General features: G+C 39.8%; 1 protein-coding gene across 1 annotated transcript; it reads left to right on the forward strand.

Moving 5' to 3' along the window:
• Positions 1 to 9,396: 9,396 nt before the first annotated feature.
• brwd3 (bromodomain and WD repeat domain containing 3) lies at positions 9,397 to 39,508 on the forward strand (the record flags this gene model as incomplete). Its single annotated transcript, XM_083901749.1, has 40 exons — positions 9,397 to 9,430; positions 9,607 to 9,665; positions 9,769 to 9,798; positions 9,987 to 10,046; positions 11,031 to 11,181; positions 14,224 to 14,322; positions 14,437 to 14,597; positions 16,189 to 16,410; positions 16,514 to 16,614; positions 17,669 to 17,739; positions 18,954 to 19,054; positions 23,861 to 23,901; positions 23,989 to 24,093; positions 24,173 to 24,323; positions 24,403 to 24,537; positions 24,619 to 24,747; positions 25,221 to 25,446; positions 25,532 to 25,669; positions 26,931 to 27,105; positions 28,239 to 28,332; positions 28,439 to 28,609; positions 28,860 to 28,933; positions 29,014 to 29,209; positions 29,334 to 29,444; positions 29,541 to 29,648; positions 30,027 to 30,151; positions 30,236 to 30,318; positions 30,416 to 30,527; positions 30,957 to 31,018; positions 32,072 to 32,227; positions 32,326 to 32,446; positions 32,807 to 32,932; positions 33,255 to 33,330; positions 34,216 to 34,266; positions 34,384 to 34,518; positions 34,641 to 34,793; positions 34,881 to 35,050; positions 36,552 to 36,640; positions 37,099 to 37,233; positions 38,712 to 39,508. The coding sequence occupies 40 exons, from the start codon at positions 9,397 to 9,399 to the stop codon at positions 39,506 to 39,508; spliced, it is 5,334 nt and encodes a 1,777-aa protein (XP_083757875.1).
• Positions 39,509 to 55,863: the final 16,355 nt, after the last annotated feature.

The raw sequence follows: 55,863 nt of genomic DNA on the forward strand, positions 1-55,863 counted from the left end.
CTCAGGTGTGACCTATTTACTTCCTGCTCAGGTGAAAAATCTGATTGACCACTCCTTTAATTGTCCATCCTCCCTACTCGTTACACTCTCCCCCCTTCGACAAGACCACGCCAAGTGGTTGCACACGATTTCAAAGTCTCAAAAACCTCTGAAATCTTCTTCTTCCGAACTTTCTTGTAAGATCTCTAGTAGTGCTTTTTAGTAAGCACGAATCATTTGAGTGAACGAACTGACTGGGATCGCTTCATGAACTGATTCGTTCCTTTCTTAGTTCAGTTGAGCTCAGCAGCGATCCTGGCGGCCGGGAGTGGAACTGCCGCGTTCTGTGAATCACTCGTGAAGTCGTTCGCCGACGATGTCACTCACTCGTGAATCTTCGGCAAACGACGCCAGCCAACGCGCGCCGAGCGGGGAGGGAGTGACAAGTAAGAAGAAGTGTGTTTGCCGTGCTGCTGTGAATCGTTCGCGCTGTCAGTCACTGACTCAGTCATGATTCGCGAACGAACTGAAACAGAGCTGGTGAACTGTGGCTGTGGACGTGAATCTCGCGAATGAACTGAGAGCTGGTGAACTGTCGCTGTGGACGTGAATCTCGTCCACGCTGTCACTCACTCACTGACCCGCGGCGCAAACGTACTGCAGGTGAGTCACGTAGCAGGGCACTGGGCACCTGCTTAGCACTGAACGATTCGGTGAACAAATCTTTTGAACGAATCATTTTAATGAAGTGATTCAAGTGATTCAGTACACTCAAATGAACTGCCGATCCCATCACTAACTGACATCTTGGGATTCCAAGATGGCTGCCATTCTACAAACACTGTTATTTTCACCATTACTAGCACTTCTGTCGTATTTGTTTCACATTAATTTGGTCAGACACATTGTCCTGTTTAATGTACGGTCAATTTAGGCTGTCCAATTAACAGTGAGCAATGGTACCATGCTCAGGGCTATACCCCAGGCTTTGACCAAGCCCCCAAAGTTAATAATGTAGGTGGTGTAATTGAATTGAGATGAATGCATAAGTCCATGAAAGCCTAGCTGCACAAACCTGCTGCGTATGCATGTGTGTGTGTGAGTGCAGTGGGATCTGAAGGGTCTTTGGGGGCCACAGGGTGTCATTCTTTCCATGTTCCACATTTCGACTTGTGCATACTGAGCATGGCCACAGCTCCATTCATACTAAAATGAGTGTTTCACAAATGTGTATTTGAGTTCACCCTTGTATTCTTTAAGCTCACCTCACCTCACATACACATACACTTTTGACCAAAACATGGGTGTTGTGCTACAGAGAGCATGCGATACAGAAAACACCCTGCAGGGTCACAAAATGACGGTGATTGGATAAATGTTACAAAAGCGCCAATTCTAGGTAACCTTTTTCTACTAAAGGAACAGTGCTTATTGTTCTGGTTTAGCATTGCAGTCACACATACACGATGACGGTGGTGGCCATGTTTCCATTTTTGTCTTACAAACAATAACCTCATGTGGAGAATAAAGTGGTAGAAAATGCATTAGTAAATGATGAGAAAATACAATAAATTGAAAGAAGAAGACGCAAATAAAAATGCATTTTGGTGTTCATTCAATTGCCTGTGTAGGCTCAGTCTTAGATTGTCTGAAATTGGTATTATGGTGACAAGAACAGAACACAAATAATAAAATAGAAGCTTTTCCTGATAATACAGAGTTAAAAAAGTTATTGCAGTTGTTTATATGTACAGTATTATGATTCAGATGATTATGAAATTAGGAGACAGACAGAGCGTCTGTTGGGGCGCAGATCCTGATCCAACACAGTTCAGCACAACCCAATTTCACTCATCACAACTGAGCTCACACCTCACATCTTCAGTCCAATAAGCTATGATGCAACATGTCGCAATTGTTGCTTGATTACGTGCATGTGTTTGCGTATGTCTGTGCATGTTACGTGCGTGAGTGTGCACATTTGTGTATGTGTGTGTGTGCGTGAGTCATGCCCTTCCTCTTGGTGTCTGAGTCATACATTGGCCACCATGAAGCCCAGCACTATCACATGTTGAAATACAGTTTAGAGCAGATATGAACATGCAATGACTAATGCATCAGTTCCCCAGGTTTCACACAATCAAACAAATACACAGTGTGAAATTTAGTGGTGAATAGCGTTAGGAGCCTTTAACATACCGTATGGGTATGAAAGATGGGTGATGCGTTGCACATAGATGTGCTGTATGAAAGTGTGAGTGAATGGGTGTGAATGGGTGAATGGCAAAACTGTAAAAGACTAGACTAGAAAAGAGCTATATAAATACAGACAATTTAAGTAAAGGTTCCAAGCTGCATTGTCAACAACTAGGAACTGCTTTATAAATCCATTCCTCTCGCCCCACACCTGAAAAAGCCCATAACCCTCACATTATGTTGATCATCTAGGGTGGCTATAATGAGGGTATATGTTAGATATGCAGGAATCCAGGAAAAGAAGCAACAGCACGCCTATAATAGTAATAGTAATAGTAAAGTAGTTATAGTATAATGTATGTTTAACACAGTATTTTTCTGTTCTGTTCAGAGCTGATTCACTGTTAATTGGCTGATAATGGCCTCCATAATATGTGTGTGTGTGTGTGTGTGTGTGTGTGTGTGTGTGTGTGTGTGTGTGTGTGTGTGTGTGTGTGTGTGTGTGTGTGTGTGTGTGTGTGTGTGTGTGCGTGCGTGCGTGTGTGTGTGTGTGTGTGTGTTGTATTAGTAATGGAAAAAAGCAGCTGAAATGCTATTAAAGATTAGAGTCGGCACATCGAGAATAAAGTTGAAATGTATAATATTTCAACTTAATCTCGACATGCCGACATTAAACTCGACATGTCGAGATTAAAGTCGACCTTAATGCTAAAGGAGAAGAAATGGCGAAGCTAAGCGTGGCAAAAGCTGCAGAAGAGAGGGATGAATAAAACGTCAGAAACAGGCTCTCACACCATCCAAGTTGATACTCACACTACTGAAAGGAACTCTGTCGATTGGACCACTTGTGACGCTGTGACATCCCAGGCAACAAGTTGAGACTGTTGTCTCTCATGACGGATCAATAACGACACATGTACGGACATACACGTAGACTGTTGACTGTCCTGAGCTAGACTGCAGCCCTGATTGCTACTGCTGCTGAAACATGTTACGTTTACGTTTACGTTACGTAAATGTACCCTTAGGTCATGTGTATGAATTAAACTGATGATGTTGATCTAACTGACATGCCCAAAATAAACAAATAAATAAATGTTTCAACTTTACAGACTTTGGTGCAGTAGAGTTTTATAAGCTTGAGTTTCCAGTTCGAATGCATTCCCTTAAAATGTGTGATTTTAGCAGGTGACCCCTGTTTCTCTTGTGCCCCCCTGCTGACAACCATGTTTTCGGTGTAAACAAGCCTTGGTCTTTCAAGCTGGTTTCTGTAGAGGGGGTGGACACAGGACATTGATTTTAAGATTAAAAAAGATAAATATTTACATAAAAACAACACATTAGTTTCAACTGCAGTAACATCTACATTTTGGAACTTGTTTAACAGTTTTGATGCAACAGAAGCCAGGAAATGCATCAATCTCCAAATAATCTTAGGCTACTCATTACTTGAGTTGTTTTGCCAGATTTGTCCGTTTTCATATAGTCAGAGTGCACAACAGTCTTCACAGGATGACAACCAATCATGAATGTAATGTAGTGATGGGATCGGCAGTTCATTTGAGTGTACTGAATCACTAGAATCCGTTCATTAAAATGATTCGTTCATAAGATTCATTCACCAAATTGTCACCAAACGTAGTGGGACAAAAGAAAAAACTGATTTCATCCACTGAACAAAAGACTCACCTAAAGAAATCTATCTCGCTCTCTGCCAGTCTTGCCAATGCCGCCATTGTTTCTCCGAGAGTACCAGACACGTCCATGAGCAGACAGCGTGAGTTGTCTAAAGACACAAATCCCCGAGAGGAATTAGTTGGCGGATAGACCTGCAGGTTACACATTGTTGTTTGTTATGGTGCTAAATTATACCGGGACATGCAGTAAAAACAAGGAAAGGACAAGCAGTAAGTTCCCATTATTTGCTGGCGGAGATGTAGAGCGGTACATGCCTGAAGCCGGAAGGCTAAGCTAAGCTAAGCTTGTTTTCGAGTTTTGGAGAAGTCACTCAAGACAAAAGCTGGTAACTCAGAGGGTTCAAGGTTCATTTCCAGCAGGAAGACGTCACTGAGAGGTAAAACTGACTGTTTCTGCTTACACACACATTATATGCACCTAAAGTGTTAGCAAAGTAAAGCCACACTCTTTTCGCTGGAGAATAATGTTAGTGTTATGCAAATATTTTATTGTTATTCATGTTTGTTCAAGAAGCCAGATTGTCATTTTTATCTAATGTTATTCATAGCCTATATAGACCACATTAGAATGTTCACAGCTCACTCAGTTGACGTTTTTTTCTGAAAGGTTTGTTTTTCTGGAAAAAAAGTCAAATCTTCGTTCATATTTTATGTGTAAATGTATTCCTTGTCCTTTACAGTTGAAGCACGGATTAATCAAGTCTTGGAGAAACTCTTCACAGCATCCAGCTCTGCTCCTCTCCACCACTGTGACTCCTCCAGCTGTCCCAGATTCTGTCATCGCTCTACATGTTTCATTATTTTATTTTTTTTTGGTTGCATATTGTGTTATTTTATTTCGTACCCTTGAATATGATGATAAAACATTTTCCTTTGTGAATAATAAAGTTATTTTTTCACCTTATCCTTCATGCATGTGTACAATAGAGTTCAACAGTAAAGACTTGTGGAACGAGGCTGCATGGTTCCTGATTTTGTTATATTACTATACTACACAAGTTAGATTTACACAATATAAATGATGCAGTTGTCATCAGTAAACAAAGTAGTTGTTATCAACCATTTTCTCCAACTTAAATCACTTTTCATCTAATAATACTCTAATGGGCAGACTAAGGGCTAGAAAATATACCACAACATATATGATTTTTAATTTTTAATATTATTATTAATCATAAAAAGAAAAATCAGACTTATTATAGCTCATCGTGAGCATCAACGGTCTTCATAGACACAGTACTACGATCGTCTTTCCCCAGTCTCTCTTGATCCACTCCATGAAGTGACGGTAAGCTGTTCGGTGATATTACTGTCTGCGAAACATGAGCACAACGTTAGGGAATCGAAGTATCTGTTCTTACAGTAGCATAGATGTAAATGAACTATAGATATGCTAACGTTAGCTCAGCTGGCGTTATATACTTACCTGATGGAGGAAGTAATGGATTCACAACTGCTGACAAAATCACTGATTGTCTCTGTAACATTTGGTGTGGGGAAACAGTTTACACACCAAATCAGAAAAATCAGTCCATCAGTGAGATAAAACAACAAACTTTTTCCCGAGAAATTGTAAATGTATGTGGGTGTAGACTTTATTGGTGAGTCTCTTGTTAAGTGGGACACAAGGTTTTTCCTTGTGTGCGTGCTGGCAGCCATAACTTTATTAAGACTGACCATCCATGTGCTGAGAACTCGAACGAAGAGCCATCTTGCTTTGACGCACCAATGCATCCATATCGCAGATGTCATGTATTATGTTCTCGAGTTATTATAATATTATTTCTGATTGCTACACAGGATACAGAACATGTGGTGTTATGTAGGCTGACATTAGTCTGCCACCTGTTACAGCAGCTGCTTGGATCATTGATGACGTGGATTTCTCTCTGTATGTTACATGAGTCAATGACATAACCTGTCATTGCATGGCATGAGTGCTCTGATGCAGTGATGTGTCAGAATGAAGAACACTAAATCTAAAATATGTCACATTCATTTTCTTTAATTCTGGTAGGATTCAGATTTGAGAGTCCTTGGAAAAGATGAATAACAGTTTGTTGAGTGTATCTATTGTGTGAGATCAATGTAGCACAAGGTGAGTATGACGCCATTCGGCAGAGAGAACAGGTGAAGGAGGGCACGGCTAAAAATGAAGAAAATCCTGTTGAGTCTACCAGCACGCAATGACCTTCAACCAACAGAACAACTGTGATATGAGAGCACAGCTTACAATTTAACTGAACTGAATTACCTTCCTTTCACATTTCTGCAAAACACTGTTGCTGCATTATCACAGTGAAATAAGCTTTGAAACATATTTTGACATTATTTTTTCTGTGCTACTTATCTCACTAAGGCAGAACATTACAGCTCATAGTTCATGGAATGTCTCACACACAGTGTTCTAGTATGCTCTCAAGCATAATTAAGTAACAGACCATGGTGCTTGCTAGTCAAGAGAGTTTCCTTTTTATGTCCACTGAAGAGAATGAGACTGTGCTGAGTGTATGTACAGTACACGTGAATGTGTGTAAAACCACAATTGTCTCTCTAGCCCAGAGAGGCACATGCATAAAATATGATCAGAGTTGATTTATAACAAACCATTTTTCTTAGTTCTTTATTTTTGATATCAGATGAGCTTTAAAAGGGCATGAATTACAGTTCATTCAGGTTTTCTAACTGTCACACTTCTACAAAATGCAGACGTGAACCCAAATTCACAACACACCAGACGGAGACAGAGCAGTTCGGATGTTACAGGCAGTATTTATTCGGAAGGCAGAGTTCAAACCAGGAAGTCAGTCCGCGTAGCAAACAAATCCGATAAGGGGCAGGCAAAATGGCAAGGTCCTCAGGTGATTCATGATTTTCCGTTATAAATCATTGGTTGTTTGGGTAAGAAATTTCAGTTAAATATACCATATAGAAGACAAACACAGTGATATAAGTGAAATAAAGTTCATATGATTTACAGATATTGTGCAAGAATTATTTAAAAAAAAATTAGGCATGTGCATAAATGTAGACACCCTTGTCATTTTATTGATTTCAATACCTTTAGCACTAATTATTGGAACTCAAAATTGGTTTGGTAACCTTAGTGACCCTTGACCTCCATACACAGGTGAATCCGATCATGAGAAAGTGTATTTAAAGAGGTCAATTGTAAGGGTTTCTTCTCTTTGCATCTTCTTGGCAACATGGGAGCCTCAAAACAACTCTCAAATTACCTGAAAACAATGACTGTTCAGCATCATGGTTTAGGGGAAGGATACAGAAACCTATCTCGGAGCTTTAAGCTCTCAGTTTCAACTGTAAGGAACATTGTGAGGAATTGGAAGACCACAGGGACAGTTCTAGTTAAGGCCTGAAGTGGCAGAACAAGAAAAATCTCAGATAAGCAGAGGTGAAGGATGGTGAGAACAGTCACAGTCAACCCACAGACCAGCTCCAAAGACCTACAACATCATCTTGCTGCAGATGGTGTCACTGTGCATCGTTCAACTATTCAGCACACATTACACAAGGAGATGCTGTATGGAAGAGTAATGCAGAAAAAGCCTTTTCTCTGCACACATCACAAACAGAGTCACTTGAGTATGCTAAAGCACATTTGGACAAGCCAGGTTCATTTTGGAATAAGCTGCTGTGGACAGATGAAACTAGAATAGTTATTTGAGCAAAACAAGGGGCGTTATTCATGGTGGAAAAAGAACACAGCATTCCAAGAAAAACACTTGCTACCTCCAGTAAAATTTGGTAGCGGTTCCATCATGCTGTGGGGCTGTATGGCCAGTTCAGGGACTGAGAATCTTGTTGAATTTGAGGGTCGCATGGATTCCACTCAATATCAGCAGATTCTGGACGGGCCTGGATCTTTCAACAAGACAACGACTCTAAACACTGCTCAAAATCTACTAAGGCATTCATGCAGAGGAACAAATACAATGTTCTGGAATGGCCTTCTCAGTCCCCAGACCTGAATATTATTGAAAATTTGTGGTGTGATTTAAAGCGGGCTGTCCATGCTCGGAAACCATCAAACCTGATTGAACTGGAGATGTTTTGTAAAGAAGAATGGTCCAAAGTACCTTCAGCCAGAATCCAGACCCTAATTGGAAGCTATAGGAAGCGTTATTTTGTTATTTCTGCAAAAGGAGGATGCATATTTTTTTTCTTTTGTGGTGCCTAGGCCTGGGCCATGTATGGATTTTATCGATTAATTCGAGTTTTTTTAAAAATAAAAACATTGATTATTTTCTCCTCTTACTACGGTGCACCTTTTGCTTTCGGGAGCTTATTTTTAGGCCATATCGCCCCGGCCCTAGTGGTGCCTAAATTTATGCACAGGCCTAGTTTTGTTTAAATAATGCTTGCACACTTTATGTTAATCATATAAACTATATTTCACTTCTCAAATTTCATTGTGTTTTTCTCCTATATGATATTATTTAACTGAAATTTCTCATTCATACAAACCAATGGTGTTACGCTTTTCCTTTAAAGGGAAAGCCAAGAACTAGATGAGGACCCGAATGCAGAGCAGGACACAGGCAGGTATAATAAAACAAGTTTATTATAATAATAATATATATGTATGTAATGAATACTATAACTATATATATAACACGAAACACACACGCGCTATGGAAGCTAACGTGACATCGACAGGGACAGAGACAGAAACAGAGAGAATGTCCAGCTACAGCAGCGTCAGCGTCCTCAGCGACTCTTCCGTGGCGACACAGTTCGTATCTGTTCCTCCAGGGAACGGACTCAGGAAGCCATGAATGTGGAGTGTGACAAATGGTTTATAAAGGAAAATCATGAAAATTTACAGAAGTGCGCAAACTTTTGCATACCACTGCATGCATACATACATATTATATATATATATATATATATATATATATATATATATATATATATATATATATATATATATATATGTATGTATATAATTATATATGTATATATAGTAAAAGAGCATGCTGTTAAGACATACAATGATAGTGGAGGATACCTACAAATTAACTTTAATTACTCGATTAACTGATTATTAAATAATTACTAAGTGTTTTGTTGTTGTTTGGCTTTCTAAATGTGAATATGATCTGGTTTCTTTGCTCCATTTAAAAAATAAATAATTTTCTGACATTATTATTTTATGGACCAAACGATTAGTCGATTAATCTAAAAAAAATAATCGACAGATTTACAGATTATGAAAATAATCATTAGTTGCAGCCCTGGCGATTATATTTATTTGAACACAGTGCAGTTAAATATGTATCATGGTAAATAATGATCGACTGATTAGAAACAGAAAATCAAAGCGTTTACATGTGTTGCACGGACGTATCGCTGGAGGGCGCTAACACAAAGCACCAGGTGGTCTGAACAACTTGAGAAAGGAGGAGGCCATTCACTAGCCTGTTTTAGCTACTGTTAGCTAGCCGGTGGCTAACGAGCAAGCTAAAACGCCAGTTTGTCTTAATGTCGCCTGTCTTATTAAGTGATGGCAAGAGAACGGTGTTCACAGACCGAAGCTGGTAAGTGCTGAGCCGCCCTTTAATCCACGACGGAACATTTTACAGCTACATAATTTGCAATTGTGCTGCAGGGATACCGCTAAATAACCGAGCTCATCTCGTAGCTAGCGGGCACTAGGTATGCTCAACAACAGTAGTTAGTACGAAGCTAACAACAAAACTCTCTTTCATTTCAGAGCTATACTTTCTTATTGCCAGGTTTCTCCAGTCTGGACCTTGTAAAAAGTCAGCACAGGTAACGCCGCTGAATTAGTGTAATATTAACCCGATAAACTGTTATGAAGCGTCCTATTTAGCAGCGGGTGCTAGTAACTAATGCTAACTGTGTGTGTGTTTAGATTCTGATTGAGGAGCTGGAGGAGTATGAGGTAGGTTCCGCTGTACCTTTCTATCTTTATTCTCATGACTGTCTTCAGTGATGCTGACTATGTGGGCGCTGTTTGTGCGTACATTGCTGGTTTGTTGGCTAAAGGTAGATAAAGAAGCGGGTTGGCGAATCGCGACGAGTGTGTTAGCCTGTTGTAATCTTTTGAAATGTTGATTTTTTTTACTTTAGTTGGTTCCTCAACGATGGAGTTGGGACGGGCAGATATACAAACGGACATACCAAGACTGGGTGAGTGTATATTGTCATAATTAACTTTAAAGCCAACGTGGCGTAATATTTTTTATTTTATTATTATTGCTTATTTTCGTAACATGTGTATTTTTTTATCTGTTAACGACACGGAATGTGTGCGCTGGTTAGGTATTAGTGTTTATTCATTTATATTATTTATTTGAAATTTCTATTAGTGCAGGCCATGTTCATAAATACAGGCTTTGCTATTGTGTTGGGTTGTGGGCGGAGTATAGAAACGAGGAGAGGTAGTGATTGGCTGAGCCCCATCCACAGGGCTGTCAGTCTTCTGATGAACCAATTAACTCAGCGTTTGGGACTTGAGTGAAGCGCAACACGCTCTTGTGATTGGCTCTGAGTTTCTTTGTCCCTCCTTGCTCGCTCTTCTCCCCTCACTGTATTGTTGAAATAGCTCGCTGCAACCCAAACAAGTTACAAATTACAATGTAAACAATCAAATACAAATTAAGCGACATTAAATTACTGGAAGTTATTTAGTTTCAAGTTAAAATCAGCTATTTGCTTTGGAAGCGTTTCATTTGTTAAGCAAAGCCACATGGAGAGGCATTTTTTATTTTATTTTTTAAAGGTAAAATGTCCAAATATTTCCTTTAAATGGTTTTTTTTCTTATTTTTTTTGCATGGCAAATTAGATTTTTACGAGATTTGAATGAATTAAATTAGTTTTTGATACCTTAATGTATACTGTAGTAAAGTACTTAAAACAGCAGGTGTACTTGTTCCCTTTTAATTTATTATTCAGAATATATTCAGACACTGTTCAGACAAGTCTGGTGCCCTTAGTTGCCCGTCTCATAAACCATTAGACAGTTATGGGATTTACAGACTGATGTTCCTTGGATTAATAGATATTTATCTCAGTATATGTCTGCGATATGATATAGATAAAATATTGATATATTGCCCATGAGTTCCCTTAAGTTATTATATTGTCACAGCTGTGCGTATGTTTTCCTGCAGGTGATTTTGAACCAGCACATTCCTGCAGACTATCTGCTTCGTGTTTGTCAGAGAATAGGCCCACTCATAGAGAAGGAGATCCCACCTAGTGTTCCTGGAGTCCAAACACTTTTGGGCCTGGGAAGACAGTCCTTGCTTCGAACCACAAAAAGTGAGCTTTTTTCTTCCTTTCACCATAATGCTTTTATCTCTGCACAGTCATTATACTGACTCCGTTGTAAATGTCAAATGTGCATCATTGTTAGGGCTGCAACTCATTTCCATGCTAGATTAATCTCTCGATTCTTTTCTCGATTAATCAACTCATTGTGTGGTCCAGGAAAAGTTTTTCAGTATTTCCCTAAAAGGAGAGGGACAGTACTCTACTTTATGATCTGTATACATGATCTTTGAATACACTTATTACTAGTGCTGTCAGTTAAACGCATTAATTAACGCGTTAACGTGAACCCATTTTAACGGCGTCTATTTTTTTATCGTGCGATTAGCGCTGTTTTTGCCCGAGCAAACTTTGTAGTTTTTTTCACAATCTGTTGCCTCAAGTATTAACGTTAGAACAACTACACCACACCGGATCTAGCTAGACCAGAAACAAAACAACAGACGCGCTTCGCGAGCCGGTCAAGGAGTAGTCCACTCCCGTAAGTAAGAGTGAACGTTACGTTTTGAGTGGATGGTGAGCGATGTGCGCTTCTCCCCTAGACACGGGACTTGTCTTCGTTGAAGAAAGGCTCTTTATTCATAGCACTGCGGGGTAATACACAGCCTCTATTATTATTGTGCAGCTCTCACAATAAGAGGAATAACTCAAAATATGCAGAGTGAAAGAGATGTTCACCTGCGACTCGCTAATGTAAAAACACGGAACACATTACTTCCTGCTTCACCTATGCACCTCTCTGACGTCACAGTACGCGAAGCTCCTACAGCACACACACACACCAGGTTTAGCCTATAACATAGGTTAGTGTGTCTGCCAGGGTTGTTCAGTATGTAGAATAAGATGTGTAATAACAATTCATCTAAAATTAGATTTTGGCTTGAACAAATTATATTATATTATATTATAAATATTGTGTCTTGAAAATGCAGTAAGCTGTAATGCAATTTAGATACATTTCAATTAATTGTTCAGCCCTACACTACAATAATAATGTTATTGCAAATAACATTTACACAAAGCAAGCCAATCCACTTTTCTATGTTGATAAGAGTATTAAAATGAGGAAAAATAATGGTACAAAAAGAACTCAAGGGACATTTAAAATAGATAAAATGTGTGATTAATTGCGATTAATCGCGAATTAACTATGACATTAATGCGATTAAATATTTTATTTTATCGTTGGACAGCACTACTTATTACTTTTCATTTCAGATAGGCCTGGGCGATATTATTATTAATAATAATAATAATAATAATAATAATAATAATAAAATAATAAAAATATAATAATTCAAGTTTTTTGTTCCGGACGATTTAAAAAATAAAAACACCGATTATTTTCTCCTCTTACTACCGTGTACCTTTTGCGGTCGGGAGCTTCCATGCGGTACCCTTGTACTTGTTTCCCTTCCGAACATGGACACGGATGCACGCATCGCGACAACATTGTTATCACAAACGAGTGCGAGAATTTTGTTCCCAAGAAAGGACTAGTATCTTGAGTGATTTGGAGCTGGTTTGGGTTTGTGGCGACAGATGTGGAACAAGTGACTGCACACTGCAAAGTTTGTTTGAAGCCCACAAACAAAAGGCAGTAGCACAAGTAGGGAGCCTACTGTCAGACTGACGGTGGATTTCCACTGGACACGTTACAGCCACGGCACATCAGCGGCGCAGTCGCCGTTGCAAATAGCTTCCATTCTAATCAATGTGAGCATTTCCACTGGGCGCGCTGCGGAACGGTCTCAGCAGTGTCCCAGAAGCGGCTTGCTGCGCCGAAGCGATTTTGATAGGAAGCAGTTCTATTTTTGCTGTTGCCGCTGCTGAACCGCGTAAATTTCAACGGAGTAGATCGCACCAGACAGGAGGTCAGACACAGACTCGAAGTAAAACACCTCCGCCCCCCTTTCAAAATAAAACACAATACGCAGGTCATATAGCCTGTCACAACTTCACATCAACATTACGTCGTGACCGGTGCTACCAGGTCAACAGTCAATTAATCAGAGAGTCTCGGAGAGTCATAATGTACGACGAGAGACTGATTGTTGAAGTGGAGAAACATAAATTAATTTATGACACCAGATCAACAGTTCTTCCACGTCGGAGAATGAAAGAAGCTGTGTTGTTTTTTTCCTTTATTAACCTCGCCGCTGACGTGCCGCGGCCAGTAGAAATCTGCCTCGAGTCTTTGCTCCGGAGACCTCCGACACAAGGATCAAGCCACACAATGCCGAACTGTAGATCATTTAAAAATATTCAACAGTCCCAAAAAATGTGGGTTAATCTCCAATAATTACCAGGGAAATGTCTAAAATCTCAATATTTAACACGGTAGTCTGGTCTGCGACTGGCATCACACTGTCACTGTATTTTAGTCCAGAGACTGTGACACGGACACGGAGCCTGTGCTACGTCATTTTCACATAGTACATCATGAATAATTATTTTGTCTTTCGTAGTTACATTTTATTTTTAGGCCGTATCACCCAGTCCTAATTTCAGATTATATCTGGTGTATTTCTTTGTTTCGTTCTTGTGAAATGAAGGATGTATGTGTAAGAAATTATGAAATTACCTATAAATACAAATTCTGTCAGAACCCAATAGACAATAAATATGGTGATTATCAATGCATCAGCCTTTAAAACCTAGAAAAGTCTTCACAGATATCTTATCAGGATAGGACAAAATCTAAGATCATATTTTGTCTTGTTTCACAGTATAGATATAATATTGATATATTGCCCAGCTCTATTGTCCACAAAACAATATTAATCGGTTTGAATGATTTGTTTGTTATATGGAGCAAAGAAACCAGAAAACATTGACATCTATGAAGCTGAAAATGACAAAAACCCGACTAATCGGTTTTCATAATAGTTGATTATTAATTTAGTAATCGATTAATAATTGATAAATCATTGCAGCCCTATTAATCAAAATGTTTTGGTAATATATTTGTTTCTATGATTTGATCAATAATTTGAGCACTGCCTGTTTTATCACATTACCTGTGGATTTTAGGTTGTAGCCACAAAGTTTGTAGTGGCTCAGCTGTTGTTGCACTCCACCGAGGACGTCCACCAGAACCAGCAGTCAGCATCAGCAATGCTCCCAGTGTTGGTGTGTGAAACTTCAATTATTTTTATCCATTAAGAATCTTTTGGCCAATTAATATTAAGGTATTTCAGTAGTCTGTTGTTGCTAATGGTAATTCTTTTCATTATTATTATCAAGTGTCCATCTTGGGTGCTCGCCAGGCCACAGGCACAGCTCGTTTTGCCCAAGCCCTGCCATCTTCCTCCTACCAACACATGAAGATCCACAAACGTATCCTTGGTCACCTTTCCTCTGTCTACTGTGTAGCGTTTGACCGTACTGGACGTCGGATATTTACGGTGAGCTGAGATGACACACGCATCATCAAACACAGATTTTTTTTGTTATAATCAAGTATAAGAAAATCATCAAAAGCTGGCAAATCATATGTAAACATTCATTTTATGAGGTGAAGTGCATGGATTAAGTATGAGGCACTGACATTAAGACTGAAGTTTGCTAACCTCTCATACCAAAGTTGATGGATAAAATCAGTGTTTTTAGCTTACAAGGACATGGAAGCTGCTGGTCTTCTGCTGCCTCATTTGGCAATTTTGTGTTACTTTAATAAATGCAAATGAAGAATCTCAACTTCTGTGTGCTATGATGAAAAATCACATTTATTTCCACAATTGGCTTTGGTGTGGGAGAGCAATTTCCAGTGACACAGAACTGTTTCCAGTTGAGAAAGGCTGTCTAACGGTGAGATCAAGAAAATGTATGGGCTGAAATATGTGCCATACTGAATTAGAATAAATTATATTTGACTTTAAATAGCCAAACATCAATAATTGCATAACAAAATTAAGAATAATTAATTCATAATTTGAATTTCTATAGTTTTATGCATTGGAAAAATTCTATATATTTTCACATTCCGTTCTCAGAATTCAAATTCAGTTCTCAAAATTCTATTTCAATCTACTGGGAAAAGATATCCGGGTTTGTACATATGTACATTTGTGGTATGCAAAAGTTTGGGCACCCCTGTACATTTTCATGATTTTCCTTTATAAATCATTGGTTGTTTAAATAATAAATGTCAGTTAAATATATCGTATAGAAGACAAACACAGTGATATTTGAGAAGTGAAATAACATTTAAATGATATGCAGAAAGTGTGTAAGAATTATTCAAATTAATTAATTTATTTATTTTTATTATTTTATTTGTCATTTTATTGATTTCAATACATTTAGCACTAATTATTGGAACTCAAAATTGGTTTGGTAACCTCAGTGACCCTTGACCTCCATACAGAGGTGAATCCAATCATGAGAAAGGTTATTTAAGAGTGTCAACATGGGAGCCTCACAACAACTCTCGAATGACCTGAAAATAATGATTGTTCAACATCATGGTTTAGGGGAAGGATACAGAAAGCTATCTCAGAGATTTAAGCTCTCAGTTTCAACTGTGAGGAACATTACCTACAAAATCATCTTGCTGCAGATGGTGTCACTGTGCATCGTTCAACTATTTAGCGCTCTTTACACAAGGAGATGCTGTATGGAAGAGTCATGCAGAAAAATACTTTTCTCTGCTAAAGCACATTTGGACAAACCAGCTTCATTTTGGAATAAGGTCCTGTGGACTGATGAAACTACAATAAAGTTTCATTATGACATTATGCATGGCAGAAAAAGAACACAGCATTCCAAGAAAAACACTTGCTCCGTACGGTAAAATTTGGTGGCAGTTCCATCATGCTGTGGGGCTGTGTGGCCAGTGCAGGGACTGTGAATCTAGTTAAAGTTGGGGTCTCATGGATTCCACTCAATATCAGCAGATTCTGGAGAACAATGTGCAGGAATCAGTGACAAAGTTGAAGTTGTGTATATATGTGTATATGTATGTATATATATGTATATATGTATATTTGTTTGTAGGGTTCAGATGACTGCCTGGTGAAGATCTGGGCCACAGATGATGGCCGGCTCCTGGCAACACTCCGAGGTCACTCGGCAGAGATTTGTGACATGGCTGTCAATCATGAGAACACTCTCCTTGCCTCAGCCAGCTGTGACAAGGTCATCAGAGTGTGGTGTCTACGTACCTGTGCTCCTATCACAGTTCTGCAGGCCCATGCCGCCTCCATCACATCTATACAGGTGAGAATGGTGCACATTGTGGGCAACTTAAAATTTATTTTTTATTAAATTGTGGTTAGTACTTGCCTGTGATGAACCACCGCTTTACTCTTGGTCCCTGTAGTTTTGTCCTGCTGTCAAAGGGACAACACGATACCTCGCTTCCACAGGTGCAGACGGCATGGTGTGTTTCTGGAAGTGGCACTCGCTCAGCATGAAATTCAAGTAAGATGTTTGTTTTTTTTTTGTAAAACATTAGTCCATTGTTTTTCATTCAATGTCATTGGCCATAGCATTAAAAGTCATTTTAGCAATGCAAACCATACAGTATAATTATTTCTCACTTTATTTAAACATTCATCTTTTTTCAACGGTCACAAAATAAACTGGAAGAAGCGTCCCCAGCCAGCTGGACTTAACGGCCAGCTGTCTTTAGACTAAGTGTCTCTTATATGTAATTCATTGCCCACTGAGCCCTGAAGGTGTCCAGCTGATTGACCTTTCTAGGGTGACCATTCTATTTTGTCAAAGGGTTTTGTGCATAAAATGACAGAATAGTGTCAAGGCTACCATACTTGGCATACCATACAACATCCTCCTCCTCAAAATGAGTATGTTGAAAACCTTTATAGACACTTGGGTACGAGTAGATGTTAATTCCAACCATTTAAGCAAATAAACCTGCTCTTCTGAGGCAAACTCGGTCCAATAAATTGGTCCTGATTTTGAAAAATACCAAGAAGTGGGCCAATTGAGGGAGAGTGGGGATCTTAACAGGGGGTTGTTAAATCTGACACTAAGTTGCAGCTATACAAGCTAACGCTCCGCTTCAAGCAGTGGAGAGAGAAAGACAATGAAGCGACGGATAACACTAAGCTAGGAAAGTCAATTGCAAAATTGAAATGTTTGACTAGTAGAAAGATATGACATTTTTATAATATGTTTAATTTCAATACTTAAAACTAAACTGTAATGGTTTGCACCTCTATCAACAAATAACATTACTAGATAACCAGATACACTGGTTTACACCTGAAAAAAGTGGTTTTGGGGTTTAGTTTAGTTACACTTTAATAATGTAGTTATTGCAGTGTGTGATCCCCTTTCCAAAGAGTCTTGCTAAAGCATTATTAATTTAGCCTCAGTCTGTCCTTTTTATATAATTAGGATTCCGTCAGGTTCAACACCAGTCAATCCAAAAACTTTGCACTGCTCTCTTTTTCTGTAGAGCAGTGCAAAAAAAATAAGGTACTTATTCCTGTGTCTCTACTTTCCTCAGTGATCAACCAGTCAAGTTTGTTGAGCGGTCACGCCCAGGAGTTCAGGTCTCCACTTCCTCCTTCAGCAGTGGTAAGTGCTCGTCCCCTCCTGGTAAAATGTTTAGTGTACTTTGCACTGACTGCAGTTCTATAGTAGGGATGTGAATCTTTGGGTGGCTCACGATAACAAAGATGGCGTCGAAAGCAGCGAAACGAGTACGGTACAAATGAAGTATTTTCTTTGTTAATAGAGACATAAACATTATGAAAACCATTGTATTATCTTTAGGCCCATATTAGTTTAGGCCCATATTATGGATTACTGACATCATTGTTGCATAACATTTGTTTTTATTTTACGATCTTTGGTCAATAGCCAGCCGGTGCGCACACGCCATCGCCCCCACAATTCGATTCATACGCTTCTCGATTCAAATGATTCTCGATTCAACAATACAATGCATAGTGTTTTAAGGCAAATCATGGCATCAAAACAATACAGTTTGTATAAGATAATGTGATCACACAAAGGCAAAAGTTAACATTTATTAATTCAAAAGAAATAAAAACTTACTTACTGTACAAAAAAATTACTTGAATAAATAAAAGCTAAGGCTAGCTGCCTTTTTCTCCCAGAAGTTACAAAAATAAACTGTACACAAATAACACAAACTGGTGTTTTGTATGGTTTTTCAAAATAGAAACTTAAAAAAAAAAAAATTGCTCTGTCCAAGAGTTACAAAAAAAAAGGTCACAAAAATATATGAATTCAGTACTGTAACAATAAATTTTTTTATTATTATTACGCCCTCCATTACAGAAATAGAATAGGCTAAATCTAAAATGTTTCATTGGATTATTTAATGCACACATCAAAAGTTTAGGAAAATCTGCAGATGTTTTTATTGTATCAGTGTTTTACGGAACAGGGCTGTACGCTTAGCTTTTTTACTCGGAGCACAGGTGCTCCTAAATGAAAAAATTTAGAAGCATAGAAAAAATGTAGGAGCACTTTGAGATTTCTTACATTTATTTTTCACCGGACACAACGTCAATTGCAGGTTGCTGATGTGAAAAAAGGCTATGACTTGTCGATTTGTATCCAGATGCATGAACATTTTTTTCTAGTTTGATCCATTTTGTATGAATTTATTTTAGGAGCAAAATGTAACGCATTGTACAGCTCTGCGGAACTAGCTTTTTTGGAGCTCTGAAATGCAATTTTCTGAAAAGGAGTCCCATAGTGGCTAAATAGGTGTATAGGTGTTTGTATAGACTGACTGTGTTGTTGTTTGCTGTTAATAGGTGGAATGTTCATGGCTACTGGTGGCACCGATCACATGATCAGAGTCTATTACCTTGGTACTGAAACTCCTATGAAGATTTCTGAGATGGATGCCCACACTGTAAGGAACAAAACACACTAGTAGACCGTGAGCCAGGGCCTCAAAATATGGAAACCGTTACCGAAAAGGTGGCAAAGGCTACCATACCTTTTCTGAAAGACTGGAATCTCAGCTTTTCACTGATGTATGATGGCCATCAAACAAGAGTATCTGTTTTGAGTTATCACACATAATGTAAACTAAGGTTGAGAAAATAATGCGTATAAATCAATACAACACTGACATAGCTGAACATCTATATTGGACATATTGGAATATTTTATTTTGTTATGTTATGTTTGGTATCATTTTAAAGGGGAGACTCTGGGCTTTCAAACTTGACTGGTTGATCACTGAGGAAAGTAGAGACACAGCAATAAGTACCTTATTTTTCTTGCACTGATCTACAGAAACAGTGCTATTAGTGCTGGGCTAATTTATTGATATGTCAAGTTGAAAGTCTGAGGTAAATATTCTTTAGAAATAGTTGTTATTCAGCATTTTCAGATAGTTCAAAGGGTCCTTAATACATACCTAACGCATATAATTTATATCAGGTCCCCACTTTCATGGAATTTACATTAAAAAATGAATGCCTTGTTCTCGGGCGAGAAAATACCGGTAAAAAAAAATTACTTTTATATAGGCCTATCACCACAAAACTTTCTCAGTTTATCATATAGGCCTACATTAAGACAAGTATATGTCAATGATGCTGACTATGGAATTGTTGAAGTTGAAGAAGAAGTTGTCCTCAAAGCTGATAATCGAATATTTGCCCAGATGGTACTGATTGCACAGAGTAGACAACTCAACCTGAAGGAGGTGTTATCTCACCCCTTGGACCACTTCCGTGGGCTCTTGCTTCACCAGATGGCAATGTGAGGAAGACTTGCAAATCCTCACTTGCCAAGCAACTCCTCAAGTTCCCATGTGTTGCTGAATCATTGCCATTAAATTCCACCTGCGTAATAGATGGCATGGCACTTGTTTAGAAGCTGAACGGTGATGGCAAGACATTTGCTGATATTGCAGACTATGCCTTGTCCACTGTGCTAGCTGAAGCAAGTCACAGCACCCGTGTTGACATTGTTTTTGATGTATATAATGAGGCTTCTATCAAACATATGGAGAGAGTGGCCAGAGGTGCAGACTCAGGCACAGAGGTCAAACAGATCACTGCAGGGCACAGAGTTCAGCAATGGAAGAAATTCCTACAAAGAAACAACAACAAAACAAATCTTGCTATCTTCTTGCTCAAACAGTGGGGCAAAGAACAATCTAGAACAAGACTCGATGAAAAGGTTCTGTACACTTCAAGCAAAGATCAGTGTTACAAGCTGACCCAACAGGGAGTGCACAAGGTAGCAGACCTGTCGTCCACTCGGGAAGAGGCTGACACCCGTATGCTACTCTATGCTTGCCATGCTTCAAGGACTGGTCACAAATCTGTCATCCTTGTGTCTGATGACACTGATGTCTTGGTGATAAGCCTGGCTACCAGTGACGCACTCACATGTGACCTGTTCCTGAAGACAGGGACAAAGAATCGCACCAGTTACTTAAACATCTCACAGCTTGCTCGTGGTCTGGGTTCACAGTTGTGTCAGGCTTTGCCTGGTTTACATGCATACACAGGTTGCGACACTGTAAGTGCATTTGCAGGTTGTGGTAAAGTGTCAGCCCTAAAACATCTTCAGAAAAATGAAAACTTCTGTGAGACCTTTCAGAAGGTTGGGGCAGACTGGACAATGACACCTGAGTTGTATGCAGCCTTACAGGAGTTCACATGTCAAATGTACAGCCCCAAGTCCAGAATAACCAACATTAATGAAATGAGATATGCACTTTTTTGTGCAAAGAAAGGCATAGAATCCTGGCAGTTACCTCCATGCTCAGATTCTCTCAGGAAGCACTGTCTCAGAGCTAACTATCAAAGTGCTATCTGGAGAAGATGCCTCGAGAACAACACTGAAGTTCCCTCCCCAGTTGAGCATGGGTGGTCTAGAGTGGACCAAGATGGTGACTTGCAGCTCTCCATAGACTGGTTCAATGTCTCCATTGGTCCACAAGCAGTACTTGAGTTTCTGTCCTGCTCATGCAAGAGGGACTGTGTCACTTCATCGTGTCAGTGTGTTGCCAACAACTTAAGGCCACATTATACTTCTCCGACTGCGTATGCGTTATCCGTCTGCGTCACCACGGAGACGCCTCGAGCATTTATACTTCTGCGTCGTGGTGACGGACACTCGCTGCAATTTCCCGCCCGATCAGTAGGGGTCGCTGCGCAAGGTTGTTGTGCTTCTGGCTACAGTGAGCAATGGCGTCCGAGAAAGAAAGAGAGAGAAAGACTGTTGTTGTTGAAACAGTGGCCGTTTCTCACTTTTCTGTGTGACGGAACGCAGTTTTAAGATAATTTGAGGCGAGAAATTGGCCATTTAGAGTCTAAACATGTGCTGTGTGTGTATAGATATGACGTATTTATAGTTCGGCAGCGGCGTTATCGGCGGGGATCAGCTCCGCCTCTGTCAGGACGCCCGGAGCGCACTGAGAGCCGGCACAGAGCAGCTTTGCTCAGCCTGTCCTGAGGACCAATCGCAGCTCTTGCCGTCTCCGTTGTCCCTTGACGGAGTGACGGACACTTAAAAATATTTCGTGCAGACGGAGACGACGCAGAGGCTCTTCGACAGCATCTGCGTCGACGCAGAGTCTCTACGTAGCCTACGCAGAGCACTTTACGCAGAAGTATAAATTGGGCTTTAGCCTGCACTGACCTATGCCATGCAAGACAGTGCAAAAACAAGAAGGATGACTTTGCTGATGAGGAACAATCCTATACCTCTGATGAGGACTCTGATGAGGAGTTTGATTGGTGTCGTGGCCTTGAATGATCCAATCTGTGCGAAAATGTCATAAAATGTCATCAACCATGCCTAAAGGTCATGACCTTGACCTTTTACAGTAATGGCCATGTCATAATTGGATTTAACACACCTAAAACATAGGAAACCATGTCTCATTATATCCGCGAGAAACGCGCGCGGATATTATGGAATCAGTCTCGCGCGTCCGCATCCGCAGATTTTAGCCGTAACGCAATAACTGGAAAGGCGTTTGAGATTAAATTTTCGTTGTTTTTTTTTTGGGTCACATACCCCCTGTAGATGATCCCTATTGATTTTGAGCTGTCTACCATTATTATTGAGTTGTTATTCAGCATTTAATTAGTTAATTCATTAATTAATGATATAAAAAACATTTTCGCCTGTATCTTCCAAAGTATTGCAGGTATTGGCTTCAAATTTTGCATGGGCATCACATACCACCTGAGAATTATCCCTATCTTTGTAGCTTTATTATTAATTAGCTAAGTAATTAATTTATTATGCTAAAAACACATTTTGGGCTTTATCTTCCAGACTGATGGAGATATTGCCTTCAAATTTTGAACAATGATTCATGTAACAACTATCTACAAGTACAATCATTATTACTTTGGCTATGATTGGTAATAGTTACATAATAAGTTTACTGGTTAACTTATTAGTGAACACAGAAAAAATAGTTAAGGCATTTTTTCTTTATTATTGAGCTCATTTGGACACATTGAGGATATCATGGGTTTATTTAGCACTTATTCATAATATTTATTACATTATCATATAAATGTATTAATTATCATATAAAAAATAGTTAAGCCTCCATTTCTTTATTAATGCATTGAATGGAAAGTTTGAACATATTGTATGCTTTTTCATAAAATGTAATAAACATAGTGTATGCTTTTTCATGACATTTGGACACTGAAGATATGGCAGGTGTGGTTAGCATTTTAATATTCATAATATTTAACAAGGTATAATAGGTTAACTAGTTTTATTAAAAACTAGAGAGAAATGTATGAGTTCAGGTATTCTGTGTTCAATATCGAGTTTATATGGATACTTTGAACATGTATAAGTGTAGTCAGCATTATATCATAATATTTAACAGTTATTTTGTTGAATTTATTAATAATTAATTTAAAAAGTTAATGGCAGGTGCAAGTGCGTATACTTTGGGTATATTGGAAAGTTGAGGATTGGACAAGTTCGCGGATATACCCCTTGGTGTCGGCCCCCGACAGCGTAGGCTTATTTGTTATACCGTTTTTAGCTATGTCAGTGTTCTGCTTAATTTATACACATTATTTTCTCAAACGCCATGTCTGATTTGAGACTGAAAATCATCCCCTCCAAGCAAGATAATATGGGTAAATTATACATTTTCTGAATCCTTAGGGTCATGCAAGTATTCCAGTAGATTTTGTTTCTCTGATGCTCCCTGGTGCCACAGGATTAAAAGGCAAAAGATGACTCAGGTGGAAATGGCAGAAAAATGTGTGTGATTAAAGGTTTGAAGAGCTCCAGGGTTGGCTGTACTTATCCATGTGTTCCAAATGTTCACAAAGGGATTTAAATGAAAGCCCAGAGTGTCCCCTTTAAAATGATACCAAACATAACAAAATAAAATATTCCGATATGTCCCATATAAATGTTCAGCTATGTCAGTGTTCTGTTGATTTATACGCATTATTTTCTCAACCTTAGTTTACATTATGTGTGATAACTCAAAACAGCTACTCTTGTCAGATGGCCATCATATATCAGTGAAAAGCTGAGATTCTAAGCTTTCAGAAAAGGTATGGTAGCCTTTGCCACCTTTTCGGTAACGACCAACCCCTCTGGCTCACGGACTATAGCTGCATCATTCTCTTAAAAAAAAAAAAAAAGTAAAACTATCTCAGTTTAACTTTATTTCTTGTGTCCTCTTCTGTGTTTTTTCTAGGATAAAGTTGTAGTTGTCCAGTTTTGCAATAATAGTGGCAGGTGGGTACATTTGCTGAAAATTTACATGGACTTCAATATTTGATTTGTGTTATTCTGATTAAAGCAATTGTGTATGCATATTTCCAGCCTAAGGTTTGTAAGTGGCAGTCGCGATGGCACCGTCAGAATCTGGCATTACCAGCAACAAGAGTGGAAGAGTGTCACGTTAGACATGGCTGCCAGACTACCTGGGTAAGAGAAGGAAGAGAATACAGACTTGAATTATATCAGAGTTTCTGTGTGCCTTGTCTGATGGGCTGTTTTATTCCAGGAGCGCTGTTGCCAATGGGGATGATAAGACTAAGTTGGTGGTGACCATGGTGGCTTGGGACCGTGCAGATCGCACAGTAATCACAGCAGTGTCAAACTACCTTCTCAAAGTTTGGAGCACAACCTCTGGACAGCTGCTGTACATCTTATCTGTGAGTTGCTGGAGGGAACAAGATTAAAACACTGTTTTTTTTCAAGCTACTCACCTTTGTTGGGGCTCTTTTTTTCAAGGGCCATGATGATGAAGTGTTTGTTATGGAGGCTCACCCATTTGACTCGCGCATCATGCTATCTGCCGGTCACGATGGCAACATTTACATCTGGGACCTGACCAGAGGAACCAAGATCCGCAACTTCTTCAACATGGTAACTGACCATCATGTGTCTGATTCAGCAGTAACATGTCTTTACATGATCCCAGTGATTCATATCAACATTTTCTCCCAGATTGAAGGGCAAGGCCACGGTGCTATTTTTGATTGCAAGTTCACAGCTGATGGGCAACATTTCGCCTGCACCGACTCACATGGCCATTTGCTCATCTTTGGTTTTGGCTGCAGCAGACCATATGAGAAGGTAACTGCACCAAACTGTCAGTTATATATAGGGATGCACTGATACCACTTTTTTGTTAGTATTTTGTGACTATGCCGATACTGAGTAATTAATAATACCATTACAGCAAAAATACAACATTCAATGCTATTGCAACTGTTTAAACATTTATTGTCAAAATCAAAAATATTGCAAGTGTGAGAACAATTCCTTTATTTTTGCTGTAAAACATTTGGGTTTGACATTATGCAATTTTTTTGAAAAAAAATTGCAATCTCGATGCACAACTACACGGTTCTTGGCACAGTGGGCTAGCAAGTTGGCGAACACATCTCTGGTAGCGCTGACTACCAGCGTACGTCATGATGCCACACTTTAAAAAACCAGGACTACTACTTTCATATACATTTTTAAAATTAACATTATTAGAATTGTTGTTAGAAATGCTTGTTTTTTTTGGGGTTTTTCACAAAATGTCTCTTACTCCACTATAGATTCCTGACCAGATGTTCTTTCACACGGATTATCGCCCTCTGATTCGGGATTCTAACAACTACGTTCTGGATGAGCAGACACAGCAAGCCCCTCACCTCATGCCTCCACCCTTCCTGGTGGATGTTGATGGGAATCCTCACCCTCCTCACTACCAGCGCCTGGTGCCAGGAAGAGAGAACTGCAAGGAAGATCAGCTTGTACCTCAGCTAGGATACATGGCTAACAGTAAAATATTTACTTGATTGCACAGATTTAATTTAACTAATAGAACTAACAAGCGATTGACCCAGAATTTTCCTGTGTGACTTAGATGATGGAGAGTTGGTTGAGCAGGTATTAGGCCAGCAAACAGCAGAAAATGGAGAAGGCCTACTGGACAATCTCATCCGACAGTTACAGAACGTGCAGGATGAGCAGTTGAATGCAGAGCAGCAGGCTGAAGAAGGAGGTATTTTTTAGGGCTGCAACACAATTGTTTTCTCGATTAATAGAGAATGTTGAAAAGTGTTTCTCAAACCTTGAAATAATGATGTTCTTAAATGTCTTGTTTTGTCCACAAAACAAAATGATTCAGTTTTAATGACTTCTTTGTTATATGGAGCAAAGAAACCAGAAAAGGTTCAAGAAACTGAATAATCTGAAAACTTGTTATAATTATTTAAAAACAATCCTAGTATGTTTAACTCTGCGTTACCGAGTCATTTTGCTTTGCCAACTGATAAAACTGAGGTTTACCAGAAAGCTATGAGCATGAGCACTGGGTGTGTACGGACTAAATCCTAAACAAAGTCCAGTACTGGTTGCTGATACGGAGGATTTAAGTTTCAGACGCACGCCCTGTGCGCTCCAACATAACGGAGGAGAAAGTTCTGTTCTGTTTACAATTAATCGCACCACATTAAAACCGAATATCGCACCACATTAAACCAAAAGCACATCAGCTACACCAGGCACACCAGACACAGTTGAAAACTCTTTGCTTCCCAAATCAACAACACCTGTGTCCTGTGGGTTTCACTGGGTTAAAAAGCATAACTGGGCTGCCCCAATTGAGCCACACAGTACATACAGCCCCCTACTGGCACGGAGTAGAATTACATAAAATAATACAAAATGAATATGGCTCATACAGGGTGGGTACTAGATTTGTTAGACTAGACTATGTAAAACAAATAATACCAATGCCCTGGCATTCTCCGTGGCTATCGTCTTCATAGATGTCATCATGCTCTTCTTGTCCATCATGTGATGGGGTCTAGGAAAACAGAAAGGTCGATATTGACATGGGGGGCTACTATTTAGTTGTATTGTCCCAGGAAAATATAAAATTTGAATGCATTAAAACATGCTGCGTTTAATTACGTACATCTTACATGCACAAAACTTGTGGTATTTTTATTTCATTTGAATTTCACATTCATCACGATTCATCGCGATCCTCCACAGATGGCCTATGCCCCATAAGCCACAGACAGCTTTACATTGGTTTTATTCACAGAGGGCATCATGTCCGCCAACCATGTCTATATTCACATACAGCTTTGTTTGATCACTTGTATCATTGCTTTATTTTAAAACTGTGCTGCAGGTGCCTTATTGTGGTAACCACTGTTTTTCTTAAGCATTGTTGATATCTATTGCTAAAAAAGAACATATGCTAACTAACACGTTTACATGATAAATGAATTTCTTTGTCTTTCTATTGTTAGCTTTTGATGCCGCAGAAGAAGCAGATTCCTCTGCTGGACAGACAAGAAGCAGGCATGTGGATGGGGTGTGGCAGATGCAGCACAACGACCTGCGTAGTCAAGTGGCTACTGAGAGGGACCTGCTGGCCTGGAGCCGCAGGGTGGTGGTCAATGAAGTACCACAAGGGATATTCAGGTGAGATGGGATGGGGTGAGAGACATAAACATGCTGTCTGTAGTGCTACTTAATATCATTCAATCAAAAAAAAGGCTTCTGATTTTATCACACCATTCAAAAAACACAAACAAAATAAAAACGTGTTATTAACCGTTAAACCAAATTTTAATGATATGAATCTGTAAGAAAAGCAGTGAACAAAAATCATGTTTTACCGTTTGAATATAACTTGTTTGAGACCAAACCTCAGACAGATTTGATAATGTGTTAAATATATAATAAAGTTCAGGGTTGGGAGGGTTACTTTAAAAATGTAGTCTGATACAGTTACTAATTACCTGTTAAAAAATGTAGTCAGTATCGTAATCTAAGTACCACAATATTTAAGTAATGTAACTTGATTACTTTAAGTTACTTTTGGATTACCCATTATACAAATGCAAATAAAGACATAGAAAGAAGAAATATCCAACTAAAATTATCTAACCCATTGACTACTTACATAATTTCTGTGGAGCTAGCTAACGTTCACAGTTTTGCTTACCGTTAAATGTTTCTTTAAATTCGATGTGGAATCCTTGGACGATGACGGTGTGTGCACAGCTGGTAGGCATAGCTTGCACTGTACAGTGATGTTGTTCCCCCTTCTTTAGAAATAAAGTAATGGCGAAATTTCCACGCAGTAAAAGCATTTTTTTCTCTAGTGCTCGAGGTCATAATGAGCGGTCTGGCTTCACTCGAGAGCAGAGAGTCGTTGTGACTTGTCGTGAACTGTAGTAATGTGTGCGCGCGTGCATACGGCATTGCCGCACTGGCAAGTGCTAGATCCATTAACATTCATTCATCATCATATTTTTAATTGTAATCCAACTAATAATCCCAATTTTTTCCAGATGTATCTTTAATCTGATTACATCTTTTTTTTCTGTAACTGTAACGGAATACAGTTACTGTTTTTTTGTATCCTTATTACGTAACGCCGTTACATGTAGTTGTACTCCCCAAGCCTGATAAAGTTTCACAAAGAAAAATGGTCCCTTCAGATATTTAAAAAAAAAAAAAATTTTAAGTTACATACAACTGCACTATTTTTATAATCATTTTGTCATTTGTTTGTACAATATGAAAGTTAAACATTTTTTTTCTTAAAGGGTTATGGTGGAGTGCAGACAAGCCAAAGGTGTCATGGAATGTTCTCTATACAACACAGAAAGAAGGAAGAAACCAGTAATATGTACACCCAAGGTTTGATACGCTTCAGTGCTCAACGGCTTTTACAAATCCAAAATATTGCATCTGTCAACTCATTTTAGCTCTCTTCATTCCTTTCCCCTCCTCTTGCACATGGTAGAGCGATCTGCTGACCTCACGGCTTCGCTCCCTGCGACCTACCAAGAAAAAGCAGCAGCGTCACACATATCAGACCCGCTCAGCTCAAGTCCGCCAACCTGGCAGCAGGAGTCGGAATTCCAGCAACCGACGAAACTCAGGCAGTCATGTGGAGTCTGACAGTGATGGAGACGTAAGTTCAAGGGTGATCTACTAGCTACTAGCTAAATGCCGCAGATGGTGGCTAACAATCACAATGATATGACTTGAATATGACAGGAAAATTCTACAGGTGCACGACATGAGAAGAAATGACCAAGCGCTTTAATTGTCCAATTCTGTCACTCGACATTTAAAAGTATCTTTTGTCCTGAAGTCATTAATAAGCCCTTTCTATTAACTGTCAGACATAATGATATAAATTGTATTTTTGTATTTGACAGCCAGCAGAACAGGCAGAGCAAAGTAATGCCTCTTCTGACGGTGAAGCTCAGTGGCAGAGTGAAAGTAGCTCCTGGTAAACATCTTTCATTAACTACTGTTTTTCCACACACAGTTACTGTCACCTACCTAATAAACCATCTCTTCGATCTTTAGTGACTCCTCCAGTGAATATTCTGACTGGACAGCCGACGCAGGGATCAACCTCCAACCACCAAAGCGACCGACCAGGAGGCCTGTACTGCCGCCAGGTTACAGCAGCTCTGAGGAGGAAGATGGAGGTGATGAAGAGGCAAAGGAGGCTAAGAAGAGAGAAATTGAGAAGAGGAAAAAGTCCAAGGAGACCAAACAGGTGAGTTAACATGACTTGCATCTCTTGAGTGAAACGTTTTCTCACAATCTCACTGAAGCCTGAGCAAACAGTGACAAGAAATTCTGAACTTTGTGTTCTAACAAACCAAACTGCACATGTTCAGAAACCCACATCCTCTCTGGCTGGACTTGATGCGGAGGAGTGGCTGCCAACTTCATGGATAATGGAGACCGTTCCACACCGCTCTCCTTTTGTTCCACAAATGGGAGATGAGGTACATGATGAGTGTTACTCTTGGAATTACATTATAAATTAAATTAAAATTACATTCTATATTCAGTCAGATCATAATTATCTTGTCCTCTTCAAGCTCATCTACTTCAAACAAGGCCATCAGGCCTATGTGCGGGCCATTCGCAGAGCCAAGGCCTACAGCATCAACCCTCAGAAACAACCGTGGAACAGACTCAACCTCAGGGTAAATTTTGTTTTGTACGTTTCTGAAATTGGGAGTCTGATGTTTATGCCAAGCTCTACTATAGTGGCTATGTATCACATCTGGCAGAACCCTAAAGCCCGCTGTAAAGTCTTCCCACCACAGACCCTCACTAAGTCTTGCCCGCTGTGAATAAACCTCTGGTGCGCAGGGTTGCAAGAATTTAAATCCAACATCACTGTACATGACTCCACACATTCCATCATTACCTGACTTACAAATGAGCTTCGTCAGCTAATTTTTCAAAAAACCCGTAAAGAACTTATGTATCTGTAGTCGTAGTCTTATTTTATTGTTTATTTTTTTTAAAGCTCTTTGTCAATGATGTAGATTATTTTACAGTTTTCTTCTGCCTTTTAGGACCAAGAATCTGTAAAGGTCGTTGGAATCAAGTATGAAATGGGACCTCCCACCCTCTGCTGCCTAAAACTGGCTTTCTTAGACCCAGTGTCAGGGAAGATGACCAATGACTCCTTCTCTCTAAAGTGAGCTTTTATTTTCAATACACACAATCTTTAATAATGATTAAAAACTGTAATCCATGTGTTTCACTACTTTTCTTTCCTCAGGTATCACGACATGCCTGATGTCATAGACTTTCTTGTACTGCAGCAGTTTTACAATGAGGCAAAGGAGCACAACTGGCAACCGGGTTAGTAAATTGACAGCTCTTGTTTAAGGTGTCTTTGTTTACAGCTTGTGTTCATTGTTGAGATTTACGTATCTCTTCCCTTCATTGTCGTGTACAGACATGAGGTTTCGCAGCATCATTGATGACGCCTGGTGGTTCGGCTCTGTGGAGGACCAGGAGCCTCTGCAGCCTGAGTATCCAGACAGCCTGTTTCAGTGCTATGCAGTGAAGTATGTGATCTGCTGAAGCTAACAAAAGGCTCAACGAATACAATCTACTCCCCTTAAGTCTACAATATCTTGAAAATATGTTTGCCATATTTGCGTTGGACAGCCTTTTCTGTAACTGAGCTGGTCTCCTGCTGTATGCATGTGTCAGGATCAGGATATACAAATCCAGATGAAGTATTTCAAACACCACAATTTGAACTTGATGGAGGGAGTAATGGATGAGCAACTCCCATGTCCAATGATTTTAAATCTGAGAGGTTTACAAAGGAAAATAAATGTAAAGTAGTGACCGAGTGCTCAGGTTATTGTAGATTTAAGTCAGCATAGATTTTAATAGGTGAGCCTTTTTTACGTGGTTAAAAACTTTTCTTCCTAAGATTTTATGATAAAGGTATGCTAGTTGTCACTGTTTTTATTTTCATTCATCAGGTGGGATAATGGTGAACGGGAGAGGATGAGTCCCTGGGACATGGAACCTATTCCTGAGGAAGGTCAGTAGCACTGATGTATTCATTTCACCTGGTAACCACTAAAGATTTCATTAAAATGTATTCGTATGTTATTGAAACTGCAGATTTATGTACTATCCGTACTTTATTATTTATCTATATAACGAGGACATGTGGACAGTTGATGTAACAGAAGAGGACACATGGAATAGGTTAAGATGGAGGCAAGGATCTGCTGTGGTGACCTCTAAATAGATACGCAAGAAGAAGTATAATAATTAGGGCTGTCAAAAGATTAACATTTTTAATCATATTAATCACAGGGTAGCTGTCGATTAATCGCGATGAATTACCATTCGTAAATATGCCAGAATAATTCTAATTTTCTCTTTATATTGTAGGAACGGAGAGATAAAGTATGTGAAAATATAAATGTAAAGAACAATAAAATACTGTAAATAAACATTACAACCCCCCCCCCCCCCCAAAAAAAATATAATAATGATAAAAATGAAAAAATTGTCAGGGCATGCAGAGCTTTTGAAAATTTGAGGTAAAAAATGGGGCATTCTGTGGCTGATCTCTTTATTTAACTGCTCAAAGAGAGAGAGAAGAGTGTCGTGGAGAGTTCATAATCCGCGCTGCAGCCAAGTTTCGCTTTTTTTGCGCAAAGAGACTTTCCAGCATTTAATAGGTGCTGTTCCACCGTGTACTCACATCTAGTTGGAATCTTGTGGTGTTCCAAACTGATCTTGGACAGACTCTAAGCGGATATAGACAGGCGCGCGCCTGTCTATACCCGCGCGTAGTCACAACATCGTTTCAGTGGTTACCGTACTGCTTCGTCCTCTGCCCAGCGTCAATCCCCACCGGGCGCGTTACGGCAGCAGCACGGTGCCTTGGCAGCCAGCGGTATTCACGAAAGATCACGCGAGTTCGCTGCTGACGTTCCGCGTTTGTAAGGCGTCCAGTGGAAATCCAGGGTTAGAAATGGGACACCCCTTAAATCACTTGCACTAGCGGGAGCGCATTTTTGAGATTGAGGGTTGGAATTCACCCTTAATCATGGTCTAACACATCTTATGCCTCCATCAGCTGCGCTGCCAGAACAGGTTGGCGATGGGGTGGAGGTAGCAGAGGAGGAGCTAAAGGCTCTGCTCTACATGCCTCAGGAAGGAGAATGGGGAGCTCACACACGTGATGAAGAATGTGAAAGAGTCATCCATGGCATTGATCAGCTTCTCACACTTGGTAGGTTGAGTCAGGTTTGACGTGTGTTGTTTGTTGTGGTTTTTGGCCTTGGACCAGAGTCTTTTTTGTCATGTTTACAAATTTCTGTTTGTCCACAGATGTTGCAAAGGCATTTACATTACCAGTAAATCTGCGGGACTATCCTCTGTACTGCACTGTGGTGGCTTACCCTACTGACCTCACTACGATCCACAAACGACTGGAGAACCGCTTCTACAGGTGGAGCTACACAATCCAATAAAACTACGACTTTTATTTTCTTAAAATTGTTAGTTTTATTTGCACACACACCAATAAGTGATAGTGAATTTTACCTCTGTATTTTACTGATCTTTTTTTATACACCAGTAGTGAACACACACAAACCTGGCACAGATGCGGTGCGCAGCACTTATGTGTCCAGGGAACAATGGGGGGGTTGGGTACCTTACTTTAAATGCACCACAGACCTTGACCTATCAAATTGACCAATTCCAAACCAAATTCCCTTCCATGAATGGACGGCGTTAATTCAAATTTCTAATGCTAAATCGTGTGGCCATTTTAGCGCCTACCATTGATGATGTTCTCTGTTTTTAGGCGGATTTCTGCATTAATGTGGGAGGTGCGCTACATTGAACACAATGCCCGCACTTTCAACGAACCTCAGAGCCCCATCGTAGCAGCTGCCAAGGTGGTGACCGATGTCCTTCTGCATTACATCAGGTAAAACTCTGCTGAGATATCGTTTTTTCCCTTATTGCTGTTTTAAAAATTTGTTTTATCAAAGTGACAGAATTGGGTGGAAAAAGATTTCTGAAACAAGTTTGGAACCATGCTATGATATTATTTGGAATTTAAAAAAACTAAACGACAGAAAAAAGTCTCTCTCTCTTTCCCTCTCCCCTTTTTGTGTTTCAGATAAGTTTGGCCCTATGTTTTAAAGAACACTTCTGAAGCATAAATAATAGATTTATAAGCAAATCATAGCCAGATTCCAGGGACAAATACTCAAATAGAGGCACGTGTTTCCTTTGCCCTCATATAGTGATCAGAGCTGCACAGACATCTTGGATCTGCATCACAAACTGAGGTGTGAGGTCAGCAGTGGAGGAGAAGTAGAGGTGAGAGTTGTGATTATTGCAGTGCACAGTTGTATCTTTTTTTTACCCTATGGTTCCTCTTAATGTTTTTGGCTGCACATATTAATCACGATTTATCCGGTTTCGTCCCATAGTCCAAAAACGTGCAATATGAGGATTAGTTTAATTGGACACTCTAAATTGACCGTCGGTGTGAGAGTGAGAGTGAATGATTGAATGGTTGTTTGTCTCTATATGTGGCCCTGCGATGGACTGGCGAACTGTCCAAGGTGTAACCCGCCTCTTGCTCTATGTTGGCACAGCACCCCCGCGACACTCCTGCTGAGGGTAAAGCGGTACAGTGTTTCCCACAAGATTTTAGGAGTCTGTGGTGGTAGGGTCTCTGACCCTCGTGGGTGGGGGTGTGTGTACATTTTCAAACCCGGTGATAGATCTCTTTAGTGCATTTTGAGACCACAGAATGTTATATAAATTGCTGTATACGAACATAACAAATTTAGACTCTGTCTGTTATGGTATGTTAGAAGTTGACGGGCACAATGAGATCGGCAACATAGCCTCCACTGCTCTGATATCCAAATGAATAACCTAGTCTCTGCACGGGTGCCACTGCCTAAAAATTAAACCCTTATCTCACACTCCTGTTGTCCCGCTGTCATCAGATATCGATACCAATATTGTGTCAATGGACCGTTCCAAAAACAGCAAGGAAAGCTCCAGACAACACAGTGTGACCTTTGTCTATGAGTGCGGCCTGTGTGCGCATGTGTGCGCTGTCACACGCAGACTAGAGAAGAGTACAGCTGTGGAAAAGGACCGACTGGCAGGTCGCCACAGTCTCGTGAATTAATGGGAAACTGTGGTATGGATGGATATTGATCAGCAATTGTGTTTCTTCCTCTGCAGGCTGAGTTGGACATTGACTCTGACACTCCAGGGACATCTGCAGGACATGGAGTAAGAGGGACCAGAGTCCAGTATACCACAATCTGACATAGTCCATGTCAGACTGTCTCATGCTTCAATTTACAGTGAGTGTCTCCTGTCTTAATTGGTTTTATTTCCTTCTCCCAGGGAGCCAGTTCGAAGCGTGGTGTGGTTTTGGATGTGAAAGCATGGCAAGGTCAATGTCGAGAACTACTCCGACGAATGATCGTCTCCCCCGATTCAGAGCCTTTCAGACAACCCGTGGATCTCTTTGAATATCAGGTAAAAATCTTCATTTGCACTGATAACACTTATCTAACCCTCAAGTTTTGACGTCTAGTATAGACAATATTTACCATCATATCCTTTGCTTTGAAGTGTAAATGGATTTTGTTTATGTTCAGGATTATCGAGATATCATTGACACCCCCATGGATCTGGGTACAGTGTCAGAGACACTTGCTGCAGGGAATTACGAAAACCCGATGGAGTTTGCCAAAGACGTCCGCCTTATTTTCAGTAACTCAAAAGCATACACACCTAATAAAAAATCACAGGTGAAGTAGCGTCCATAATTTGAAACAATACTGTAATTCAGCTGTTCAGTCCTGCATAAATAGTTCTGTCATTGTTGTTTTGTCTAGATATATACCTTGACCCTCAGCTTGTCTGCCTTCTTTGAGAAACACATCATCTCCATCATCTCCGACCACAAGTCTGCACTTCAGAATGAGCGGCGGACTCGTCAGAGGCTGAGCTACAGGGACAGACTACACAATGGAGGCACAACACCACCTGCCAGTCCATCCTCAAGGTACCGAGTCTCTCTTCTATTCTAGCCAGCATTCAATAGTCTGATGAGCTGCAGTGAAGCTTCGAGTGTGTTGAAGTGTGGTTGAATGAAGTACTGACACAGGTGGCACTGCCTGTGCCCTGAATCAACTCAAGATAATAATGCATATTTGATTGTGAGCTGTTTACAAACTGATAGATAAATTAAATAAATAGATGACATTAAAAAGGCAAATAAATAAACCTGGTGTTATCTGAAATAAAAGGTAAGAAGTGTATTTTACGATCATGTAATACATATCATTAAGAGTAGAGTATTTTAGAGTGCATTTACAGTGTATTGTTACTTTCCTTTGAGAAGAACACATATCTCAAAAGAAAACGTTCATGAGTCCAGAGAAACAACCTGTGTGCAGCTATATATCCACATATACAATTAAATATAGCCTAAAATATTATTGTTAAGCCGTATTGCCCAGCCTTACAAAAATATAGATTTTATTCATATTGTGATATATATCACCCAGCTGTACTTGTATACTACTGGCTGTCTTCACCTTGTCCAGTTGACACCTCCCTTCACCTGCAGCTAATACAAATGCTAGTTGAGAATCACAACAATGAACTGGCTCAACTGTCTCTCACCAATCGGTTTAGTGTTACATTCAACCTTTTCTCTCTGCTCTGTCCGTCAATCAGTAGAGTGGCACAGCCACTGCAGAGACAGCACAGGGAGTGAATGATGCAGAGAATCAGACACACTTATTGTATTTTTGTGATATGTATTTTTCACATTGATTGTGATCTAAAGCACAAAAACAAGTCGTGGAAGTTTTCTGACATGAGCTAATTAAGTGCAGCTCTGACTCTTTGTCAGAAATGTCACGACGACACACATATTGCAGCTCTGACACACAGTTGGCAATATAAAAAATACATGGTTGTAATACTTTGACTTAAAACTTCACTTTGCAGTTTTTTTTTTCTTTAAATAATTATAAAAATTACATTTCATTGAATTGTCTATGAGCCCCATTTGGAGCAACTTCAGAACTAGGGCCTTTCTGTAAGGAGTTTGCATGTTCTCCCCGTGTGTGCGTGGGTGTTCTCCGGCTTCCTCCCACAGTCCAAAAACATGGGATATGATTTAAATTAGGTGATTTGGTCATTCTAAATGGACCGTAGGTGTGAGAGTGTGAGTGAATGGTTGTTCGTATGTGGCCCTGCGATGGACTGGCGAACTGTCCCGGGTGTACCCCGCCTATCACCCAATGTCAGCTGAGGGCACAGCACCCCCCGTGACCCTCTGAGTGAGAGTGTTTGTGTCTCACGCTGGTCCATGGGGCAGTCGGCACCAACTAAACAGAAATATCCTTTTTAACTTTTGACCCATTTTATACTTCTGATTTCAGTTTTAAAATAGTTTTAAGCTTTTTTTTTTTTTTTTGTTGTCTAAAACATATTTCTTATATTTATTATTGATTGTTGATGATTTTGTGATGTGTTTCTGTTTTTTTGACCAGCTCTAAAGGGAAGCACAGGTCAGGGAAGGTGTCAAAGCCAAAAACATCTCAGACCTCATCCAGGAATTCTTCTCAGAGATCATGTCAGGGTATGACTGCACTGTCTGTTACTGTGCTGAATCTCTTTGTAAACTGATGTGCATGTGACAAAAGTATTCTTAACCTCATTCTTTATGTAGTATATGCATGCTCTTTGTATGGTCCGCATATTCTTTGTTTTGTGTTTGCATACTGTGTGCTCTGTATGTTACATAGTTGGCTACAATATCCAAAATATGTTGAAATCCAGTTTGGTAGTCTGGTAACTCTACGGCTTGTAGCCTGTCTGACTGTATCCAATTGGATCACTAGACAGTGATTGACTTCAATTGTAGCACATTTGTAAAGCTGTCTTGAGTTGAGTGAGAAACAAAGAATCAAACTGTAGAAAACAAAGAATGCACTTACCATACACAGAACCCGAAAACCAAAGTTTCCTCTGACTCTGACTTGTTACAGCTCCTCTGATAATGATTAAATATTTATCAGCATTGTGTTGTTGCTTTAGCTCAACAAAGCAGCAGTGTAGCAGCGGAAGAAGATATCCAGCCTTCTTCCCCAAGTTCAGGGACGAGTAGCGGGAGCAGAGACCAAGAGTCCCATCCTGTAACTCACAGCCAAGCAACTCCGATGAAGAAGTCAGGTATGACTTGAAAAAAAAAATATATTGTTTAAAAATTGTATGGATGAACACACCGGTTAAAGTCTGAAACGGTTGCTGTTCGTCAGTGTTTTGACAGAATATTATTGTAAACACACCCGTTCAACCTGGTTTGGTCCCCACTATAGATTGTATGTGACTCTGTGTCTGCAGGTGGTTTGTCCTCTCTTGTGCACTGGAACAAACAGTATATACATAAACGTTAACCTGTTTGACAGTATTAGTACAGAATATTACTGTAAAAACTCCAGTATCAAACCACTTGTTTAACAACCATGTAGAGAAGTGAAATTTTGGTAGCAGTTTAACAACATTGTACGCAAACAGAGCTGATTTATCTACAGTCCTGAGGCCCATTACACAAAACTAGGATAAGGGGTTAAGCCAGTATATCTTGGTAATCCTGGCTTAATTTATCTGAGATCTGGTTGTACAAAAGCAGGATAGTGGAAAACAGGTTATGTTATGACATAAGTTACCATGGAGATTTAGCCTGTGGAGTTTGTCTGCTCCAGACCAGGCTAAGTTCCAGGATTTATTAAATCTCATCCCTCATCTCAGCAGCAGTCACCACAAATGGAAACCAATAGTTATTCCACTGCCCACTACACAATGTTTTTACATTCAACTATTCCCGCTGTCATTATCTAAACATTTCTGATCATTAATTACAATAATTTCACCGAAATGTTATATATATATATATATATATATCCACACCATATAAATATAAAAACACATCAAAGAGTAACATGATGTTTTTATTGAATAAGGATAAATCAAGTAAATCAGCTCATTTCAAAACTGAACTCTCTGTCTCTACAAAGACAGAAAGCACACATTCAAAGCATATTGGAACATAGATGAGAATAAATACACATTCAAAGGTCTGTATATAATACACCCCACTTGTCTGCACACTGAAATAAATGCAGGGAAAATCCATACACAAATATTTTTGTGGAGCCCTCTCCTTACTCAGGCAGGCCACATCACATTTCAACTAATTCATTATCAGAGTACAACAAAGTTTTCGGAGATTTTAATTAACTTTGATAAGTGATGGTTGTGGCGGAGGAATTAATGTGTATTTATTCAATACTTAGACATTCAGGCAGTCGGCAATACTTTGCCACGCTTTTTGTCGTTTGGTTTATTATCATGACCGTGTTGTTTTTTTTTAAATTTGGTCTTTGGATTGAACTCGGTCATTTATCCTGGATATCTGAATCTTACTTTTGTGCAACGGGCCCCTGTTCTTCTTTCTTCCATACTCATCAATTTTAGGAATTTTAAATGTAAAAAATTACAAATTACATCTCAGCTAGCTATCAAACAGTTTACTGCACCTTTTCACGTTCTCAGCTATTGTTTTCTAACGTAATGTGTGAAGAGGAGAATCTGCATTTGCTTTACATATGTGGCATTAATATTAATGATGTCCTTTTGTGTTGCATCAGGGCGACAATGTCGTTTAAATCTGAGCAATGGCTCCAGGCCACAGCCTGGGCAGGAAGTGCTGCAGTCAGATAATGATGAAGAGGCATCTGGATCCAACAGCTCCATGTCAGATTCATCTTCTAGCACGTCGTCGTCGTCTTCCTCGTCATCATCTGATAGTGACAACAGCTCTGATTCTGAGGAGGAGAAGTACGTGGAAGGAGGAGGAGATCATGACTATAGTAAAGCTCCCTGCTCCCTGTCAGTACAGCCATCTGCTGAGCGTAAACCGACAGCCTCGGGGAAAAGGAAACGCAAAGCAGAAGATGTGACACAGAGGCCGAAAAGACAGCGAGTGCAGTTTCCTATAAAGGAAGAGGAGGAAGAGGAGGAGGAAGAAGAAGAAGAGGAGGAGGAGGAGGAGGAGGAAGAGGAGGACGAAGAGGTACAGCAGCAACAGGTGCATGTAAGACATGAGGGAGAAGAGGAGGAGCCTGAGGATGAGGAAGAAGAGCCTGAGGATGAGGTAGAGGAGCCTGAGGAGGAGGAAGAGGAGCCTGAGGAGGAACCGGGGACGGAAGATGATGATGATGAGAACAAAGAGGAGCAGCAGAGTGGAGCAGCAGCTAGCAGCAAATCTCGGAAAGTCAACACACGCAGCCAGGGCCGCAGGACAGTCCGGTACGGAGATGAGTTAGAGGACGATGGCCATGGGTCGAAGGAAGACCCTCTCAACCTGGGCATGTCCCGTTCAGGGCGGGTGCGCCGAATGACTGAGAAGGCCCGTGTGAGCCACCTCATGGGCTGGGGTCACTGACAAGGTGCCCATTTCCAAAACCTCAACACAACATTTTTAGTTGTTTGAATACTTCAGGGATTTTTTTTGTTCTTATTTGTACAAGTGTATATATATTATATATAAAATATATATGGTTTTTCATTTTTTTATTCCAAGATTGCTTGTGACTCTGAATCTGATAGCTGGTGCTCATGACATGCCAGGGAGTTTTTATCCCTGGTGGACAAAACGGACTCCTCTGCAACTGGACTATCTCACCTCAGCCTTACTGGACACTTGAGGAGCCTTTAAAGGGATAGTTCAGTGTTTTTTTTAAATGTGGTTGTATGAGGCTACTGACATTAGTCAATACTGACTGTGCACTCCCTGCACCAGGATCCAGCCGGTGGCAAAAATGCTTGCTCTCATGGAGAACACACCATAAGATGTCTGTAATATCTTCACCCACCTTTTGGTGGGTACAAGTTTGTCTTTTTTGTTGACATGTTATCAGTGAGAGCGAGTATCTGGGTCTCAGGCTGGTTCACAGTAACCCTGTTGCACTCAGAATCTTAGTGACCACAAAGTCAGTGTTGATAATGTGCCAAGACTTCATACAATCAGTCTCCAAAAAACCCCAAAACAGAACTATCCCTTGAAGACGCCACACTGTCAATCTCCTCCTCCTCTGGTGCATTTTACATCCAGAACTAATACTTTGCGTCTGCTCTTCTTCATCTTCTCCACAACTTTTCTTACTTCCTGTCACCAAAGAAGGATGTGGAGAAGCCCAAAAAAAAGTGGTGCTCACAAATGTATATGATTTCTCAACTGATTCACTGAAGTGATTCATTCGTGGTCATTAGGTCACAGCCACAGTGAAGGATGTGCAGTATCAGTCATGGTCACTGGTGTCAATATTTTGGTCTCTTTTTTTTTTCCCCACAACAAGCTTTACAAAGCTTGGTTTCTACTCTGTGACAAGACATTTGTGAAATGTGTCAAAAGACAGACACCAAGCAATGGGTGATATGATTTGAAATATCTACATATTTTTAGTGAATATTTGAACATACGAAAATGAGTCACTCGAGAAAAATAATGATATAGTAATATCGTGACTGCATAAAATTGACCACAATCAACTAATCAGGAATTCTTCATATCACGATGCATGACAAAATCGTATATCGTTGCATCCTTGCTCACCAGTACAATTTCCTTGTCACAGATTGTAATTGGCGGTCATCTTCGGCTGTCAGGCCAAGCCCCTTCTTCTCACCCTTGATCATTGAAAGTGACAAACTGATTACCGGTTACTGTGAAGTGAGTTTAAATCAGGCTTTGGTTTTCATTGTCTGTGGCCAGAGTCTGACTCGCCACAATAGTTTGGGCAGTAGCAATACTGAAGAGTCAGTGATCTGGAGAACAGTATCATAGTAATAACAATAAGAATTACATCTCTTGGTATCTTTGGCCTGTGGATGTTAAATGTTTTCTCTGTGTCTGTTTATGGATTTTATTTTTATTTTATTTTTTTAGTCAGAAGTGGGTGATTTATTTATCTTATGTTATTTGTACAGTTTTTATTTTTTCACGCCCATATTCATTCATACTTTCTTCCACACCCAGCATGTGCAAAGGCAAAAAGAAAGGGTCCTTTCAACTGGCTGTAACACACGTTTATTTTTTCAATTGTGCTATACCTGCTTTACTAGGCTATTTTCAAGCATTAATGGTGATGAGGGAAAGGAAATATTTTGCACATTTATCTATTCCACATGGCAGCTGAGTAATAAACATGATAGAGAAAGAATGAATGAATGAGACGTGTTTTTAAATGATGACATGAACTGTGCCAGCACACTCTCAAATTATTATTTTCTCTTTCTTTTTTTCTTTTTTTTTTTTTACTTTGACAGGATATAACTTGAAACCACTTTGTACCTGTGTTCCTTCTTTTGGCCTAAAGCGAAAGTAGCAACCACGTCTTTACTTGGCGTGTTGAGCCATTTTTTTCTTCTTGGGTTTTTTTTCCCCATGATATTCTACAATCCGATGTTTAGTTGGGGTCAAAATCATCGTCTTGGATGTTCTGATTTTGTCTGTCCTTTCATGAGCTGAATAACCCATGGAAAAGATTATTAAATTGTATTGGTGACCAGTGATACCTTAACCAGTTGCCCATGTAGATCATAATGATGAATGGGAAACTGAGGAGTCTATGGTTCTATCATCTCCTAGTGGAATAACATCCTGTTTTGCTTTGTTTTTGGTTGCACCAATAATGTTATTTCAAAGCTTGCATGGTAAATCAGAAAAGATCGACAATGAAAAGTTGTCGTTTTAACACTTGGGTGCTTCAAAAACAACTTCCTCACCACTCTGCCTGTGTGTCTGTGTGTGTGGTCGCCGACAGCAGAGAAAGGCCCCCAGGTCAGTTTAGTGACAGGTGCTTAGTAATAAAACAACACGGTGTCTAAAGTGCTTCAAGTGGCAGCGTTCAATGGCAACATGAAGACGAGGGTGAGAGGACTCTTATTTTCATAGATGGCCTGTAGTTGTTGCCTCAAATACAACATTAATGTTCTACTATAGGTGGAATAATGACTCTGTATGTGACTGTCTTTTCTACACAATGTTTTGATTGTATTTTTTTTTAATAAAATGTAAAATCATCATAAAATATTTGTGTAAATTTGTTTTTTTAAACTCTTACCATGACGTCTTTGTATCAGTTATCCACCATGTGTATATAGGGTTGATCAGGATACTTAGGCTGTCTGCTGTGATAAATAAGCACTTGCAAAACTGGTCTTTGTATCCGTTTTCAGCTCCATGAATGTTCTAGAGCCTGAGGTGAGTCACACAAGGGACAAAGGAGATTAAGTGACGCACAGCACTCATCCACACCTAGAAACTGCAGACACTGGAGGATCATGGTAATTCAAATAAATTAATAATTGAATCAAATGTATTCATATAACAACATAGATTATCTCAAGGCCCTTGACATGGTAAGGTAGAAACCTTACAATATTATACAGAGAAGAGAAAACCCAACAGTTCAGCAAACACTAGGCAGCAGTGAAGAGAAAAAATACCTTTTAACCGGAAGAAATCTCTGACGGAACCAGACTCAAAAGATGTGCAATTCAATATTATTTGTATCGTGCCAAATCACAACATACTTTCTCTCCAAGCACTATAAGGCAGAAACCTTTACAGTGCTATAGAGGGTGAGATGAGACCAGGAGCAGTGTAGTCTAAACCAGTCGTGATCATTTTTTTATAGTATTACAATATCATTTATATAAGTAGCAGTAGCATGAATTGTTCCCAAAATATATACTGATATCAATTTGGACCATAGTATAAAAATGCATAGTGGTTGTTAAAAAGGACATTAAAAAACATATTGGGTCAGAGCTGGCATCCCCTAGGGCAAAGGGTTGGGTTCCATGTGTGTCCTTTTGCCGTTTTCCATGAAATCTGTAACATCTGAAAAAAGATGTGGTCATTTAAAGGGACCACTGCAGGAACTTTATTTTGAAGAAGTGAGGTTGATGTTTTTTTTCTGTTGGGGATTTTCTTTGGATGAAATTTCATACTCACAATATGTTATACTATTTCTACCACACATCTTGAGGATAATTAAGAGGGTAAACGCTTATACTATTCATTTGTATTTGTGATTTACAGTTTTGTATTCACTGGGTGTCATTGTGCTACAAGTGACCTAAGAAAGTATATCATGAAGGAAATTATTATTAGTAGTAGTAGTATTTTTAAGTATATAAAAACAAAGAGAAATTACAATTTATGACAACCTTACAGTGGCCCTGAGGTGCAAAACACAAATCAAAAAACACAAACGCAAATCACAAAACACAATCCGTGTATCATTCCTTCATTCGTTTCTCAAAATAAAACCAGAAATAAAAAACGACTTGTTTTCTCAATATTTGTTTTCAAGATGAGATGAAAAATGGGAAAAAACGGAAAAAGCGCTTTTCCCGTTTAATCCAATTTTGATAAATGCAAGTTGCGTGACCCGGAAGTGACCTGTACCAGGAAAAAAAAGACAATGGACTTGCAGATTTATGAGATTAAAAGTACATTTCCATTTTATTTCATATATCGACTCACACCTGCGATTTCTCCTGCTGTGTGTTGTAAACATATGAATCGTATGTATATTCACTGATCAGTTCAGTCTGTTTAGTGCGTGTCACCTGCTCCCGAGAGCGAGTGAGGCAGATCATTTCTGTTAATTTCTTCCCATGGAACAGACATTGTTTGAAAAAAAGAAATAATGAAGTGTGATCCTGCGCTGATTTGGGAACCAGCAGCTGGTATAACATGGAAGCTATTGAGCGAAAATGCTCATTTTATGTATCGTGTATTAAAAATTAAGAAAAGCATTCAAATGTGTTATAAAGAGGTGTGTTTCAAACAGCAAGTGTAGCTCTACTGTCCTACACTGGTTTTTTTTTTTAGCAAATAAGAAGCTCATGAGGTAAGGTTGATATTACAATTTATTAGAGGTAATTCATTTGTTAATTTCTAATACATTATAATGACAATATTACCTCATGAACTTCCTATTCCAGTGTATGAAAGTAGAGCTATACTTGCTGTATGAGACACACCTCTTTATAACACATTTGAATGCTTTTCTTAATTTTTCTTATTTTTTAATACACGATAAAAAAAAGTGAGCATTTTAGATCAATAGCTTCCAGGTTATTTCACCTGCTGGCTCAAAATCAGTGCAGGCATACACTTTATTTATTGCTTTTAAAAATACAAAACAAATCTTAACACTCATATTTTTAAAATAAATTTTTACACAATACCCAATTTTATTCTGAAAACCGGAAGTTTGCAAACGCTGCAGTGAGCTTGCAAACGTCTTTGACATCAAGTTGGCAACAAAGGATTTTGAAAATCGAATGAACGAATGATACACGGATTGTTCGTGTTTTTGTTTTTTTGATTTGCATTTGTTTTGTGATTTGCATTTGTGTTTTGCACCTCAGGGCCACCATACAACCTCCTTCAAATGAAATCCCATATTTGTAAGGGGACTAATTACTAATGCACACACAGACACACATTGATGACATACACGGGCAACACACAGGCCTGGGACTGGATCCTAACCCACAAAACATTTTTGTCCTCACAGGTTACCTCAAGTTGACTCGTGCTCAGCTCATGTGAGCGATCAGAGTTGAGATGACAGAATCGCAGCTAAGATGAGAAACAGCTTCTGAAACAGAAAAGTTGCCTCAGAATGTTGCATTTTAAACCAATAATGAGACAATGGTCAGGATCTGTGGAAAGCTACACGCATCCTCCAAACATAGACCAATCAATTTAGTATTGCACCTTCACATTAATAGCATTTAACTAGTAAACCACAGAGGCAGCCCCGTGGCCAAGTGGAAAGGAAGTGGGCTTGTTACTGGAAGGTTGACAATTCCAGTCCCTGATGCTGCTCATCCGTGATGTATGAACAGTTGGAAATAACAGAAAAAGACAAAACCTCCAGACAAAGAATAGATGTGTTTTTTTAATTCTTATTATTCTTCACAGTATATATCACAGTAACACAACAATTGCAACTAATTATTATAACAGGACTATTTGAAATTCTCCACTAAAACAGTTTTAGATCAATTCACAACATACCGCATTACCCACAGTCTCCAGATACAACACACTTTATCACTTTAAAGCTACATAGGACACGGCTGCACACACTTCTCAACATGTCAACATGACAACTGAGAAATACTGAAAATACTCAACAACAGCTACTGTAAGTGCACACGTCGCTCACATCTCCAAACCTGACTTGTTTTAAACAGTGAGTACATGCACTGTATCTATATATGCATCATCACAACAAACAACACACAGGGACAGAGTTAAAAAAAAAAATTTAAACACAGCAACTGCTTGTAGTTGTTGTAGGCTATTTAAATAAAATGTGCAGAAACAACACAGATGGAGTGACATCCACAGACACAGTCAGGGCCATGAGACCCTGGAATCACCTGGCAAAGGAGATTAGGTCAGCAGTCGAGGGGACTCATGCTCAAATAACCTGGGGGCCACTAATTGTCCAGTCTAGTCAGCAGGGAGACGGTTAAAGGTGCATTATGTAATAAATGTAGAGCAACTGGCCATAAAATCCTCCTAATATGTCACCAGGAATAATGTTCATATAACAAACTGAACTCACCAACAAAACTAGTAAAAAAAAAATATTTGCATTAAAAATGTTTTATATAATATAATATAGGATATAGGATAATCTGGATTGGTTGACAAAAAGTACAGTCTTTAGTTTTTAATAAGGAATAAATATTTAAATAAACAACGTTGTGAACGTCACTAATATCTGGTATCTTTTATTTCCTGAAAATGTTTATAATTAAGAGTTGAATGATTTAGTAATATGGACAGATCATATAAGAGTATTGGCACTTTACCAATGTCTGTTACCAAAGCTTTTGTTGGACAAAGTGCAGACACGACACGTGCATCACATCACCATCACTTTAGCAACATTAGCGTGCTGCTCTGTTAACCTCCAGCATCAATACATTTATTCCGTCAAACTGCCAAATGTCCAGGGTGTTTTTAGCAGTACTTCACTTCTGTTTGTGTCGGCGCTTCTTTGTGTTTTCATTGTCTTTTATTAGTTGTCTTAATAGTTAGCCCTGATGGATTCAACCTGGCCTGGAATTAAAAATTGTGCAGGGGCAGCAGCAGAACACTGCTTCATTACACTGTGCTCAGCCTCCTCTAAATTCTATAATCCATAGCTAAATGATCTTGGTAGGTTCTGTACGCAGTGCAGTGTAAAACATCTCTGCATCGTTGGCTGACAACTTACCATAAATAGGTGTGAACAAGTGACCATGCATATAATCAATTGTGATGTAAATCAAGTCACTTCCTGTGCGCAGCTTGTTGCCACAAGAACACAAGGAAAAAAGAGTTGCATGGAGGCTTAATCAGCATTGTAAATTCTAATGGACATTATACGTATACAGTTTATTCAAAGGTTATACACTGCAGCTTTAATGAAAGGTCACTATGCTTTCATTCAGGGCTGGCTTAACTGTATGGGCATACACAACTCGGAACTATCTTTTTAACACCCCCCAAAAAAAGGCCTGTTCGTGGCCATTTATTTATTTTTTTCCACTGAATGTAGGAAAACCTGTAAAAAAAAAAACTTTAAAAAAATATGTAAATATCACTGAACTATTTCTTTAACCCAATCATAACACTTTGGTGCATTTATTAACATTAGTAAAGGCTGTTCAATAGTTTATAAAGCTACTGATTCTGTTAATTAAAACAATTGTTAATAATTCATGGGAGCACTGAATAAGCAATGAATACGTCTTACATGATAATAAATGTCTTATTCTGTATGCCATATTACAATTAAGAGTAAGGGTCACAAGGAGCATTAAAAAAGCATGCTTAAGTAACACTTAACAGAGTTATGTAATCATTATTTAGTGCTATTATACATAAATAAAGTGTCACTTAAGGGACACAAAGTTTCAACTTTACAGACTTTTCGAAATGGTAACTAAAGAAAGACATTTACAGCTACTTAGAGCTTCTAATGTCATTTTTAATTGTCAGTAGGCTGGATAACTACATTTACAGTAGCTTCATACACCCTTGAAAAGCAATGAATAGTTTCATTAACCTAAGCAACATGAATTAATGCTTAGTTAAAACATTAATTAACCGCTAGTAAATGCTTTATGCATTACTTTATGTTAAACAGCATAAAGTAATGTTTATTAACGAACACTTATTGTGAGAGGACGTCTTATTTACAGGTACATTCACAAGATACAGAACGTATTACAAAATATAAATATATAAATTCTGCTAATGCCAAACATCTAATGTCCTATACATTGAATGAACAGGTACATCCATGTGCATTTCACTCTACACAGAATTAGCCACAAACAATAGCCACATGGAGTTTGAACCCATAAAGCATTAAAGGGATAGTAGAGATGCTTCAAAGTGTGGTTATATGAGGTACTGACTCATGTCAGTGCAGACTGTGCTGTGTCTGTAACCCTTGCTTGAAAGCCAGCTTGAGATGTATGGCGTGTTTCCACCGGCTGTATTCGCCTTAGTATCTGCTCTGGCGAGGTTCGAGGTTGCTGAGTAGGTATGTGTGACGTCGCCAGACTGCCGGCCACTGATTGGTCAGACTGCCGTTATAGGAATAGACATCCAAAACAAAAATCAAGCCGAACAATGCCGAACTGTAGATCGGTTAAAAATACTTAACAATCCTCAAAATGTGGGTTAATCGCCAACAACTACCAGGGAAATGTCTAAAATCTCAATATTTCTGCTGTATAGTCTGGTGTATTTAGGGATAACACCGCTGATCACGAGCGGTGAGCTGCATAAAGGCTGCCACTGTATTTCAGTCCAGTGACTGTGTCAGACAGAGTCTGTGCTCCAGTCATGGAGGAAGTGCTGAACAAATATTTTAAATGAACTGATTCCAGTGATTTGAAGTCAGTCGTTACTCATCTGTGTGTGGGTGTTGCGTGTAAAACAAAGTCACCGCAGTTTCATGCAGCCGTGTGGTGATGGTACATTTTTGTAGTGCGGTAGATGCAACCTTTACTGTGCCGAGGCAAGACGAGCTGGGACCATAGAAAAGGAAAAGGGCCAATTGAGGCTCACTCTCAGAAAAACATGGCTGCCAGCAGGGACACAAAGAAAACAGGTTTTAGCCACTTGAATAAAGACTAATGAACTAAACTGCTCAATCTATACCAATTCTATCAGTATGAATTGCTCACCGCTGATGCATTCACACGCCTGACTTCAAAGAATTTAAATTTTTTCTTGTATGTGAGCATGTGCAACTTTGCTGTTTGTGTATTCACACAGTTTAAGATTTACTGTTTGTTTTTGTTTTTATGTATGTGACATGTTATTTTGCACATTTGATTTTTTACAGTACCTGCACAAATCTGCTTTTTCTCAGCGTGAATAATAATACAAACATTCCTGCTTGACAGTAAGCTAAAGCCGGTTTCTCTTCAGATACTGCAGACTTAATCAGGTGACTTTATTATGAGTCTTTTGTTAAATGGTTAAATCTGTTTTTCCTCCCAGTTGGCATCCATGTTTTCAGTACAGGGGGCGCACTTAGCATAGTTACCCAGCCAGCATGTCCACGTGGGTCCCTAAAGGATTATATTTAGGCTTACAATATGGGTCCCAAGTGGGTTTGTCCATGGTTTTGATGGTGGCCCCACCCCACTTCACGCCCATGCCCTCTTACTACCCTTTCCAGGATATCTGGGTACAAAGTTGGTATCACTTGGTCATGGGCTTGAAGTGGGCAATTTACGTAGGTCCCATATGGGTTCAGTAACTTGGCCACCATGGAAATGATGGACAAACCCGCTTGGGATCCATATTGTCAGCCTGAATATAACCCTCATGGGGCTCACATGTACATGCTGGTGCAGTGCTGACTATGTGTCAGTGCCTCATACAACCACTTTTCAAAAACTCTGAACTATCCCTTCAGTATTTATCATTATTAAAGTTAAGATTTTTGTTGCAAACCGGTGTTTCAGAGTTTATAACTAATACGCTGTTGCTTTATTTGCAGCCATAAATAATGATCACATTGCAACAAACTCTTCAATACCAGCTGTAAGTGATCTGCCACCAAAACGGAGCTGTAACAGCAGTGAACAATCAAATTCCCTCCACTTCAATGAAATTCTTTTTTTCCCCAAGTTCTCTGAAGTTGAATCTTACCATTTATTTCCTTCTTAAAAGTCTCCATCTTGAAAAGTGGACATATAACTAACCCATAGACCCATTTCGACACTGAACTTTCAGGATCTCTCATGTCATACGCAGGAGGGATTTCAAAGGATTAAACAACCCCATGCTCGCTGTTGCTCGCTGTTTCTAAAGCTTCCACGTGTGCGTGTGCTTGCAGAGCACCATGCTGAAAGCTGCCATGCCTCCCTGTTGATGTGTCTCTGTAGCTAGACTAGGCCAGTCTGCATGTGGACATGCAGAGGGTAAGGGTGGTAGACAAGTGGGGGCTGGGCTTGAGCGATGAAGTAGCTGCTGTAAATGGGCTCCGTCATGTAAGGAGCAGGCTGATAAAAGCAGGTAACATTGGCAGTGTTGGGGATGGCGTTCTGCTCGCCCAGCACCCTCAGAGCCAGGACTGTGATCATGTTGAGCGTCTGTCTCCTCTCATGCCCCATCAAACACACTGTGCTTTCATCTATCACGCGTCGCAGGGTCATCAGGTAGTCGTACTTGCGTGTCTCCTCGCTGCCGATGAAATGGTGCTGCAGGTAGGCCTCGATTTTCCGCTGCTGCTTGCTCACGTCGGGGAAGTCGATGAAGAAGCGAGAGCACATGTATCGCTCCAGGGACTTGATCTCTGTCTCGCTGGCTGCTCTGAAGTTCCTCACCAGCAGGTCACTGTATTTTAACAGGCCCCCTCCTCGGATCTCCTCTGGGCTGTGGGTGGCAATGAGACGGTGACGAAGGTGTTCCATTGCCTGCTCAAAGTCTCCATACATGCACTCAGCTTCCACAGTGATGGTGGGCTCCCCCAATGCAGACCAGGGACTGTTTGGGACAGTGTTTTTCAGCTCAGGCTTCTGCTCATCAACCTGAGGTTGTGTGGCTGTGACATTTGTTTGAGTCTCTGAATGAGGAGGTGTCTTTAAGTGTTTTGTTTTAACAGTTTGTTGTACAGTGTCCTTTGAGTCAGTCACACCCTGAAGTGAACTGACTGGACTGTCTGTGGGAACTGGAAGAACATCTTTTCCCTTGCAGCTCTTGGACTCAGAGCCTGCAACATTTGAGCAGTGAACCTGACCACTATCCAGTGGCAGCTTGGACTGTAGAGGTTTGGGGATTTCAATGGGTGGAAACAGCTGTGTTGTAAGATCTGACAAATCAGTAAGAAGAGACCATTTTTCAGGCTTACTGTTCATCTTGCGTGATATTTTTCTTTGTAATTTCGGTGAAGGGCAACATTCTGGTACAACATCCTGTGATGTGCTACAAGTTTTCTTTGCTGGAGGAGGGAAGGAGAATTCAAGGTGTGAATCCTGCGGATCCGAGGTATTTTCATCAGTATGGCTCACCGGGTCGACTTTGAACTGAGAAAATTCCTCACATTGAACTTGTGCAGCTGACTTTTCTATGGAATCTTGTGAATCACAAATCTCTTTGTTAGTCTGCACCTTTAAACATGTACATGTTACCAGCTGATCCCCGACTTCTGTAAATAGGGTTTTTGGTGCTGTAACCAAAGGATAATCACTGTGAAACTGTCCTTTCTCTTCCCCAGTGTCATCACACAGCTCAAACACAACATCCCCGATACCATCCACTTCCAATTCTTCCTGTTGTATGTCACTGCTCTTAGGTTCTAACACTTGCTGCGCCTCATGAGTTTCATCATGTTTTGTCGTTGCAGCTGCAATCTCTTTACTGAGCACATGAACTGTTTCCTCTGAACAATGACTTACTCCAATGGTTGTCATTGCTGATTCTTTTTCATTATCTTTAACATATGGAAGAATGGCTGCTTGTTGTTGCTCTTTGTTTTTATCCTCGTCTCTTTTTGACCAATTCCCACATCTCAATGCCAACTTTCCTCCTTGTTTCCTTTCAGTCTCCCAGTAAGACTCCAACATGCGATCCAATATTATCTGGAAGGAGTCAACACTGAACTCAAACTGTCTGCGAAGGGAACTGACGAACCTGAGTCCAACAGTTTTGACTCTGTTGTTAGACAGTGAGATAAAGCTCCACCTGTCTTGCTCATTGAAAACTTTGACCATTTTTTGCACATAGGCTTCCTTCATCGTCAGGCAAGTAATTTTCCGCCTGTTTACTCCACAAGGGAGGAGGTCTCGAAGGCTGCCCAGCACCACGTCCTTTATTACCTGGAAGTCCTCCTGCCTGGCCAGCTCCACTCCAAATATGATGTCTAAGTCTCTGTATTCCAGACCGTTGTTACTCACCAGGACATGGCTGGCAGTCACTCCGTTGAGACGTATATCCTTAACCTGGATGTCTCTTTCCACCAGCCGATCCTTCACCACACGAATAATATCTTTCGCCCTCACCTGCAGTGTGGGGAAATTTCCCCGCCCGTGGATAGGGATTATCTCAGTCAAGACTTTGTCCAGAGCTTGGAGTTGTTCAAGTGTCAAACTGTGGAACCTCTTCTCAGTCTGAAGCTCCATCATCCGTACCTGTAAAGGAGAGGTTGAACATGTTTATCACACTATAGCTGTTTTAGACCTGCACTGCAAAGATGCTCTCTATCTGTGAATGCAAGTGTCCACAGAAGTCGCTCAGGATATTCTCCACAGACTCCCTCGCCTGGTCTAATCTCCAGATAATGTCAGAGTGAGTTTATGTGAGAGTGTGAGAATGCAGCAGAAGACACCACATAGTCCATAGTGAATGTATTGGCAAGTGTCCTGCCTCCTGCAGGCTCCACCCACCTTACCTGGGTCCTCCAAGTCTCAACCACACAATCGCCTGCTTTGTTATGTGAGTGGCAAATTCCAGAAAATGTCCCACTTCTCCAGACATGGAGTTTGCATGTTCTCCCTGGCTTCCTCCCACAATTCAAAAACATGCAATGTGGGGTAAATTAGGTAAATTGGTCACTCTAAATTGACTGTAGTAGGTGTGAATGTGAGAGTGAATGGTTGTTTGTATCTATGTGGCCCAGTGATGGACTGGCGAACTGTCCAGGATGTACACCGCCTATTACCCTATGTCAGCTGAGATTGGCACAGCACCCTCCGCGACCCTCCTGTGGAGGATAAAGCAGTAGAAAAATTTATATGAATGGTTGGTGCTTCAAAGGCTTGGCCAACGCCAAACTGCTTCTCTATCTCATTTGAGATTGTCAATGAGTCTGGAGAGGGTGAAGGCATCTCTCTGACCTGGATGATGGAAAAGGTTGTTGTAGTTTTCTACGAACAATCTGGTAAAGGTGTCAAATGACTCACCCAAGCTATGCAACAGCTTCAGTGGCTGTCATGTTGGATATATATATATGAATAAAGAATGAATAAAGATGAATAAAGTATCTATCTATCTATCTATCTATCTATCTATCTATCTATCTATCTATCTATCTATCTATCTATCTATCTATCTATCTATCTATCTATCTATCTATCTATCTATCTATCTATCTATCTATCTATCTATCTATAAAAAATTACTGGATGTTGCTTCTCTGTCAAAAACCAAATCAAAATAACACCTGTTTTTCCTCTGTCTCTATATCTACAAAAAATAGTGTTTGTTGTGATGTGACAATGTATTTGTGAGAGAGAGAGAGAGAGAGAGAGAGAGAGAGGGAGCAATAGGGAGAGAGGGAGAGAGAGAGGCAATAATACGTCAGCAAATGACTCACTCACTGCTAAACAAAATGTCAGAGTGTCAGAGCATTATCAGTAGATTTAAAAAGATGTTCATATTCTCTAAAGGAGATAGTGAATAAATGGTCTCTTTTGTGTGTTTGTGTGTGTGTGTGTGTGTGTGTGTGTGTGTGTGTGTGTGTGTGTGTGTGTGTGTGTGTGTGTGTGTGTGTGTGTGTGTGTGTGTGTGTGTGTTATTGTACTCTTCAGGACCTATTCTGTCATAAACACTGACCTTGGCAGGTATTCCTCATGGAGACCAAAACCTGGTCCTAATGAGGAAGAACCTCATTTCCTCAGTGGTTAAGTTTAGGGCTGAGATTTGAACTGTGGTTAGTTTAAGGTTAGTGTAAGGCATAAACTGTAATGGTCATGGTTTGGAATAATGCTTTGTTTCGGCTGTCCAAATGAATGGAAGTCAGTGCTCCTTAAATTTATGTTCAGGGAGGTTGTGTCACTTTTTTTTTTTGCAAGTGGTTGCATTTCTTTTCCTGTTGCTCCACCATATTAACACTCGTCTGGTGTGCGGTCTCTTCTGAGCTTTGCAAGGCAAAGTCTCTTCGTGCATCGTGTACTATTTACCTACTATTACTATTTAACAGTGCTTTTATCATTTTATTTTCTTAAGCAGGTTAAATTAATTCATTTTATTTTATATAAAAGTTGCCCACTCGTCAATCACCTCATTCTGGTGTCAGATCTGGCCTCCTGCCTCCTCAGCCTGTCAACGGGAATTCAATTATTTCAGTGGCAGTGACTGAGCACAGAGAAGTGTTGCCCACAGCGGCCTCAAGTGGATGTAATTGGTAACTATATGAGCTTGGTCCTGCAGCAGGACCGTTCTCCCTCCTCTTGGCTTCTTCATAGATAAGACTTTATGAGTCATACAGCCACTGAATGAACAATCGCTCACTCGTTATTGGCTCTCTCTGGAATTTTTTTCTCTGTGTGCTGAAAAACAACACTAAACTGCACCACTTCAGGCCTTCACTCACAAGTGTTATGTTATCAGCTTGTAGGTTGTGATCTAGAGACATACAGAACATTACACTACAGTTATTATACAGTACACTCTCTCTCTGTGTGTGTGTGTGATATTGTGAACTTAAAAAAACACAATCACCATTGAGTTTTTCCACGAATCACAAATCTTCATTGTAATTTTTTCAGCAAACAAGTTAATTTTTTGATCAAGACTATAAAATATGGGGAAATAAACACAAGGGTTATTTATGTCATGAATAGTGGGTTAATATTAAGGGAGGAAAAACTCACCTGCTTTTGTAGCTAAGTTTCAATCAAGTCACACGACAGAAGAGATAATGACTGACAACAATGGCTTTATCCGAGCTCTGTGGTAGAGATGGATGCCGAAGTTACCACAGACACTTCCAGTCTCTCAGCATCAGCACCGCCACTGTTTCCATGGTAATTAGGCGTCACCAAATTTAGGGTAAATCACAACGATGGCTCATCGACCCTGACCACTTAACTTTAAGAAGAACGTTACATCCAAACAGTTTGATAAAGTTTGACTTGTTGTTGGAACACAGCGATGTGTCAGACGGAGCTGCTGGACTGACACTGCACTAGTGCTGAGCTACTGCTGCTGCTGTGCAAGAGAGGAGTGAGTCATCCCCCTCTCCTCTCTTCTCCGTCATACATCGTCATTCACATCTGATTAATCTAATGCTAAATTACCCCCCTACACAGACACACACACAGAGATACACACACACATTTTGCACAACTATACTTATTAGGACTATTTATTGACTACCATTACCTTGGACTACCTAACCTAACCCCATCCCTAACCATAACCAGTGAATGTCTAACCTTAACCACAAATCACATCTGAAACCTTTTTAACCAGTTCCTCAGAAATTGGGTTCTGTCTTATTGGGTTCTGTCTTTTTATTCTTTGTCATTGTGTATTGTATGTTTTGGGTAACATCTACTGCACGTCTGTCCGTCCAGGGAGTGGATCCCTCACCTGTGGTTCTCCCTAAGGTTTCTACCCTTTTCCCTGTTACAAGGGTTGACAAACTCACTACTGTGAGACAAACTATGTTTTGTAAACTGTGGGCTATACAAATAAAGATTGGTTGATTGATTGATTGATTGATTGATTATTAGGACCAGTTTATGGTCTACATGAACAGCAAAGGTCCTAAAGAGGTAACAAAACCCAGACACACATTCTTCCAAGGCATTCTAACCCTACACCTAAAACCCGATCCCCAAAATCCCTTTAAAGATGTGAGGACCAGCCAAAATGTCCTCATGCCATTTAATTTTTTTCATCCCCACAACACATAGAATACACACACATAACCTAACCATAACTAGTCCTCAATGTCTTTGTCCATTCATCTGGACAACCTAAACAAAACATTGTTCCTAACCATAACCATTTAATACCTCACGCTGACATTAAGCTAACTACAACTGATATTGTAAACATATCCAGTTCCTCAGAAGGGTTTTGCCTCATTAGGACCAGGTCAGTGTTTTTAAAATGTGTGGCAGATGTGAACAGGCCTCTAAAGTAAGAATGCTTTCACAAATATAAATTGTAATAGCTTATTTTCATTCATTTATAAAATGCAGAGTGAGCTAAATTTGAATCAAATCACTATTTGGTGTGACCAAACTTTGCCTTGTCAACATGATAAATTTGCACACAGGAACTCAGGTAGGTTGTTCCAAACATTTTGGAGAACTAACCACAGATTGTCTGTGAATGTCTGGCTTAGATATTTCTGTCTGTTTGTGCAATCACAGACACACTCAATGATCTTGAGATCAGGGTTCTGGGCTTTATGCTGAAGATAGTTCTTGATGACATTGGCTGTATGTTTGGGGTCCTTG

This window comes from Microchirus variegatus (assembly GCF_963457635.1).
Source record: "Microchirus variegatus genome assembly, chromosome: 15".
NCBI lineage: Eukaryota > Metazoa > Chordata > Actinopteri > Pleuronectiformes > Soleidae > Microchirus > Microchirus variegatus.